The 60,948-nt window shown below is 43.2% G+C and overlaps 1 protein-coding gene across 1 annotated transcript; it reads left to right on the forward strand.

The window, feature by feature from the left end:
• The first annotated feature begins 26,546 nt into the window (after positions 1–26,546).
• SLC51A (solute carrier family 51 member A) lies at positions 26,547–52,937 on the forward strand. The gene is made up of 9 exons (XM_088444696.1): positions 26,547–26,560; positions 32,553–32,647; positions 34,049–34,203; positions 35,406–35,479; positions 37,499–37,657; positions 42,087–42,198; positions 45,786–45,932; positions 50,355–50,460; positions 51,893–52,937. Exons 1-9 carry the CDS (start codon positions 26,547–26,549, stop codon positions 52,006–52,008), a joined length of 978 nt encoding a protein of 325 aa, XP_088300822.1. The 3' UTR covers positions 52,009–52,937.
• Positions 52,938–60,948: the final 8,011 nt, after the last annotated feature.

Genomic DNA, 60,948 nt, shown 5'->3' on the forward strand with positions numbered 1-60,948 from the left:
AAATGGCAATAAATGGTCTTCATCTTTTGATTTGATTTCCAAACATATTTGAGCTGCAAAGTACATATTTTCAATGTAAGGATGCATTTAAAGCTCTTTTGCATCTGTCACACCACTGCTCATTTGTCAGATTGCCTGGGAAAACCTCTCGTTGTATGGCCAGCTCCAGAGCTGCTTTGTTGAGAACTGAAACGTTGCAGCAAAGTAAAAAAGTAACAGTGGTATCGCAGCTGCTGTACTGAACATGGAAGGGAAGAGGCTATGAGACATCAGACTAAACTAAACATTCTATTTGAAATCTTTAGTTGACAATAGATAGGTTAGGAAAAACTTCAATCTCCTCTAAGCTGGCCACAGTACATTCATGTTGGGCTGCACACTTTGGATCAGTGGTTGCCTGATATCTTTTAGCCTGGGGATAAATGCAAGCAAGTGGCCCTGGCAGGGACGTAACTAAGGTGGTGCAGCCAGTGCCGTCGCACAGAGCGCTGGGCTGGATGTCCTGGGACGGAACCAGCCGCCACCACAATCTGTATTTTCCGGGCGTCCACTGCGATGTATATTACGCAGCGGGTCGCCCATGCAGCCCTTCTAACTCCGGAGTTTCGCTAGGCTATGACAGTCTTGGCTCCCGGTTGCACTAGTCTGTGTGGGGGGAGATGTCATGATGTCTCTCTCACAGTGCCTCCTGCCCACCTCCCCGTGCCACCATGCCTCCTTCATTCTCTCTTCGTGCTGACACCTTTGCCTCCTCCCTGTGCGGCTATGCCTGGTAATGGTGTGAGTGACTGGGGACACAGACTTGGAGGCAGTGTCGGACTGGGGCATGAAGGGGCCACCTGGGAATGTAGTAATAGGAGTCCATACTGAGGGGCCCCTTTAAAAAAAAAAATTACTACTACTGCATGCATGATAACCAGATTAATAACAGCAAAGCTTTGTAGAAAATACACCATAGTCCTGTGCAGTGTAATGTACTGTAACATATGAATAATTCAAGTGAACAGTCAGAAACCTGATCCCTAGAGGAGGTGGTGGGCCCTCAGGCAGTGGGGCCCATCGGGGGTTTCCCCTGTACCCCTGTGGGCCAGTCCAAGCCTGCTTGGAGGTGAGGGTGCTGCAGACACAGACATGGAGGGGAGGGTGCTGGGGACACAGACAGGGTGCAATAACTAGTCATACAGATATGAGGGTGCTGGGTATGCAGACATGAGGGTACTCCCTGGAAGAACATACCCTTTAAAGTATGATGGGGGACGTTGATCTTTCTGGCACATGGCACCAAAATGTCTAGCTAAGGCTCTGAGCCCTTGCGCACTGCAATTGCAATGTAAAAATGGAGTGACACAAATTTTGTAAGGGTAGTTTGTCTAATGTGGGAGTGATTTAAAGTTGTTATGTCATATAGCTGTAATGAAATGCAACACATACCAGCTCCTTCTGACAAACCAGAGACTATCTTAATGACCTCTATATAATAGAGAGAATTCCAATAGCCAATACATAATGCATAGAGCATTCTTGTGACATATACAATCTTAGTTGCCAACCTTTGAGTTGCCCCTTCCAGGAGACTGGCCTCTGTGAGACTTGTCCACTCTTCCAGGTGGCTGGGAGTGCTGGATTATGCAATATATGGACCACACTAATCTCTATAGAAAATAGGGAGCATTCAAGTGACAAAATACATTCAGGAAGCACTCTAGTAACCAACATACAAGGACCATTCTTGTGACAGATATAGAATACAGGGACCATTCTAGTGACCAATATACAATATAGGGGATGTAGTTATGAGACTGGCGGCCGTGATGCTGCCAGTATAAACCCAGACAGTAGAAGACAGACAAGGGATTTAAGATAGGCATCAGTACTTCGAAGCCGGAAGGACGGCTGCCACCGCGGCCATTTTCCCGGTGACCTGTGCATACATTATAGACTCTGGGCACACTCTAGTGCCAAGAGTCTATAACTCCGGTGCTGACCGCGCACAGCTCAGTACGCTGCCGGCCGTCGGGTGGAGAGGAGGGGGCCCACGTTGGAGACTGCACACGGGCCCCCTTCCTCTCTAGAAACGCCCTTGATAGTGGCTAGTGATGCTGAGTGTCACAGGCATTAACAGCATGGATGGCTGTTAGTGAGTGCCCATTTAGAGTGCAGTTAATGCCTGTGACAATATATATACATATATATATATAAAATGGAGTATATATAGGAGGGAGAGTGAGGCAGCCTGCTCACAGCCAGCGGCTCAATTCTCCCAGCAACTACTGTCATAAACCTCCAACCAGTCCGCACACTGGGGTAGATGTATTATAGTGGCACTTAACGTGCTCCGCTATAATGCTTCCTGTATGAATATCTCATCGGCCGCAGAGGGGGAGCGTTAACTCCCCCCTCCGGCGCTACCCGCTAGAGACCCCAACGCATCAGCCTAGTGCTGATGCGCTGTGTCTCAGTCCTGGACGAGTCCACTGAGCATCTCGCAAGTATCGCGAGATCCCCACGTGCAGCCTGGAGCCGGGCAGTGCCAGGCTGCAGCTGCCTATAGCGACAGCTACAGTGGGCCGAACGGTCAGGCGATCTGACCGTTCATACATGGCCCAGGCTATCGGTGCTGCTATCTTATAGCATAGCGCCCCTGTCATTTACCGCCAAACCCCCGATCATACATCGGACAGAAGCGGTATCAGCACACATAACGTTCGCTGATATCGCTTCTGAGCTTCTTACATCTCCCCCACTGTAAGGTAGGATTCTCTCCCTCTCTCACCACACTCCCAGCATGGGATTTATTATCTACCTCCATTGTGCAGGACATGTACAGATGCTGACTGCATAGTGATAGATATATATCTCTAGAAGAAAACAAGAGCGGCAACGTCCTACTTTAGAATGCAAAAAAGAGTATTTAATCCATCATAACCAACAGTAAAAACTGACATCCAATAATAGCGTGCACATCCATATAAAGGTCAGGGCATGGGGGGAGACTGGCGGTTTAGAAAAAATAGCATTATAAACAAGTCACTGTATCCGTGTGATAATGGCATATAGATACTCATCATAAATCCATCCCCAGCATGTAGTGCCCGACAGCTGTTTCGGAGTTAAAGTGACACCTTCATCATGAGCAGCAATACAACCCCCAACACCCACAATAAATACCTGCATAATCGTGAATCAAACACACACACCTGTGCTGAAAATATGTGCCAGACGCCGACATGGATCCCCGGAGCCGTCAGGACCAGAAGTCTCAACAAGCGCTCTGGTCCCAAGCACCACTCGTGCTGCAGCAGTACACACAAGATGACATTCCGGAAACGGAACCAGTCATCAGGTGCCAGGGCAACTGCAGATCGCAGTCCCATCGGGCCGGCTCCAGTAGGAGCTGTGCCCTGTGCAGAACGGGACTGAGGCGGCCCTCAACCCTGCGTGCATCCAAAAGGGGTGCGACCTAATTAAAATAAACCACGCCCCCTGAATGCTACTATTTGGGGCGTGTCTGTATGGCATGCCTCCCGTTTAACGTCAGGCTGGGGGCGAGCCCAGCACTCCTTCTGTAGCTGGGCTGCCCCAGCCCTCTTCCTGCACTAAATGGATGCAGTTCGCATGCACGCAGCAACCATTTTGCTTCTTTGGGGCCGGCACCGCCGCCTCGGCGGGGTTGCCCAGCCTCCGGCTGCGAGACACTGTGGCCTGCGGGTCGAATAGTGGAGCAGTGCCCAAAAAACGGGACTGTCCTGGGGAAATCGGGATGGCAGGGAGAGGTGCGTCCCTGCTCGGCCGCACTGGTTGAAAGTGCCTTGAGCCGGTCCTGCCCATCATTGTCAATAGGGACTAAGATTTGACCCGTATGTATTAAACTTCAAAAAGCGATAACATCAGTAACCGCAACCGCTGTCCCTGCGAGTTCCCCTTTGTACATAGTGGTGAAAAAAATTTATAATATCCCCGGTGATATGGATTGATAATAACACTGTACAACAAATTAATACTTTTCATTTGTTTCCTTTATAAAAATAGTCATAGATTACTAATTTGACGTCAAGAAAAACTAAAATGATTTCAGAATGTTTTTACTAGCTCTATTTCTTGAGCTACACTACTTGCACTATACTGTATGTACATTAGTAATATAGTCATAGTGAAAAGCTATTTTAAAATAATTTGATATTTTCTTGATAGAAAATAAATAACAGTTGTTTTAATTCAATCACAAATAAGAACACAAAACGAAACAAACATAAAGCATACGAAACAGACATGCAGCATACGAAACAGACATGCAGCATACGAAAGTACTATCTAATATAGTGGCCTATTCATGGGGGTGCTTTCTCTTTGCTTGGCGCTTGTACTCCGCTTCTGGGGCATCTCTTGTCACTGTCCAACAGTAGTGATTCACCGACCCTGATATCTTTGTTCCATTGCTGAAATGTCTTGGTGGAATTGCTCACTATGCTTGTCACTCAGTGCACCACAGTTATCTTGTGTGGGTAATCCCGTGAATCACATATATTTCAATAGGGGAGGGGACAAATAACTGATTCACTTAATTGGGTCATTAGGCCCCGTGCCCTCTGCGCGTAATGCAGATTGCTGGTAAGATTCTCTCCATTCTGCCCACTTCACTAGGAATACGCCTACATCGTCATAAATGGGCTATATCTCGGAACTCAGAGCTAACTGAGAGTTTTAAATGTCATATTCATTCTTTGCATGCTGAAATCAATTAGAAGTAACTATTTTCACATCGGAAACATTTTCATTGTTGTGCAGTGTAATCACAGCTGGTCCATGGATTATTAATACACAGACCTTTTGATTTTGAAATTGGTTATGACAGTTGCAAAACACAGGATTTCTAGAGAGGGGTTTCCAAATTCTTTGTTTTAGAGTGAGTGTGGCCAGTCCATGAAGAGGGTAGAATTAGCACTTAACCATCTATAAAATGCATTATACAAAGTATATTGTGTGTCATAATTCCAGCATATAGAAGACCAGCAATCACAGTAAGCCAATAAATGCGGCAGTAGGGCCATCCTGTCTGAGCTAAATGCTTTTATTATAGATGTGGGCACCATTCCAGAGTATTAGAGCAAGTCCAGGAGTCTGGGGGAGCAGCAGAATAACCTATCACTGCCCTGGACATATATGTACATATTGGGCTCTATAGCAGCACATCCCTCATGCTGGGCATACACTATACAATTATCTGTCAGATATCTGTCCAATCTGGCTGGTTGGAATGAAAACCTGGTAATGTATGGGAGCAAATGACAGTCGATCATATGGTTTTAAACACTGGAAAACGGACAAAAAAAATTTGTTCAAATTGGTTAAATCGTGTGTTTTAACTAGGGGTGAGTGGGTTCGGATTTCTGAAATCCGAACCCCCCCGATCCGAGGCCGATCCGAGTCAGGCTCGACTTTTCCCGCCTGACTCGGATCTGAAATCGAGGCAAAACGTCATCATCCCGCCTTCCGGGTCTCGCGGGTTTTGGATCCTATATAAGGTACCCGCGTCGGCGCCATTTTCTCACTCGGCTGTGGACAGTGAAGAGGGAGGGTGGGAGTTAGGGCTGGCTGGGCTGTGTAGTGTAGTGTAGTGTAGTGTAGTGTTGTGCTGTGCTGTTCTGCTGTTGTCCATAGGGGCTGTGTCCACTACTTCAAAGTCCATAGCGGCTGGCTGGACTGTGTTGTGCAGTCAGTTGTCCATAGGGGCTGTGTCCACTCCAAAGTCCTGTGCAGTGTCCCAGTCCTAAAGGGGTGCTGTAGTGTTGTCCAGGGGGTGCTCTGCCCGTCAGGGGTGCTCCCCCCAAGTGCTAAAAAAATATATATTTTTTCTGTGTTTGTGTGCACTGTGGCTGCACGTGCATCAACAAAGGAGCAGCGCCAAGCGTGCGCCTGTGTCATAAGTAAAGGGCCGGCAGGCTTGTCCGTTAAAGGGTGCTGTAACCACCAAAGTACACTCCAAACAAAATAAAAAAAATATTGCACGTGCATCAACAAAGTAGTGCCAAGCGTGCGCCTGTGTCCCATAAGTAAAGGGCCGGCTGGCTCATTTCTTAAAGGGTGGTGTAACCCACAAAGTGCACTAGTCTCCAACAAAAATAAAAAATTATTTTCTGTGTTTGCGTGCGCCTTAGCCGTACGTATATATCAATATAACATAAATGGAGGACCAAACTTTCTCAGATAAAAATAAAATAGGGAAAGATCAAGAACCACTTCCTCCTAGTGCTGAAGCTGCTGCCACTAGTCATGACATAGACGATAACATGCCATCAACGTCGTCTGCCAAGGCCGATGCCCAATGTCATAGTAGAGGGCACATACAATCCCAAATGACAAAGTTCAGGAAAATGACCTTGAAAAAAACATTTAAATCATCTGAAGAGAAACGTAAACTTGCCAATATGCCATTTACGACACGGAGTGGCAAGGAACGGCTAAGGTCTTTCCCTATGTTCATGACTAGTGGTTCAGCTTCACATGACGATGGAAGCCCTCCTCCCGCTAAAAAAATCAAACGAGTTAAGCTGGCAAAAGCACAGCGAAGAACTGTGCGTTCTAAGAAGATATCACAAATCCCCAAGGAGAGTCCAAATGTGGTGGCGGTTGCGATGCCTGACCTTCCCAGCACTGGACGGGAAGAGGTGGCTCTTTCCACCATTTGCACGCCCCCTGCAAGTGCTGAAAGGAGCACCCACAGTCCACTTGCTGATATGCAAATTGAAGATGTCACTGTTGAAGTACAACAGGATGAGGATACTGGTGTAGCTGGCACTGAGGACAAAGTTGGCGAGGAGGATTCTGATGGTGATGTGGTTTGTTTAAATCAGGCTCCGGGGGAGACAGTTGTTGTCCGTGGGATGAAAAAGCCCATCACGGTCATGCCTGGGCAGAAGACCAAACATTCCACCTCTTTGGTCTGGCAATATTTCTATCCAAATCCGGACAACAACTGTCTTGCCATATGTACCATATGTAAAGGTGAAATAAGTAGGGGTAGGAACGTTAACCACCTAGGAACATCCTCCCTTATACGGCACCTGCAGCGTGTTCATAAAAAGTTACTGTCAAGTTCAGAAACTTTGGCTAAGACCGTAAGCAGTCCAGGGACACCTAAATCCCTTTTTCCTGTTTTATCCAAGGAATCGGTGGATGAGGAGGATGAGGACGACATCTTGCCTCCGTAGAGCCAGTTTGTGCAGGGACACATTAATTGCCAGCTTGTTTTGTGGGGGCCCAAACGAACCAATCATTTCAGCCACAGTCATGTGGCAGACCCTGGCGCTGAAATGATTGGTTTGTTTAAGTGTGCATGTCCTATTTATACAACATAAGGGTGGGTGGGAGGGCCCAAGGACAATTCCATCTTGCACCTCTTTTTTTTCTTTGCAGTATGTACTGTTTGGGGCCTAGTTTTTCAAACTGCCATCCTGTCTGCCACTGCAGTGTCACTCCTAGATGGGCCACTTGTTTGTGCCGCCCACTCGTGTCGCTTAGCATAGTCATCCAGCTACCTCGGTGCAATCTTTTGGCAATAAAAACACTATTGTGAGGTGTGAGGTGTTCAGAATAGACTGGAAATGAAGGTTATTGAGGTTAATAATTGCATAGGAGCAGAAAAACCCACAAATTCTGTGATTTAAGCTGTTTTTATGCTTTTTTTCAAAAAAATACAGATCCAAAACACAAACACGGAAGGTTGGTTTTGGCAAAACCAATCCAGATCCAAAACACGAAGAAAGATCCAGATCCAAAACACGAAAAGTGGCCGGTGCACACCCCTAGTTTTAACCAGTTTGTCTGAATGACCATTTTTGGCTGTTTTCCAGTGTTTGTGAGCAAATGGTTGATCATCCTTTGCTCCCATACATTACCAGATTTTCATTCCAACCAGCCAGATTGGACAGATAATTGTATAGCGTATGCCCAGCATTACAGTGAATGTTTTCCAGATCTCCTAGTTGGTACACAGGTTATTTATTACTGACTGATACATGTTAAAAGATCCACAGGTGGTGCTAATTATTTCATTTGTGATACTGTGAAGAACATACAGCACTAGTAACATTATATCATATTACTATTTCTATTGTGGTCATGGTGTGGGCTGGGGAGGGGGGTTTCCAGGCAGACGGAAACCTCCCCTGCGTTTGCCTATGCATGAAGAGAGGAAAAACCATGTGGTCTTTAAGTGACTATGCATTCCCTAGCATGTGCTCTAAGAAATTACAACAATAAGCAGCATATGACCTTATCATCATCTGTGGGATGTGAACAAAAAGAAAAAAGTGGTTTACACCAGTTATATCCAAAATACGTCACTTTAAAACATCTGTTGAAGCACTAGAATTGCCCAGTGATAGTCTTTTAAAAATAAAATCCTATTGATAAAAGAACTAGCTCAGATAATAAGTTGATTGGTTATAAGCTTGCATAATAATTAGTAGTACAATCTTCAAAGCAGAACCCCCAAACATTTAAAACATGTTTGAATATGGAGATCAATGACCTGAAAGACATAGGTTCACCAATCACACTGAGGTTTTGCAGACATTGGAGCTTGGCAAAGTCTATCACTCCTTGTGCAGAGAGGAGTTTGTCACATTGCAGGCAGCAGAGAGAGGGCCGAATACAGCATCTGCATCATGGCGTCCCCTGAAGAGTTTAAACCAGACCCCAGGTAGATTTAACTCTGTACCTGTTTAGTATAGGGAGACACACTAACAGGCACCAGCCGAAAAAGTTTTAGTCCGTATCAGTTTATTTTGTGTCATCTGCACATTATACCAATGCATCATTGGAGAGATGTTGTAAGGATGTATATTTGTAAATTTTTAAACACTGCATATACCGGAGGGGAGGGGGGATTTACAGTTTGACTGTAGTATATAGAACAATGTTAACACAACAAAAAGCATTTTTGTATAACTATATATATATATATATATATATATATATATATATATACACACAATACGTTTAAACTTAGTGGACCAATACAATATAGAATGAGGAGGGATTATACTGTATAGTGGAACATGTTGCCATTCTGAGATTCATTTAGGAGTAGAACACATTGGTACAGTGCACATTTGTGTGCTTCATTTTATGTCAATGCTCGCCCTTAGGTTCACTTATACCCTTTTTCCACCAAAATTCCAGGTCTGACCCGGAGTTGGAACAGAGTTCCTATCCGGATCAGACCTGGAATTTAGCCAGCGCCGACCCAGGATATTCCTGAGTCGACGTCGCTCACACCGGAGTCGGGTCTGCATAGACCCGGATTTCCCGGCGTGAAAGTGGATGCTTGGAAATGACGTCATCTCCAAGCGCCACTGAAGTCGGACCAATCAGCCGGCTAGCAGCGCACTCCAGGTCATCGTGACCCGGAGTGCGCTGTTCTCACAGCAGGGTTTCACGGGCTACGCCCATGTTAAACCCTGCTATTTACCTGGGTTGGATTGCCGGGTCACACGACCCGGCGATCCAACCCTCTCCCCTTTTACACCAGGGAGCTGCTCGGGTTAACCCTTCAAAAACCCAGGTTTTAGCTCCGGTGTAAAAGGGGTATTACTTGTGTGCATAAAATGAATGCTCATCCAGATGGCTATGTGCTGAAGTGAGGTAACAGCTCGGCCTTTTTTTTTTTCCCCATTTGGAGCTCATTAAATTTAACCTCACCTGGTTTCTTTCCAAGAGCTGTTCATGTGTCCCTCATTAAGTAATAAATTATCTAGAGAAGCGAAGGAACATTCTGGCTGCCTTTATTCCAAGTTTCATATTGGTGCTATTTGTACAATTAAAGACATTGTTGTATTTGCTTAAACTCAAGTGAAGTACATCTTCTTAAGGTGCCCATACATCTGCGACGGATTGTCGCGATTTAGCAAAGCAATCGGAAAAGCCGATCTGCCGGGTGGAAACGCCAACCCCCCACCATCAATGTTCAGCGATCCCATCGCAGGATCGCTGAAATTTTACATGTTAAATGTCCCTGATTTCACGATCACGATAATTTTTTGATCGCGATTGTCATATTGGGAAAATCCAACATGTTGGATTTCTGCGATGCCAGGTTGCAGGATCGTGGCAATCCGTCGCTGATTATGGGAGTGCTTAGCCCAGGGGGTCCCAAACTTGGTCCTTAAGGCACCCTAACAGTCCAGGTTTTAAGGATATCCATGCTTGACCACAAATGACTTAATTAGTACCTCGGTAAATTTGATTGACCCATCTGTGCTCAACCATGGATATCTGTAAAACCTGAACTGTTGGGTGTGCCTTGAGGACCACGTTTGAGAAACTCTGGCTTAGTCATTCTGCTGCACTATCAGGAGCCATTGAAAATATGGTTTAGAAATCCATCTCCGAGTTGATGTTAAAAGCACTGACTTTTGTGCTCAGAAAAACCTCTGCACCATCATGTAAACTTTGGCCGATATCTGCATGTTGTTTATCATTCAAATATCTGGAGGCGTAGAGAAGATAACTTGCTTTTATGCTGAATCTTGCATATTAAATTCACTATGCATAGGGATTGTCTAATGCTAGGTACACATGGGACGATCTGTTCAGCGAACGATATCGCTGAGCGATCTCCCTTGATATTGTTCATCCACACACCAAAGATATCATCAATGATGAATGACCAACGATCGCAAACCCCTATGGAACATGCACGATATCGTCCAGATTGGCCTGCATGCATGGACGATATAGTTATCGTCCAGCGGGAGCGCACATCATTGGTCATTCATTGCATACACACGGAAAAAATATATCATTGAATGTGATTGTTCATATTGTAACGATATATCGTTCCGTGTGTATGTACCTTATGTCTTATTAATTTTAGAACAATCTAATTTGCATTAAAAATGACTGATTTATTAATTCCATGGTCAAGCATATAAATGCAAATAAGAGGAGCGAAAATAGCACATTTCAGAAATTAGATCATTTATTGCAAGAATCCAACATCGTAACATTCAACTTTTTTTTGCATGATTGGGGGTTCTCAAGATAACCACCCCATGTGACCGACATAGACATGATTGGTGGCCGCTGCAACACTACTATTGGGGCAGTGCTAAAACACCCACATAGCTGACAACTATTAATACAAGTGTGTGTAATGTAGCACAGCAAGCCTTGGGCTCCAATGGTAGATGATTCTTGTAATGATACAATTGCTTACAAGCTAATAGAGGATACACATGGTCAAACCATCAGATTATCGGATAACGATAATGATCATTATCTGATCGTCCTGCATGTGCTGGATTGAACATCCAGCACATGCAACAACCCCACAACTACTATAACGACCCGAGATCAATGATCGTGGGTCCCTACTCCCTATAGTAAACAGGCTAACATGGTCGATATCGACCATGTTGGCCTGCATGCATGGGAGATGATCGATATCTATATCTTAACGACCATTCGTGCCCATGCATCGACCATCATTTGAGGGGGCCAGAAACAGGACAATATGAACGATAACGATATCGTTAATATCGTCCTGTTTAATCGCACCATGTGTACGCAGCATTGAACCTATAGTAATTGTAAGGTTGCCATTGCATTTATTGAAACCTTTAAGCACATAACCTTTGGTGTCAAATATAATGCAGGAATATTTTGTAGCTTTGCTTCTCCTTGCACAAAACAGATTTAGTGCTCTTGCTTGAAAAATTTATTATTCTACACCATTTGTTTTATCTGCTTCCCTCATATTATTTTTCTTATTATATCTATGTCACAATTGAAATGTAATTTTATAATATAGGCCATCTATAAACATCTGCTGTTTATCATAGAAAGTCTACTGCCCTCACCTGAAAATATTTCTTATTGCACAACTGTAACCATCAGACTCCACCACTGACCATTGACTGATGAAATATTGGCAATTAGTTGCCAATATTTTAAAATGTTTTCCAGGGACACTGTTGAATAATTAACAATTTATTGCACTCCACTGACACAGTAATCCCCACTATAACATGTTTACCAAACCTGTCTTAATTTATTGTTTTCCCCTTCAAATGCTCATCTTCATTACAAAATAATAGAGACAATCGAATAGGAATACATAGTTAAAATTGCAATAGATATAAAAGATAACAGTACTTGTACTGTGAAGTTGGTCAGATGGAACAGTAGTTTGTGATGAAGTTGGAAAGGGTGAATACATAGTTCCTCTAGGGCAGAGGTTCCCCAACAGTGCAGGTTTTAGAGATATCCATGGTTGAGCACAGGTGGCTAAATCAAATTGACTGACATACTAATTAAGTCACCTGTGCTCTACCATGGATATCTCTAAAACCTGTGCTGTTGGGGAGCCTTGAATACCGCGTTTGTTGTCCCTGTTCTGTCCCTCATTGGCTGGGGTTGCTCAGTCACACTCAATGACTGAGCAACCCTTTGTAAAGCTTTGATACATATGCCCCTAAGGGTTCTATTCTTCATCACTTTAATTTTCACCTGCTTTTGTAGAAATTATCGGGCCATTCATCAAAAGGGTAATGCAGTAGATATCACAGATAGAGATATTTCTCTCCAGATGTTACCCGCTGTCCTCATACACTGGTATGGGGACCTAAATTCATCAAGCTCCGAAAATACAATATTTTCAAAGCTTTATTCCGGGAGCATTCACCATCTTCAGATGACGTTTGCTCCCGCACATGGCACTCATCCCGATCACCACGCTCCTTCCCTATGGGAAGGAGACCCAGGTTGCGAAGAGTAGGGGCGCCGAGAGGGGGGGGGAGCGGGTACTGTTTACCCAGGCTCGGGCTTCCTGAGGGACTCGGCAGGGGTCTGGGTCCTGCGCCGCCACTGAACGCGCCCCTCCTGGCTTTGCGCCACGCTGAGGGGGTCACAGCGCCCCCCTCCCCAGTGCTTTGCGCCGCTGCAAACGGGGTTTTTTTTGCTTGAGGGGGCGTGGCCACGCCTCCTGCGACTAGGCCATGCCCCCACTTTACCTGGGCCCACAAGGGCTCTCTACAGCCCTGGCGAAGAGGGATTATTTAGAAACCTCCGCCCCTGTACGGTTCCTTCCACTGAATGTCAGGGCTTTGTACTCCTGTGTGAATTCACGCAGCCGCACTAGCACTGCCGAGTCAGTGAAACCGTTTTGGGAGACCGCTGATTTTTGGATCAGCTGTTTCCGTGCCAGAGGAATGATGAATTGCTTCGGTGCTCGCCGTGAGTAAGAATGTTAATTATCGGGGACCCTGATAATTAACATAATGAATAAACTCCTAAAAGAGCATGGGATAATTATGATGCCTGCTTGGTTTTGACATCCGAATGCTGGGGTATTAGGCAATATATAGTACATAATTCAGAGTTTCAGAAAAACGAATATAGGATTTACTATTCATATACATAGTTACTGGTCTATGTCTAAAACATACTCAAATAAAAGTTACCTACTGTATATAGTAGCTACCAGGACTGGAATAAGGTTTGTGGGGGCCCCTGGCAGGGCCCACACAAACCTTATACTGACCCTGGCAGCTACTATATACAGTAAGCACCTCTTTATCTCAGTAGTTCCCCTAGTTCAATTTATGCCAGTTCAGATATGTCACAATGCTTCCATGTTGGTGATCAGTGGCACAGAGAGAGGGGATGGGGGAGCGAGTACTAATTACCTGAGCCTGGGCTTGTTGAATCCCCTAATCAGGTCAGTGCCACTTGCTGCGCCTAAACAGTACTTTCTTCATGTGTTTTATTTGTAAGGGGGTGTGGCCACACCTGTGATTAGGCCACGTCCAATACATTACCAGGACCCTGACAAGCTCTCTATGTGTCTGGGGGTCCCTGTTGACCACCCTGGCTGCCATGTTTTTAATCTGGCTCTGCTAGCTGCACAGAAATACAACTCACCAATGACTACATTACTAATAGGTGGCTGTTAATGCTTCTACTTTGCAATAGCCACACACACTTTCCCCACAGAGGCGTCACCGGGTCTGATAACACCCGAAGCGCACTCTGACTATACTGAGAAACATAGAATTTGACAGCAGATAAGAACCACTTGGCTCATCTATCCTGCCCTTACTTGCACGACATAGGTCCGAAAAGGGGGCGTGACCTCGCGGGGGGGTCCTGATGACTTCACTCCGGTGGCTGGGCTGCCCCTGAAGACTGGGCTGTCAGCACTGTCGGCTCCTATTCCATGACAGGAGCCGGTTGCTACAGGAGAATGTCACACTGCAGCACCTGGCTCCTGTCACTAGGGTGACACCCGGGTGCGGCCCGAACCCCCCCCTCCCCATTACGCCACTGTTTCCCCATCAGCAACTAGAATTGTTATTCCACTAATTTATGTATCAAATGCTCCCACACCTCTTGGATTGTGAGCTCACTCGGGCAGGGCCACCTTTACCTTCTGTCACTACCAATGTGGTTTATAGAAATTTTAATTCACTTCAATGCATGGTGTGTTTTATCCTATTCACAGAAGAAAAAACAAAACAAACTAGTGTTCTATGTATAGTTTGTACATATATTCTTCGCACCTTGGAAAGGTGAGAGAGAGGTTTTATATTTTGACAGTGATATCCTTGAGTGGAGCATAGTAGCCATTAGAGAAATTATGCTCAAATGAGGCAGGAAGAAAAAGAAAACCATAGTATAACCCATGGTAATAAAGTGTGAAAACCTACGATGCAGTATAATTTTAAAAAGTATTTCTATTTGTATTTTTTCAGTTACACAGTTTAAATCTAAAATCCATTTATTAATTATTTAAGTGATAAATCACATTATACAATGACCCTAGAAGGTAATGCAGGACTCAAAACTCCTCTATCCTGCTAAGCATTTTGTAAGTAGACATTTGCTTTATTTATTGTTTGAACTAATGTATAGTAATTAAAATAAATCAATATTATCCTCCCAATATTTGTTATTACAAGTAAATTGCCAATCCAAAGGGCAAATGAAGTCAGAATTTTGCGCTCCTAGTATAACCCATCACTTCTTGTATTGTATGTCAGACACTGGAAGTTATACAGACATTCTTCACTTAACGACCTACCTATTTATAACGTAAGTGTTCGGACTTACGACCGGTGCTCCGACCAGCTAAGTGTGGGTTGCACTGATACCAAAAAAAATTAAAAGACAGACTCCTAGAGGGGGCACTGGCTGTGGCGCCGGACACACAGGAGACCTTGCCTCCCATGAGGGAAAGGACGGACGGGGATGGGGTGCGCTCTCAGAGGAGGTGGGGCACACACAGGCACGTGTCACCCTCAAAACGGGTCCTGCAGCTTCCCAGTCCTTGCTTAACGACCGCTTCATTTTAACGACAGAGTCGTAGGAACGGAACTCGGTCATTAGTGAGGAATGTCTGTACGTACATTTCTGTAGTTATTTGCATAACACTTCCCCTGACCATAGTTGTGCTTGGTATATTTATGTACACAATAAAATAAAAGCTGTAAGTGTATCTTCAAAGTCTATGTTTTGTGTCCTTGTTTTTGAATAATATACTAAATTGTGTAGGTTGGGAGCTGGGACAATCTGTAGCCACAAATCATGGAACTGGAGAATAAGTAGAACATTTGGTAGGGGATCCCACCGATCTTTATTGGTGGAATTCTCTGTGGAATGAGTAGCTATTCCTACATAGAGCTTGGACTTGGTGGGTGTAGTGATTGCTCTGGCATTGATGTGGCTTTATGTTTATGTATAACTTCCTGCCTCATCTACTCTCTCTTATCACCAGAATAAAGGGGTGACTAAGAAAGTGTGTCTGTCTGTCTGTTTGTTACTTTATGCACGGTCAGAGTTAAGGACCTAGGTCCACCAAATTTGGCATGGTGGTGTAGTTTGACCAAGATTAGGTTTTTGCCTAGGTTGGAACTTCGTCAGGGCCACATACTGTCACACAATCCTTAAAAATGGGGATACCCTTACATTACACAGGTTCAGGGGCTGACTCCAGTGGAAATTGGCAGTCTGCCAAAAACCTGTGAGAAAGCTACAAAAATATCCTTTTAATCTCATGCTGAGCAACCCTGCTGACTAATGCAAGTTCATATTAAATCCAGAGCCTCTGTTTTTGCATGCAAGGGTGTATCTAGAACTTTGTGGGCCACATAGCAAGCTCTTAACAGGTGTGGTGATATATGCTTTTATATATATGTCAAATGTGAGTGCGATGGATTCATAATTTATAACCTTTATTTTATCGATATTGCACTCTTTCTCGTTTTCTGTTTGCTTTTGATAGTGAAAAATGTATGCTGCAAGGGGAGTGTGCATTGAAAGCATTTTGCCTTATAAAAATGATTGCATTCTACCACGAGGAAAGTGGAAAAAGGAAATAAAGTCCAATACTTCAACTTTTGCATCATTTAGAATAATACTTTATTTAACAAATTGAACTATTTATACTGTGGATTTGCCATTGTGGGGTTGTGCCGGCCCTGACCATCGCAGCCTCACGCACACTTGCACAAGCTCTGACCTTACTCAGAAATTTCTAACGACCACGCACGCTAGGAGACCTCACACTGCGTATGGTATAGCAGTGGCTAATTTATGCACACCCCTGCAACGTTGTGCAAACACACTGATTCGCCTGCCTTTTCCCAACCACCCTCCATCACCACCCACAAATGGTGCTTCCTGTCAATCACTCTGCAATGGGTTTGCGTAGTCACTGCGATCGCAGTCCCCATCGCAATAGCTAGGAAGGTAGCCTCATTAACTGGAGATTTACTAATAAGGCTATTTTACATATGTCCTCATAGTGCATGTAACCTCAAGCACTAGAAAGTACTCTCTGGGGAAATATTCATCCTGAAAAGGCAGACTATTCTAAGGCTGGGTACACACCTAAAGATTTTCTGTCCAACCATCCAACTAGTTGATTGGTTGGAATGAAAATCTGGTAAGGTATGAAAGCAAATGACAATCAGCAATTTGCTCCCAAACGCCAGAAAATGGACAAATACTGTTGTTTGAACAAATTGTTTAGATCAAACATTTAACAAACTTGTCTGACGACCATTTTCATCTGTTTTCTGGCATTTAGGAGCAAATTGCTGATCATCATTTACTCCCATACGTTACCAGATTTTCAGATTTACTGTTATAGTGGCATATATATATAAAGTCTATAAAAGTACAAAGCACCTGAGCACTCCAGGAATATTTGAGCCTACTTCATAAGGAATCCAATGCTGGGTACACACATAACGATGTGCACCCTGCACGATGTCGTTCGCGGCGGGTCCTGGTGGGGGTGACACCATCGGCAAGTGCGTAAACACTTGCCGATTCCAACAGTGACGGAACTGCAGCGGGAGCCATGTTGCATTCGGGAGCCTACATTGTCAGTGACGTAGCGGGTACACTATACCAGATGTGGACAACATATCATCTAGTGTGTACCCAGCTTTAATGGGTGTGGATTAACAGATAGACAGTAAAAAGGTAGACAATGGGCCATATTCAATTAGAGGCGAAAAGGCCGTTATCAGCTATAATTTATCGCCGATGATGTCATTTTCGCCTATTTTAATTATCCCCGTATTCCATTACAAAGACTTTTTGCTGGTGCGAAAAATCTTTGTAAAAAAACGGGGATAACTTTTCACCACAGAATAGGTGGCGAAAAAAGTGCAGAATTGGGATTTAGGGGTGCAGGCTTAAAAAAATTAGGCTGCACCCCTGGGAATGTCCCCTAAAATTATTAAAATGTATGTTAAAAAGAAAGTGTAAAAAATGTAATCAGGACACCACAAAAAAATATTTTACATTTTGGGGTTGAAAAAAAATAAATAGGGAACACACTTCTAAAATAGCTAAATGAAATCCAGAGGGGTTCCAAAGTATGCGGCAGGTGTTTTCTTCAATGAGGGTGTTAGCGGCAGGTGCATTTTTGCAGAATTTAAAAGAATCATTTTCGGGACTTAAAAATATGCTTGCACCCATTTTCAAGTACCCCAAATTTGATAGCTTATTTTTTGGGGCAAAATAACTATGGCCAAGTGCTATTCTTCACCCCTTCTTCAATGCCGCATTTGTGCACCTGCCGCGGCTATTTAAAACCCCCGACTCCCTTCAGCAGGCAAAAAGGTGGTTACCCATAGTGATCCCCCATGTCTCGACATCTTTAGGGGGGTCCCAGGAACATTTCCCGAAAATTTCCAAATTTTTCCGATACTTCCCGTCTTTGTTGATTCGTAATTGAATATAGGGGATAAAGTCCAGCCTGTCCGGACTTTTCGCTCCAAATTGAATAACCACCATGGTCTATATAGACACCAGGGGCCAAATGTAATAGGGTAAGAGTTTAAAAAATGTGAGAGAAAACCCTCATACTTTTAAACTCAGCCCATGTAATAAAGTCACAGAACATGCAAACTTGCATGTTTTTCAGACTCAAAAAACTCTCAAGATTTAAACTCTCATCCAGGTTTTTCCGGTTTTGAAAATGCAACTCGCCCAATGTAATAGTGTGAGAGTTTTACTGCTAAACTCTTACCCTATTACATTTGCCCCAGATATTAGACAGTCAATAGGTTGACAGGGAAAAAAGGTCGACACACTAAAGGCTGATGTGTAAGAATGTCGACTGGTACAAATGGTCGACATGATCAAAAGGCCGATGTGGAAATTGTCGACACAAATATGGTTGCCACATAAAAAATTTTTAGCCCAAATTTTCATCCTAACCTTCTCCTTGGTGCCTAACCCTACATATCGGGGTAAGTGCCTACATGTGTCGACCATTTTTGTGTTGACCATTTTCATGCCGACATTTTGATCCTGTCAACCACGTGTACCTGTCGACCTATTGACTGTCTAACATCTGGTGTCTATGTAGACATTGTCGACCATTTTACTACCTATGGTCCGGCACCCGCTTCCAGACTATTAAATTAATCTTGCCCATGGAGGACACCCAATGACATTAATGCTCTCATAACCATATGAACGTTAAAGGTGATACATGGTGAACTCAGATAGTACTATACTTAGTTAAAGGCATATATATATACATATACACACACACACTATGCATATTGGGCCTGATTCAGATCTGCATTCGCAAGCGGACCCAATGTTCTGCGTACGCGCATGTGCGCGATTCGTTCTGCACGTGCATGAACTACACAATGCGATCGCATCCCTCTCGCTCGCCCAGCAAAGGCAGCCAAGGGTAATGAGTGACAGGAGAGGCCGTTTGTGGGTGGTTACAAGGGCAGGACACTAATAACGGGGGGTTGGAGATGCGAATGCAGATGTGCCTGAGTGTTTCAACGCCGTTTTAGAGGCTTGCATAATTAACCGGTAGCGTCATAGTACACGTCACTTTCCTTTTTCTTACACTGATTTCCTCGCAATGCTTGTGGTAGGGTAAAGCTACCTCAAGCACTAAGGGTCTCATTCAGAGCCGCTCGTAAGCGGCCGCTCGTTCGTTCCGAGCGATGTTCGCACATCTGCGCATGCGTATGGGTATTAGTACGCATGCTAGAACCAGTCAGTACGGCCAGAAATCATTTGTTCGCAATATAGCGAATGCCTGCTATTTTGAGTAACAGGATGAGGCGTTTGTGGGTGGTAACAGGGGAAGGTGCTTGAAAAAGGGGAGTGGAAATCAGAACGCAGGCGTGCTTAAAGGTCAAAACGGGCGTTTTAAGGGTGTGCATAATTAACAAAGCAGCGTCATCAACCACGTCAGTTGGGTGTCTTTTAGCCAGAACTGCTCGCAAGATTGCGGTAGGAAAAACCAACCACAAGAATAGCGAGCAGTTCATACGCTGTTCGATGTACTCAATTAATCTAATAAATAGCGGACATGACGTATGATGCGAGCAGCCAGGGGGCGTTTTGTACTAAAAACCGTCCGCATATTTTGTTCGCTCGTTCAGACATGGAGGCGTCAACAGACCGCAAAGAGCGAACGGTTAATTTAAATAGCCACCCCCTTTTTCTGAACGAGCGAGCGCAAATAGCGTCCGGCTCTGAATCAGGCCCTAAGTTCACATCCGATGGTGTTCGATGTACCAATGTTTTACTACACTTCCTGGAGATGATGCGGTGCTGGTGGGCGGCTCTGCCTGTGCGATTGGGCGCACGCTTACACAAAGTGGCCGCTTGCTAAGACATGGTGGGTGTGCTTATGCCTTGGCAAGCGTTCGCTTCCCGTGGCGTCACTTTGACAAATTTGCATATGCATCCAGCGAGCGTATGCAGCATACAAATGTTGATAATATAGACCAGAGTTAGGTTTACTGTACTAGGAACATTATTATTATTCAATTTAAAAGGTAATCTGAGATTGTATATAAAATATACATATGTACTTGAGAAAGAAAACAATTGCTATTGTTATTTATGTAAATTGTGGGTTTTATTTATTGTAAAAATCTACTGTATGTAGGAATTTATGCAAATATAACAATAGACGTGTATTCATTGCACTATATATGTAATAAACCGGCATACGCAAGCAGTTTAACGCATAAAGTATAAACAAGGTTTACAACATTATTATCTGGTGTGGCTTCTGGGCCTGATTCAGAGACGAACGCTCTGACCAGAGCGCTCGCTCTGAATCAGAGCCCTCCTACCTCATTTTGGAGCAGCCTCATGGACGCTCGCATAGCTGTAGGTTGCCACCCACAGCTATAGCGAGCGTCCATGATGATGGTCGCGATGGTCAAGACCATCGCGACCACCGGGATTGCGACGAGACCCTGCAGTAGGGTCTCGGTGACCGCAAGCCCTGGAGTGATTTTGGCTCTATCAGAGCCCAAATCACTCCCACTGACATCACTAGTGATTTCAGTGGGCCCGGACCCAGACGGTAGGCGTTCCCATGGGAACGCCTCCGTCTTGCAGCCACGCCCCCGGCACGCCCACCAAAGGGGGCGTGCTTTCACTCACCATCGCCAGCACGCCCCCTTTGGTGGGAGACCCAGAGCGACGACTTCCTCGTCGCTCGCCGGGTCTCGCGCATGCGCACGACGGAGCTCCCTCCGTCGTGCGCATGCGCACTTCGGCACCATCGACCCGCTTGCAAGCGAACAGCACTCGCGAGCGGGTCAGAATCAGGCCCTCTGTTTCTAACCTTACTGATTGCGTCATTAAATGTGATGATAATTACGAAATATGGGAGCTGCAAAACACACATAGTAAAGGTTTAATAAACACAGTTTCTGGTAAAGTTTAGTACATCACTCTAAACAACATAGCATTTTAGTGGGTTTACCCAAGCAGACTTATTAAGTATATATATGGGGCAGCACAGACAGTGTAATGCTTAGCGTTACTGCCTCACAGCACCGAGGTCATGGATTCGATTCCCACTACGGCCCTAACTGTGTAGAGTTTGTATATTCTCCCTGTGCTTGCGTAGGTTTCCTCCGGGTGCTCCGGTTTCCTCCTACACTCCAAAATTATACTGGTAGGTTAATTGGCTCCCTACAAAAATTGACCATAGTGTGTATGTTTGTGAGCATGTGGTAGGGAATATAGATTGTAAGCCCCACTGGGGCAGGGACAGATGTGAATGGTAAGATATTCTCTGTAAAGCGCTGTGGAATATGTGTGCGCTATATAAATAACTGATATATATATATATATATATATATATATATATATATATATGTAGCAAGGTCAGGGAACTGGTACCATCTCCTGGTGTAGAACGCACTGCGAAGCAGCTGAGAAATCACACAAAGTCCACTGGACTTGTGCAACTGGACTCCGACAGTTTTATTAGGCAATACCAACAAAAATAAACAGAAATAAACACCTTGCCATCTAGCACTAGCTATACAGAAGTGATCCTAGCTCACTAATAAACAAAGTATAAGAAGGTTTCCCAGGTTTAGTTTACCTGCTTTTTATCAACCGGATCCTCTCACAGAGACACGACAGGCTGTCCTCTCCCCAGGCAGTGTCTCCCTGTAATGATCAGCCTCACAGCACTAAAAACAGCCACACAGCTGAAAACCCTAATTAGCCTCCTGTGAAGCTAATAACCCGAAAAACTCCTAACACAAACACCTTCCTGAGGTCTCAAAAGACATAGGTCAGGAATCTAGGGCAAATATTCCTGCCTTCCAATATGATGCCAGTGACCTTTTCACATATCCCCCTCCCCTGTTTCGACCCAGGGCATAGGCAAATGCAGGGGGGTTTCCGTCTGCCTGGAAACCCCCCTCCCCAGCCCACACCATGACCACAATAGCAATAGTAATGTAATAGAATTTTACTAGTGCTGCATGTTCCTCACAGAATCACAAATGAAATAATTAGCACCACCTGTGGATCTTTTAACATGTATCAGTCAGTAATAAATAACCTGTGTACCAACTAGGAGATCTGGAAAACATTTACTGTTAGGAATGTGCTGCTATAAAGCCCAATATGTACATATATGTCTAGGGCAGTGCTAGGTTATTCTGCTGCTCCCCCAGACTCCCTGACTTGCTCTAATACTCTGGAATGGTGCCCACATCTGAAATAAAAACATTCAGCTCAGGCAAGATGGCCCTACTGCCGCATTTAATGGCTTACTGTGATCACTGGTGCTGTATATGCTGGAATTATGGCACACAATATACTTTGTATGATGCATATTAAAGCTGGATAAGTGCTAATTATGCCCTCTTCATGGACTGGCCACACTCACTCTAAAATCAAGCATTTGGAAACCCCCCTCTAGAAATCCTGCATTTGCCACTGCAGGGGGTGGAACACTTGCAGCCTCAAACAAAAGATGCGGGACAACGCATCTGCATTAGCCAGTTGGGACCCCGGCCTATGTTCCACAGTAAATGTAATTTCTTGCAAAGCTAAAACCATCTTGTTACCCTGGCATTTTGGCCTCGCTTTACTGACATCCATTTTAATGGGGCATGATCCAGAATGAGCTTAAACCGTCTGCCCAAGAAGTAATACCTCAAAGTGTCCAACACCCACTTAATGGCCAACACCTCTTTTTCAAAAACAGCATACCTTTTTTCATGGTCATTGAGTTTTCTAATCAGATAAACAATGGGATGCTCCTCCCCATCCCTACTTTGGGACAACACTGCTCCTACCCCTACCTCTGAGGCATCCATCTGAACCACAAACTCTTGAGAAAAGTCTGGTATTATCAACACCGGTTGTGAACACAAAGCCACTTTCAATGTCTGAAACGCTTCTGCAGGCTCAGGGTCCCATTTCACCAAGTTAGACTGTTTCCCTTTTGTAAGGTCTGTTAGTGGCACCGCTGTGGTGGCAACATTTGGGATAAACTGTCTGTAGTACCCAGTGATCCCTAAAAAAGCTCTAACTTGTTTTTTGTTTATGGGATGGGGCCAGTTTTGTATGGCTTCAATTTTGTTTGACTGGGGCTTAATCAAGCCTCTCCCTATGGTATACCCTATGTATATCAACCTCTTCCATTGCAAGGCAACATTTCTTAGGGTTGGCTGTTAGGCCGGCCTTCCTTATTGAGTCCAGTACCGCCTGCACTCTGACTAAGTAAGATTCCCAGTCTGGACTGTGGATTACCACATAGTCCAGATAGGCCGCTGCATACTGTCTGTGGGGTTTCAAAATATTATCCATTGTACGTTGGTAGGTTGCTGGGGTCCCATGCAACCCAAAAGGCAACATCCTATAATGGAACAGCGCTTCTGGAACAGAAAAGGCTGTTTTTTCTATTGCCCTATCAGTTAATGATATTTGCCAATAACACTTTGTCAGGTCCAGTGTGGTGAGATACCTGGCTGCCCCCAGCCACTCTATCAACTCATCCACACGTGGCATGGGATATGCATCAAATTTGGAAACTGCATTAAACTTACGAAAATTGTTACAGAAGCGTAGGCTACCATCAGGCTTCGGAAACAGAACTATGGGACTGGACCACTCACTATTAGATTCCTCGATGACACCAAGTTCTAGCATTTTCTTAACCTCTTCAGAGACAGCCTCACGCTGTGCTTCAGGAATTCTATATGACTTTAGATTGACCTTAACTCTTGGCTCTGTAATGATATTATGCTTTATTAAGGCCATGCGACCGGGCAGTGCTGAAAACAAATCTCTGTTCCTAATAAGCAACTCCTTAGCCTTATTCTTTTGAGCGACTGACAGGGTTTCGGACACTTTTACTTCTGGAACCAAAGTGACTGACGCTACTGGTGGACTTGGTTCACCTAACAGATCTAACCTATCTTTCCAGGGTTTGATAAGGTTAACATGGTAAATTTGTTCAGGCTTTCTCTTGCCTGGTTGGTATACTTTATAGTTAACCTCACCCACTTTCTCCCTGATTTCATACGGACCTTGCCATTTAGTCAAAAACTTACTTTCCACTGTGGGTATCAAAACAAGCACTCTGACCCCAGGGGAAAATGTACATACCCGGGCATTCTGGTTATACACTCTCTGTTGGGCCTGCTCCATATGTTCTTTGACAATGGGTACCACCATCTGAGACACATGTTCAATTACACTTTTATAGGGTGTGGGTTGTCCTTCCCATGTCTTCTTAGCAACATCTAGCAACCCTCTGGGATGTCTTCCATACAACAGATCAAAGGGAGAGAATCCAGTGGAAGACTGTGGTACTTCTCTAACAGACATCATCAAATATGGCAACAAATAATCCCAGTTTTTCTTATCCTTGTCAACAACCTTTTTTTAGCATACTTTTGAAAGTTTTGTTGAATCTCTCGACCAATCCATCCGTTTGAGGATGGTAAAAGGAGGTGCTCAAGTGAGTAACTTTAAACAATTTGCACAACTCCTTCATAATTATAGACATAAAGGGGGTACCTTGGTCAGTTAAAATTTCTTTTGGTATTCCCACCCTGACATATTACGCAAAGGGATTGCCTCAGGATATCGAGTAGCATTATCCACTACTACGAGGATATACTGATGTCCCCGAGTAGACTTTAACAAGGGCTCAACCAAATTCATGGCTATCCGTTCAAATGGGACCTCTATAACAGGTATAGACATTAGAGGATTCTTGAAATGGGGTCTAGGTGAATGATACAGGGCAAGAAGAACAGAATTCAAACACATCTTTATACACCCCAGGCCAAAAGAACCGCTGCAAAACCCTTTAAAGGGTCTTTTTAGCCCCAAGGTCTCCTGCGGTGATATGACCATGAGCAAGGTTCTTTTATATGTATGGGGAACAACAAGCTGTTCTACCACATCCTCCCCCCTTTTTGTCACTTGATACAAGGGCTCATGGTAAGGGCCATGTGTGGAAACGTAAGCCTGCTATCTGGCTCTAACGGGTTCCCATTAACAACTTTCACATTTTCTCTGGCTTTTATCAAGGTTGAGTCCTTTAACTGTTCAGATGCAAACAGATCCTTTCTCACTTCAAGGGGAGGTATGCTTTCTGACCTATCACCTCTAGCTCCTCTGGAAGAGGTACCTCACCTTGTTCCTCATAAATTACCACTTCCCCAGCCATACTAGCAACAGGGCAAGCATCTGAGGGTTCTGGAGTCACACCTGCGGCCAGCATATCAGCAGGTTGATCTACTGGCTCTATACTGTTCGCCTCTGCGACCACATGGGACTTCCACAATTCCCAAAAATGGGGAAAGTCTCTCCCTATTATAACATCATGTACCAAGGAAGGGACCATTCCCACATTAACCACAGCTGAACCACAAGGGATCTCAATATTCACTTCAGCAGTATTATAATAACGGGTGTCACCATGTATGCAAGTTACACCAACAGTTGTTCGCTGGCCCTTTAAAGCTTTTCCCAACCCATCTTTCACAAGGGTGCTTACACTTCCTGAGTTCAACAATGCCTTTACCTGGTTACCTCCCATAACCACCTCACACATTTGTTTTTCGGACTCAGTTGAAGGTGTTACAGTACAGGCTAACCTGGCAAAGAAAGACATTCTGCGACATTCAAAGACAGCATCACATTGCATAGGTTCTTGAACAACTGGACAATTAGCAACAACATGTCCTGGCATACCACACATAAAACATTTAATCAGATAACTGTCAAGTCTTTTAGGCATGTGAGACCTTTCCTGCCCCACTGACCTATCTTTAAACCGAGCACTCACAGTCTCTTCAGTTTTAAATTCTCTTAACCGCCCAGGACCCTTTTTCCACGGAGGTTTCATCGAAGTGCACTGTCGTGGATCTAGGGGCCGCTGAGGTATAGCCAGTAGTTTCTCTGCCACCAGATACCTTTCCACTAACTGGTCAGCTGTCTTAGTATCCCCGTGGCTTACCCACTTGTATAAAGCCATGGACAGGGACCTCTACATGTCCATGACAACTCTTTCAACCATCTGAGGTCCAGTTAATGTCTCCGGTTGTAACCATTTTTTGGTCAGGTGAATTAGGTCATGCATTTGTGAGCGGGGAGGTTTGTCCAAGTAGAACACCCAGCGATGCACACATTGCGCTTGGACCGACAAGGTAGCTCCTAGGCGAGTCAGAATTTCTGCTTTCAGCTTTTCATAGTTCAAAGCATCCGCCATGCTTAAGTCAAAGTATGCTTTTTGAGGCTCGCCGGAGAGAAAGGGGGCCAGCAATCAGCCCACTGATCCTTAGGCCAACTCTCCCACTCGGCCATCCTCTCAAAGGTAGTCAAGTACGCCTCCACACAGGCTCAGTCTGGCCTGCCGGGGAGCCGGGTAATTCCCCGGTGGGCCCCACTGCTTTCAGACTCCACCCCTTACTGTGAGGAGGCGGAGCTTAGCGGGTGCGATGGGGGCGGGGTCAGGCGCTGGGAGTTTTGGCATATTTTTGCGGCACTATTGGTGAGTGAGCCACTACATTTTTTGTTGCTGCTGTTCCCCGGCAAAGACAGTCTGGCCAAAAGAGAGCAGGCCCTGATGTCACTGTTCTCACACAGGCTGCCTGTGTTATTCCAAGTGCCGAGTGCAGCCTGAAGATCTCTATGCAGTCGGATCACAGGTGATGTGACTGGTGATGCCTGAGTCTCCTCCTGGTGTCATGAGTGATCCCCAGCGGTGATACAGGAGACACAGTACAGCACCAGCTGGGAGGAGTAGTCAGAGAATCTGCCAGGAAAGGACAAGTTGGAAACATGAGGAGCCGAGTCAGAGAACTCTGAAGTAAGTAAAATAGTACAAGGGATTCATGGGGATGGGGGTGGTGGGAAGGGGTGGGGGGTGTTGGGATCACTACACTACAGAAATATGGGAAACTTTTTTTTTATTTGATAATATAAATAATATACTGTAATAGTGCAATTGGTGCACTGCAGGGGCTGAAGTTGTGCCCTGTTTCATGCAACTTTAATGCAGTTGGCTAATTGTATATTTTTGGTGCTTCTGAATAGATTGAGGTGATAGAGAACACAATGTACATTTTATATGTTGATATACCTTATTTTAAAAATACTGTTTAAAAAAAAACATGGCAAAGATTACATTTTTAAATATACTATCAGTTTTCCCTGGCTTTGCCTGAGTTTTTTTTTCCTTCCTCCTCCTACTCCAGCTCTCTCTATCCATGCTAGCTCTTTCTCATCACTCTCTCCTTCCCCATTTGTCTATTTCTTTCCCTCACTTTCTTTTTCTCCAGCTGAATTGTCTGTACGAGGACCATTTATCATTAATCTCATTTACAAAGCGTCCTGGACGCAATATCAGCAGGATGTATCAAAGAGCACCCACAGGGACAGGTGCTCCGAAAAGAGCCAGTCCCTGCAATGTGCTCCAAGTGCTGGTGGGTTTATTACGCATGCTCGGTCCTGCTGACTGCACATGCACAGCGCCCATTTCCCTACCCTCCAACATGACCCGTTCCACCCGTACAAAATGCTCTGCTCCTGGACTTCCCACCTAATTGATGATTGCAGCCACCTGTGTTGAACTAGGTAATAGATGAGACAGGTGTTTAACCATAGGTGGCTGTAATCATAAATTAGGTGAGAAGTCCAGGAACAGAGCATTTTGTACTGGGTGGAACTGGTCACGTTGGAGGGTCTGCATTTCTAGAGAGGGTTCCAGGGAAACCCTCTGCCGGCTAAATCCGCGATGTGTAGCCCATAGCTGTGGGGGCCAAACTCTGGAATGCATTGAATTCTGGAAATTGGTAAATATGGCAGCATCACATCCCCCATAGAAACCTATGGAGGATGTAGCTGCCATCAGGAATGAAGGGATCGCAGCAGGTATTTGAGATAAATGCTGCGGTCCTTCTGTAATACATCTGGGGGAGACTTTATTATTTGCGGAAAACAGGTGCTTTTGGTGATTAAGCCGCATATATACAATGATAAATGGGCCCTAGATACCCCCTTTCTCTCTTCTCTTTCTCTGTCATGCAGCTCCTGTCACTCTCTCCTGCACCATATGCCCCTCGGTTTTCTTCCCCTTCATCTCTTATTGTCTCAGTACCTCCTCCATGGGACTGTCTCATGGCGGTACACACTAGATGACCTATCGGCCACATTGTCTAGTGTGTACCTGTTATGTCGCTGATGATGCACGCTCCTGCGCATCGTCAGTGACATCGTCCTTTGGACCTGCATGCAGTCCGATGTGCAACATTATCGCTTCGTCGCTGCTGGCATCTGCAAGTGTATATGCACTTGCCAATACCGGCACCACACCGGTCCCATCACTAATGAGGTTGGTACACACTAGACATCATCTGGTGTGTACTGGCCTTTAATCAGTTGTTGTGGCGGTCACACTAATACTGTCATCGGGTGGGTGCATATTTGCATCTAAGATGCTCAGTGTGCACCCTGGTATACAGTAACCAATGCATGTGTGGATTTGTCTCAGTAACTCCAAATGCTGTAAGTGATAATACATTGGTGTGGATGGGGTAGTATATCCTAGTGGTGGTTGGGCAGAGTGAGGGGTCTATTTACTAAGCCTTGGATGGAGATAATGTGAATGGAGTAAAAGTACTAGCCAATCAGCTCTTAACTGCCATGTCACATGCTGTAATGAAAATTACAGATAGTAGGAGCTGGTTGGTTAGTACTTTATCTCCGTTCACTTTATCTCCATCCTAGTAAATAAACCCAAGAGGTGTTTTTTTAAAGCTTAGTTCCACAAAGATAGACGATAGATAGATATGAGATAGATATGAGATAGATAGATAAATAGATATGAGATAGAGAGATAGATAGATAGATATGAGATAGTCAGATAGATATGAGATAGGTAGATATATATGAGATAGTCAGATAGATAGATAGATATGAGATAGGTAGATAGATAGATATGAGATAGACAGATAGATAGATATGAGATAGTCAGATAGATACATAGATATGAGGTAGATAGATAGATATGAGATAGGTAGATAGATATGAGATAGATATATATGAGATAGATATGAGATAGATAGATATTAGATAGAGAGATATGAGATAGATAGATAGATATGAGATAGACAGATAGATAGGAGATAGACAGATAGACATGAGATAGACAGATAGATATGAGATGGATAGATAGATATGAGGTAGAGAGATCGAGAGATAGATATGAGATAGATAGATATGAGATAGATAGATATGAGATAGATAGATATGAGATAGATAGATATGAGATTAATATTGATTAAAGGGGACTTATATTTAATACTACACTGATGGGGATACACAGCAATTATTTATTGTATTACACTAATGTGGTTCTCAAACTCAGGGCCTGATTCAGACTCGCTTGCTAAGGCACGCTCGCTCACTGGGAGCGATTTTTGCCCATCTGCGCATGCATATAATTTGCAGTGCGCGTGCGCAAGTCATTCGTTTGTGGGTGGTAACAGGGGAAGATACTTGTGAACAGGGGAGTAGATGTGCGAACGCAGGCGTGTCAGGCAGCCTAAACTCAGTTTAAAGGGCATGCATAATTTACAAAGTAGCATCATGGTACACGTCACCTGCATGTATTTCAGCCAGCACTGATCGCAGTGCTTGCAGCAGGCTAAGGCAACCCCAAGGGCTGCGAGCAGCTCCAATGGATCACGATGGTCCCGATAAATCCTTCATTTCCCGGAGATGACTTGTGTTGTGAGTGGCAAGGGGGCGTCTTTAGACACTTGCGAACACACTTTGCCGTAGCTCGCTAAAACATAGTGGGCGTCCTTATGTGACGCAGTGCAAGCAAATCATTTAAATTTCCGGCCCCTTTTTGCCAGCGAGTGATCACATCTAGCGAGCGGGTCTGAATCAGGCCCTCAGTCCTAAGGTCCCCAAACAGGTCACGTTTTCCATGTCACCCAGCAGGTGCCCAGGTGTAGTCATTACTCACGGATACATTTTAAAAGCTCCATAGGTGGGGCTAATTATTTCACTTGTAATTCTGTGAGGAAATTTGGAAAACATGCACTGTTTGGTTCCTGAGGGCAGAGTTTGAGAATAGGTGTATTACACTGAATGGGACGCGTCTTATATTTACAAACTAAAGAGCTTACATGATTACTGTTCTAATGAAGGGGACACAAACGATTACTATTCTACTAAAGGGGGTACATATTAGTAGACTAAAAGAGGCACAGATTATTATAAGACTATGCTGTGTCCTTTGTGGAATGACCACACCCCTCTAATTGATGACCCCTTCTACCCTATGACTGGTCATGCACCCTGCGGGCCCCTGTAATTGCATTCCCCTGGTGGGCACTTCATGCCCCAGTCCGATACTGCCTCCACATCATCAGTCTCTGTCAATTCTTGAAGGAAATGGCTTGCCCTTATGGAGCTTGAGTTTGGAACGCTTGGGGAAGTATTTCCAGGCCGTGCTCCAAGATGCTGCATCACCTCTTTTAGGATCTCATGGTCCTGGTGCTGTACCCTAGAGGCTTACTACAGCACTGCTGTCGCTTGTGGCAAGGCCTTGACAACATCCTCCATGTTGTTGGGTTTTTCCAGCAATTTTGTAGCCACTTTTACTTTTTTAAAGGTCTGGCCCTTTAACTGAACCAGAATCCACAACTCTGCAGGCAAAGCACCACCTGGACTTGCTTCTATGCATGAGGAACCACAGCTTCCAGCATGTCCCACTGTGAACAAGCTTCTGCAGAGTATTGCACCTGCAGTTTTACTTTGTGCCACATTTAATTTCAGTCCAGACAAACACAGACCTGCTTTCTGCAGAACTCTCAAAGCTGCTGCAGTCTTCACCTATGCACAGACCACAAATGCCTGCATTCTCCACCAAATGTAGCAAGGTCGGGGAACTGGTACCATCTCCTGGGGTAGATGGCACTGCGCAGCAGCTGAGAAATCACACACAGTCCACTGGTCTCATTTTAGTAGGTTTACCCAAGCAGATTTATTAAGTATATATATGGGGCAGCACAGACAGTGTAATGCTTAGCCTTACTGCCTCACAGCACTGAGGTAATGGATTTGAGTCTCACTACGGCCCTAACTGTGAACAGTTTGTATATTCTCCCTGTGCTTGCGTAGGTTTCCTTCGGGTGCTCCGGTTTCCTCCTACACTCCAAAATTATACTGGTAGGTTAATTAGCTCCCTACAAAAATTGACCATAGTGTGTATGTTTGTGAGCATGTGGTAGGGAATATAGATTGTAAACTCCACTGGGGCAGGGATAGATGTGAATGGTAAGATATTCTCTATAAAGCGCTGTGGAATATGTGTACACTATATAAATAACTGATATATATATATATATATATATTGTAGCAAGGTCGGGGAATTGGTACCATCTCCTGGGGTAGATGGCACTACGCAGCAGCTGAGAAATCACACAAAGTCCACTGGACTGGTGCAACTGGTCTCCGCCAGTTTTATTAGGCAATACAAACAAAAATAAACAGAAATAAACACCTTGCCGTCTGGCACTAGCTATACAGAAGTGATCCTAGCTCACTAATAAACAAAGAATAAGAAGGTTTCCCAGGTTGAGTTTCCCTGCTTTTTATCAACTGAGACACGACAGGCTGTCCTCTCCCCAGGCAGTGTCTCCCTGTAATGATCAGCCTCACAGCACTAAAAACAGCCACACAGCTGAAAACCCTAATTAGCCTCCTGTGAAGCTAATAACCCAAAAAACTCCTAACACAAACACCTTCCTGAGGTCTCAAAAGACATAGGTCAGGAATCTAGGGCAAATATACCTGCCTTTCACTATGATGCCAGTGACCTTGTCACAATATAGATTTTATATATATATATATATATATATATATATATATATATATATAAATAGATATTTATTAGGGATGTGCAGGCTCGGATTAATTCCGATTTGCACGCCGGGTTCGGATTTTTCTCTCCAAAAAACGGGGCTCAGAAAGAGGCAAAACATCATCTTTCATGGACAAACATCATCATTCCTGGACAAATGTCCAGGAATGACGTTTTGCCTCTTTCTAAGGTAGAGAGGCTTACACTCAGTTCTTTGTTTTTTTTATAGTGCACCTTTAGTTATATGATTCAGGTGAAACAAAAGTGAAATAATTAAATATTGTTGTACCTATGTTATGCTTTACACTTCTTACTGTTGTTTGTCTTTGTTTTGCAGACTTCCTAAGCAACTTGTTTACCTCCTGATGACTAATTACAGCATACCAAAAGCCTGCTTCAACATCCCACCACCAGCAGCACAGCTACCATACTGTATGTCATTCAAGCAAATACATTTAGCACCAAGCAAACTTCAACACAGCTAAAATAAACATTTGCAGAATCTAGTGCAAAATCAGTGCAAATAGCTTCATAGCAGACAGTAATTAGGCATTGCAATATAAACTAAACCTAAAATACATTTATATAAAAATTAGTGTTTCAAAATGAATGCGACCACTGCTTACCCTACACATGTATTGCAATATATATATATAAATTGAAAATATAACATTTTCTCACTCTGCCAAAGTGAACTAAATATTGGGAACAGGACTAGGCGACTGTAATCAACACAGATTAATGGATAATTATCTTTCAAGTGTATTAAAGTATTTCAATTAGGGTATCAGTCAGAGATATAAGGTCCATTACATATAGTACTTATGCCCAAACTTAATTGTGAAAGTGTGACTGCTAGAGGAGCAATAAGGCAATAGGGACAACCCTTCATATTTGGTGACTCTGGACCTGATTCAGATCCGCTCGCTAGATGAGTACGTTCGCTCGATGTGTATGCAAATTCGGCTAAGTGACGGCAAGGCAGGCGGACGCACGGCAAAGCATAAGCACGCCCACTATATATTGGTGTGCGATCGCTTTGTGTATGCAGACGCCCACCAGCCTGTCTTAAGACGCCCACTTATGTACGTCATCTCCAGGAAGTGTATGCAACCATCAGATGCATTCGCAGTGCTTGAGGTTGACTATACCCTACCGCAAGCACTGCGATCACTTAGTGTCAAATTCAACCAGGTGATGTGTTCTATGACGCTTCCTCTTAATTATGCACGCCTTTGAAACAGCGTTGAGACGCTCAGGCACGCCTGCATTCGTCCCTGTTACCACCCACAAATGGCCTGTCCTGTTACTCATTTTGCTGGGCTGTCTATGCATGGCGAGCGAATGCTTCCCGATCGCATGGACTAGTTTGCGCATGCACACAATGCGAACCATCGGGAGCTACGAGCGAACGCATCCTAAGGAGCAGGTCTGAATCGAGCCCTCTGTCCCAGACTCTGAGCTTTTTGGGATGGGGCGACCCTAAGATTCCAGACTGTCCTGATTTCTGGCTCCTGAACTAGGCAACCATATTCATGTCACAAAACTTAGGAGCAGATGTATCAAGCCTGGGAGAGATATAAAGTGGAGAAGTTGTCCATAGCAACCAATCAGCTTCTGTTATTTATGTAGCACAGTCTAAGAAATCCACCATTCGCTCATTATATATATATATATATATATATATATATATATATATATGTATGATGACTTACAACTGATAAATAGCTTACAGATTAGTATTCTGTGCTGCCAATGCCTGTTTTATATCACCAGTGGCATATTGCCCTCTCTCCTGCATTCTAACTATTGCTTTCTGCTTCCTACTTCCAGTGCTGGACACAGTGCAGCTCTGTATTATGGGGATTCTCACCACCATTTCCATACTCTCAGTTATCCTTTATCTGGAAGATGCTTTTTATATTAGAAAGAAAGTGAGATGTCCTGTGAAGAAAAACACAATTCTATGGAAAAGTGCTGCCCCAACGGTGAGAAGGAAAACCATACAGTAATGGGATCTTTCTTTTATAGGGTGCATCAGAGTTTTTCTATTAGAGAACACAGGAAAGGAGATGACTTTATGGAGTTCTGCAGCTAATGTTGCCAAACATACACAGATGTATCCTCATACACTATTTCTGCAGCCCGTCTCAATGCGCCAGGTCCCGTCTGACTCTGAGTGAACATCTAGGGCTTGATTCAAGATCTCAGCAAAACCGTTTTGAGGACGATCTTGTGATTTTTAACGATGCGCATGGTTCTGAACTGTGAGTTACTATGGGTGGCTCCAAGTTGTACACATCTCAGTCGCATCTCCAGTTGACTGAATGGGTGTAACGTGGCGATAAATGGGCATTCGCATGTAGGCTATATGTTCTGAGGACGTATCATGGGCATGTAGGCAGTATTGTGGTCTATGCTGATTTGTGCATGATCTCTGATTTCAGAGGGATCTCTTGCACCAGGTATAGAGCTGACAGTGATGACGGCTACTTTTCCAACGGTTGGAGTTATACAGCACTGCAGTTGTATAGTTGCAGCCAACCCTAAATATAGTGAAGATTCACATTTATTTCTGAGCATATAATGCGGCCACACTTGTGTGAAACTCTGAATCAGGCTATTTAATCCAAATGCATACCTCCCAATCGTTCCGATTTCAGCAGGACAGACCCGTGTTTCGAGCACTGTCCCGCTACCCTACCAGCAGACCGCAGTGTCCTGTGGACAGGGGGGAGTGGGTACTCTGCATGCATGTGTCATCCACACTGTGCCAGGAGAGGCTGGGGGCTAGCAGCTACAGGAGTGCGGGGCAAGCCCCCGAAACGTAATACATCAGGCAGCGTGGCCTCACGGGCACAATGCCAAGCTCCCTTTTGCCTGATGTCTCGGTACAGTATTATAAAAGGTTGGTAGGTAAGCAAATATACCCTGACATCTAAATTATTTAGATAGTTACAGTAGTTGTATCAGAGCGATTCATAGTAAATACCAGGAATTGTCACAAAACTAGATTTATTAGACCCCATTACTTCCTAAAGATCTATTGTTAGTTGATATCTTTTATAGAAATGTGGACATGTTTATTTGTATCCATTGGTATAAAATGAATAGGAATAGCTGGACCAGGGAATAACTGTAAGCCCAGGATAAATGTTGCATTTACTGTATGTGTTTTTTATTTTCTTAGGTCATCTCAATATTTGCCTGTTTGAATCTGTGGATTCCTCGTTCAACCATCTTTGTAGAAATTGGTATTAGCACGTGAGTAGTGGTTCTATACAGAAAACAATGCAGATGACAAACACATTTGCAGACATTTAAGGATGAATGACACATTACAGTTACAACTGTGTGCCATAAAGATTTTGTCAATTACTATTTACTGTAAACTGTAGCATTAGTTGTGTTGTGAATACAAAACACTGGAGAACAAGAAATAAAAACTTGTTTAAATAGTCATGTAACCAATACTGATCTGATCATGTTTACAAGAAAAGTACCAATCTTCCCAGCCCTTCAAATGTTTCTTAATTTATTTACTGTACATATACAATTAGTTATACATTCTATGCGTATGTAAATACACAAGTCTATCGTGTTATTATTATCCTTTATTTATATGGCGCCACAAATGTTCCGCAGCGCCTTACATAGTACATAGAACTAACAAGTGAACAAGAAACAAGTAACTTACAGTACATTACAGTGCAGGACAAGGACACAATTTATATACATTGCTGCAATAGCAGTTAGACACTGACAATAAGCAGCAGGGAGTTGGCAGTCATGTGTTAGGTGCCCTTATGGGGAGAAAAGAGTTGAAGAAAATGTAAAGAGAAGCACATGAGGGAAGAGGTCCCTCCTGCTCGTGACAGCTTACATTCTAAAGGGGAGGGCAGACAGACACGCGTGACACACACCTATGCTTAATTCAAGCCATGTTGATCCAAAATAACACACAAAAAACGACCACTAAAAGGCAGTTATGGGTCTAGCTGGGGGAGCAATAGTTGCTAGACCCATACTGGACTGTCTACACTCATAGAGGTTTATTCATGAAGAAAATGAAAACAGAATTGTTACTTTTCACTATATATTACATCAGTACAATGCGAGATATAGCTTTGTTGAGTAGCAATTCATTATACTTCCCTTTCTGGCGATGCGATCCGGTATTCCCTGTCCGCTTCGTGATGGTATTCAAACGGTCATCCTGAGATGGCGAATCTGAACACAGAGGAGAAGTGGAAAGCTGAGCTTTCTGCCTTTTAATGAATCGCGATTCAGCCGCGGAGTGGGGGTGCCGCTGGACAAGAAATTAACTTCTCCACGGTTATCCGCTCTGTGAATAGCAACAAGCAGAGAACAGCCCTCTTTACAGCAAAACATGGTGTTTCTCTGCTCCATTAATAGACCCCATAGAGCTACTTATTAGTGGACAGTAAGGCCCATAGACAGTGAGACATCATACTGCTAATAAAATGCATAGTGATCTGCTATTAAGTTGATTGCATCTATCATTTGAAGTTGATGTTAATGTTTATTTTATATATAGTTGTTAAAAGGTTGGTAAAAGACAGATCCATTGAGTTCATCCTTTAAAAGGATGTGATTATACATAAAAGTATAGAAAAGTATACATGTTGCTTTTCAGCACAACTGATCAGGTAGTGTTGCACAGCAAACAAAGCATTGAAGTGTCACTAATACCACTTTTAGCCAGAAAATGGCAAAAAACAAACAAACTGCTTTTACCAGGCATTTTGCGTGCCATGTTTTTTGGACATTTTCTGTCTGATACCCCTTTCACATAGGAAAATGAAAATCCCGGGTAATTCATTTTTATCTGGTGATTTGCTAAAAAACCTGGGGTTTTTTTCCCCTGTGTGACAGGGTCAACCCGGGGACTTCATTTCCGGGTCTACGACCCTGCAAAAAAACAGAGTCGGAGACCCGGAATTTAGTCCCGGGATGACCCTTTCACACAGGGAAAAATCCCAGGTTGTTTAGCAGATTACCAGGTAAAAGTGAATTACCCAGGATTTTAATTTTCAGTGTGAAAGGGGTATAATACCCCTTTCACACTGAAAATGAAAATGTTGAATACTGCACATGGATTTACTAGCACCATTTGTGAAACTAGGCCTAGAAGAAGGATATTTTTTATCAAATCATGCCTTCGTACACAAACACAAAGAAGGAATATGAAAGAGAGGGTTATAGGCTTATGAGCACCTTTTGGAAAATACTTGTCACCTCCCCTCCCACTTTGTCTCACAGGTATTTTGCAGTCTGTTTCTACCTCATCTTGATGGTTCTAATTGAAGGTTTTGGGGGAAAAGATGCGCTTGTGAAGAAATTGGAGACCTCAGATGTACCCATCAACACTGGGCCATGTTGCTGCTGCTGTCCATGTCTTCCCCCTATGAAACTGACTAAGTAAGACTTACTACCCCACGTGTTTAGTAATGGTGTAAAATGGTGTCCGTTAGCAGAATAATAAAGCACTGATATCGGTTGTGTCCTTGGGATTCCTATTTACTCTTCAGATGACAGCAGGAATAAATGTTTCTGTTTGTAAGCTCTACATTTATATGCTGTAAACCATGAACTTTAGACACTGTAGGGCATTTACAAAAAGAATAAAACAGCCACTCTACACTAAAAATAAATAAATGCATGTGCCTTGATTTTGCTGAGACTCTTTTGATTAAGATGGCTCATTTGCTAGTTAGCAACAGATTGCATGGTCACGCCATTTTCCTAGTGATTTCTATGGCACCAATGGAGAGGTAAGTATCGTGAATGCAGGATATGCGGTGTGGGCCCCCCTGAACTAAAGGACCCATGTGCACCCATTATAGATACACCATGCTCCCAAGCAATATAATAAAGCCATACGCACAAACACAATATGTAATAAAAACTGTCCCTTTGTCCAGACACTAATGATTAGGGATTTGGGGCCTGATTCAGTGCAGATCGCAGTTGCAAAATCACACTCAACTCAGTTGCGAAAATATGCTAATGCCTGCCACAGCTCAGCCAGCATAAAGGTGCCCACTGATGCTTCCTCACATCCGTCCAACCTCGCACTTCTGCATAAACATCGGTACCATTGTTGCACATCGGCCCGTCACGCACATTTACAGCAGGTCTGACCAGCTGCAGAGACTGCAAGTATCGTCGCATGCAGTGAGTCCTCAAGCTAGTATGCACGCCCATCCAACGGCATTCAAACGGACAGGCATGCCTGCGTTTCTCTTACTACTCCCCTGTCACCACCCCCGAAAATGGCCTGTCACTCACTCTGCGATGGATTCCTCTGTGAGTGCGTGATCACAGCTCATGCGCAATGCGGCTAATATGCATGCGCTCGATCTGCGCACGTAGTTGCTTTTGCAATCGCTGCTGAATCAGGCACTTAGGATCCATACTGTCAGAATACCGACTGTGGCATCCCGACACATTCCGCTGGTGAGTATCAGAGTTATGCGCTAGGGGGAGGGTTAGGGTGCGGGACGGTTAGGGTTAGAATTGGGGTTAGAATACTCAACAAAATGGGTTGGGATGTCGCTATCGGTATTCTGATTGCCGGCATTGTGACCGACGGGAACCTGTAACCAACCCCATGATTAATATAGGCAACAAATAAGGCTTAAAGCACACAATATTTCTCTAAATATGTTCCCATCTCTCTGCATATAGGGGAGCATATATAGTCTGTGATGGTTGCTCCTGGTAGAGGAGGGTAGGCGTCCAATGGGCGGATAATTTAAATACAGCAGTGCAAAACCAAATCATTTTGTTGTGTAGATTGCATGGACGCAAGGGCACAGCTAGACTTTTGTGGGCCACATAGAAAACTTTGTAAGGGCCACAATATACTGCCCAATGTTTAAGAACTGAAATATACACATGGAGCTTTGGAAGGAAAGGTGTGCCCCATAGTAGTTGTATCCCTGCACCTATGTGCTTGGGTACACGTCATGTAGTGTAAAAATATACCTGTCGCCTAGTCACTGACAGCACCTATTTTATGGGTAGAGCCGAATTCATGCAAATAAAGGCTATCAATTTTGTTGGAACTAATAACATCACTCGAGCATGATACTGCAATTCCTAGCGATTTGATAGGCTGAATGCACAAAATGGTTTATGTCATTGTGTATAGGAGATAGGTACACTTTAAATGGTGCTACATTAAAAAAGAAATCATTAAATTATATTATGCTAACATTTTCTTCATAAGAAAGTACTTAACTGTAGTTATGACAGAATTGCATTAATTGAATTTCCCTGTAAAGGTTAAATTACGCTTACTCATCTCTGCCATAACCTAATAAAGCCACATTATTCCCACAGCATAATTTCCTGTTCTTGTTTTTCCAATACTCAAGGAATATTTCAAGGCCATAAGTCACATACAGCTTTTATTTATGTTCAAGGCAGATAAAAAGGCAAAATAAGGATAATTTCTTTTATAATAAAATTTATGCTGCTTAAAAGCACCTGTCCTCGAAAAATATATAATATGGTTCCATGGTTGCAAACAGTCAGTACATTTTCAAATTACAAATAAGTAACTTTTGACTATCGGTAAAGAAAAAAAATTGAATTGATATCCTCTGGCACTACCAAATTACAGATTGTACTCCCTACCCCCATGGTTTGGGGGTATGAATAGGTTTCCCTATTTTCTGTCCCTGTATACATTTTTGTTCTATTTGTTACTACTAAATATACTATTCACATTTTAGAATGTTAAGATGTTGATCGACAGCTCGCCCCGTTTTGTAGGCGGGGACGGGGGGTGGCTGGCCTAACGGAGGCGTTCCCGAAGGAACGCCTGCCGTTTGGGGGCGGCTCTACAGACATCACGACTGATGTCAGTAGTGATCTTCCTGCTCTATTAGAGCAGGAAGCGCACTGGGGCTTGCGGGAATGAGACCCTACCACAAGGGTCTCGTCGCAAGCCCGATGGTCACAATGGTCGCGACCATCGCAACCATCACCTGGCCGCTCGCAAAAGCTGTGGGTGGTCAACCACAGCTTAGCGAGCGGCCTGGAGGCCTGCTCCAAATAAAAAACAAAAAACCTCCCTGATTCAGAGCGAGCGCTCTGAAAGAGCGTCCGCTCTGAATCAGGGCCATAATCTATTATCCAACAGCCAATATAGAAAGGCATGGTCTATTATCCAACAGCCAATATAGAAAGGCATGGTCTATTATCCAACAGCCAATATAGAAAGGCATGGTCTATTATCCAACAGCCAGTATAGAAAGGTATGGTCTATTATCCAACAGCCAGTATAGAAAGGTATGGTCTATTATCCAACAGCCAGTATAGAAAGGTATGGTCTATTATTCAACAGCAAGTATAGAAAGGTATGGTCTATTATCCAAAAGCCAATATAGAAGGGTATGTTCTATTATCCAAAAGCCAGTATAGAAAGGTATGGTCTATTATCCAAAAGCCAATATAGAAGGGTATGTTCTATTATCCAAAAGCCAGTATAGAAAGGTATGGTCTATTATCCAACAGCCAGTATAGAAAGGTATGGTCTATTATAGAACAGCCAGTATAGAAAGGTATGATCTATTATCCAACAGCCAGTATAGAAAGGTATGGTCTATTATCCAAAAGCCAGTATAGAAAGGTATGTTCTATTATCCAAAAGCCAGTATAGAAAGGTATGGTCTATTATCCAACAGCCAGTATAGAAAGGTATGGTCTATTATCCAACAGCCAGTATAGAAAGGTATGGTCTATTATCCAACAACCAGTATAGAAAGGTATGGTCTATTATCCAACAGCCAGTATAGAAAGGTATGGTCTATTATCCAACAGCCAGTATAGAAAGGTATGGTCTATTATCCAACAGCCAGTATAGAAAGGTATGGTCTATTATCCAACAACCAGTATAGAAAGGTATGGTCTATTATCCAACAGCCAGTATAGAAAGGTGTGGTCTATTGTCAAAAAAACTTGGTTTGTTTATTTGTTTTTGTAAGTTGGAGCACAATGTATAAATTATGAATTTCTTTTAAAGTTACAATGTCTTTTCATTAAATTATTTATCAGTGATTGCAGGTAAAAACTTGCATTCCTGCATTACATTATAACTGAACTTAAGCAATTATTTCCATTTTTCTTTTCTGGTATTTAGAAAATCTTGGTTAATATGCTTCTGATTAATAAAGCCCTGAACTGTATACAATGCCTCTAATGACCTGGGTTTCAATTATCAATAGTGTACCAAGTAGGGAAGCCAATCCCACACAATTTTTGTAATTTATTCCTGGGTTTCCCTGAATTGAATTGTACAAAGATATCCTTCCTTCCCCCTACTTTCTTTCTCCCTCTCTCTCCTTCCCTTTCACTTACCTGTTCACACAGTGGCAGTCAGAAGGGGCTTCTTTTGTTGGCGGGCATGTTGTTCGGTCCTCTCCTGGGCTCATTTGCAGTATAAGAGCTGGAGTCCTGTTATGCGGCTGCTCGCAGTCACTGATTGCCTATCAGCGACTGAGAGCAACTGCATCATGGGGCTTCATCTATTCTATGGGGAGCTGGGAGAGGAGCCTGAGAGGACCAGATAATGCATCCAGAATCTAGAAGGTAAGTATTATCCCACTGCCCCTTCCAAATCCACAGTGTGTTTGGAATCCCATAATACTTAGGATTTAATGATTATAATCATTGTTATTTTGGAAACTCAAATATGTCCAGGATCCCCGGGATTAGCTTCCATAGTACTGAGTGCAGCAATTCACATATTAACAAATCTTCTCTGAATGTTTTCTTGGAATACAATGAAGCTTCATGTGATGTTTTTTTTCTAATTTGGGTTGCTTACTATATTTTGCAGGAAGAAGGTGAACATTTTAATCCTGGGTGTTTTTCAAATGTCATTCCTGAAACCAGTCTTTAATTTTATCGGCTTGATTCTCTGGTCTGATGGAATTTACAATACAGATGATGTGAGATTTTATATTTTTATATAATATTATTTCTCAAAACTAAGTTAGAATAATGTGTGTTTGTGCTGTAATGCTCCAAATAGATTAAGAAAGAGTTGTTAAGATCAGTGCTATACTAATGTTATTAACTTCCATAGGCAAACGCAGGGGGAGTTCCTGTTGCCAGGAAACTCCCCTTCCCAGTCTGATCAATGCCTCGAATCATGACCACAATAGCAATTGTATATAATACAATTTTACCAGAGCTGCAGCCACCACATGAGGAATAAGGGACATAACAGAGCTGTGCTCTACTGGCACATCTCAATGCTTGCTGTGATCACTGGCCCTGTACATGGCTGAAGTATTACATATGTTGCACTTTCTATGATGATTGTTAATTAGTAATCATTAACTGGCTGCATTCACTCTAAAATTAGGCATTTGGAAGCCCCCTCCCCCCCTCTAGAAATCCTGTGTTTTCCCCTGACTTTCAAAATGTTTAAGTTGGCTGTAAAAGTAACCATGTAACCTGCACAGAATTGGTATGAAATACTGATGGACAGGATGCGGCTGTCAGTACACTGACAGCGGCACCCCGAGGGTTAAAATCCCGACAGGGGAACGGTAAGTAATGTTCCCCTGTCCTATTTACCCCCTAACCCTCCTTTCCTGCACCCTTATACTAAACTTCCCTACCCAACACCCTAATCCTCCCAGTAAGTGCCTCAACCTCCCCCCTCCCGCAGCCTAATGCCGGCCATACATGGTGCGATGGCACAGTGCGAGGCGACAGGGCATCAGAAGTCAGACATATAGGGCGGTCCGCACACATGGTGCGATCGGGTGGCCGACCGCCCGATATGCCGGCTCCCCCCTCCCTCACCCGCATAGTAATGCATGGGATCGCATCCCTTGATCAACTGATCCTGCAGTAAGATCAGGGGGTGCAATGTACAACCCCACGGGAGTGCACTTTGTCCAATATCATGGCCATACATGGTGCAATATAGCAGCCGAATAATACCATACCAATCTGTCGGATAGGCTGCTTTGTCGCACCGTGTATGGAGGCATTTACGCTACCCCCCCAGGGTGCCTAAACCTAAGACTGCCCCTCCCATCATTGGGACTTCCCTTTCCCCATCACCTTACGATCGGGGTGCCATCTGCCGGGATCCTGATGTTGGCATCCAAAGTCATATCTGGATTTCGTCGCCGGTGTTGTCGCGCCGATCGGGATTCCAATGCAGGGGTTCCGGAAGACGGCATCCTGCTTGTCAGGATCCCAGCAGCATCCCAACCTGCACAGCTTGCAGCACTAAATACATTAACCACAGAATGTAAACTCTGTCTCCATGTTGCTGGAAATGCATCCATGTTGTTTACACTTTCATTTACTATTTAGTATCTCAGAAATATTTGCATACTCATGTTCTGTTATATAAAAACTTTATTTATACTTAAAATAAGATATGAATTTAAGGTTAGGCTCTGTGCTATCTACTATCATAGTATTCAATAGTACCGGTCACCTACAGAGTGAAAGAAGCCATTTTGTGGTCAGAAATAGTATTTATGACAATGCACCTGTGATACCCCGGAATTAGGGGATCCCACCTTTGTGTGAAGTTATGCCAGTAATTAGTTAGGAATGTACTTAGGATGGGTAAGGATATAAAAATGTATTTTATTAAGGGAAGAGTATGTTAAAACACTGGAGTTGTCAGGGTAGCTGGCGTGAACCCCCCCCCCCCCCCCTATAAGGTGAAGTCATGGTGCTGACCAGGCAGGGTGACCCTGTGCTACTTGGGGGCCTCACGAGGCCAGAACTATACCAAGGGATGCTAGCTAGGGGAGCAAACACCCCCGTTGGACGATGATGTAGTGTACAAGAAGCGCACGGGACCTAGGGCCCCGTTGGAGGTATGTCCACGAGGAAAGGGGGAGCCTATAAAATGCCCTGGGCACGGGACTGTGGCGCAGTTGTTCCCGCAGCGGTCACAGCTAAGTGACACACGGCTGCGCTAGTCTTACCTGTAAGAGACAGCTGGTGACGGCTAGCTGTACGGAGCAGAGGAGAGACGTCGGGTGCATCCCTGAGTAGAGGAGGGACATCACGGCAGGAAGCGGAAGCCCTGTCGGGAGGAGGTGCGGCTGAGGCGGGGTGTTTGAGATTGACACCGAGTGGAGGTGTGGCTGGTCCAGGCAAGTGGAAGCTGCGACTGGCTCTGCAAGGGGAGAGACGGGACGAGCAACTACAGAAAGACTCCCCGCGGGGGTAAGAGACTCAACTACACAAACTCCCACCATAATACAAACAGCCAGCAAAAGTCACAGAGCATAGCAACCGCCCGCACAGCATATAGTGGAGAAATTAACCCCCTCCATCATTACTCCCACTACAGTTACTGGCTGCCGACGGCCGTGGACAGCTAATTAAGCCTAGCAAGCCTTTTGCACAAGTATACAGTCATTATTTCATTAAATTGTTCTCATCGAGTAGGGATTACCCTTAAAAAGGAAATTCACTGATTGTGGACATATCAGCTTCCCAGACTCCCTCTGATAAATTACTGCAGTGAGGAGAGTCCGGCTAGGAGATACAGGAGCTAACAGCAGTAGCAGTTAAGTAAACCCCGCATATATGCCAGTCTTCAGAAAAATCCACAGCTATGTCACAGTGTAGCAAAAGGACATCGTAAATAAGCTTCTCCTAATAGTTTGCTTTATAGCAGTGAACTCGCAACAAAAGTTGCGATAGGATCCTGATTGCCCTCATATGACTGTGCTTATTACAAAGTAACAAAAGTTGTCAGCCAGGATTTGGAAAAAAGAGACAGCAGCATTTAGGAGCAGCTCAGTTTATACAGCCATATACAGTGGAACTATTATTACTGGTAAACCGGTTAAAATCAGAGCAGTTAACTACTAACCTGGGCAACGAAGGGCACAACCAATAAGACTTTAGAAGTACATGAGCTCATGAACTTTGAGGTAGTGTTTAGTCATTAAGTTTAGGGAAAATAGGTAGCTACAAAAGATAGAAACTGTTTTTTTTATCTATTTAATGTTTGATAAATATACTGAGATTATTGATTTTATGTGTTCCTCTTTGAATGTCGCTTAAAGAGTATTGCATGTATTAACCCTTTGACATTAGTAGGAGGAGCGGAATTTATGGCGTTAACAAGGAAGCATCGTTCCTGAAAAATAAAACTTGGTTGATTACTTTATTTGGTGTGAATTGACATTGTAACTGTAGTTGCTATTGCAGAAGCAATTTGTTATGTCATTATTTCTTTTGTGGTAATAAAATATCCATTACTTTTCTCCTAAATCATTGCATACTTACCTCTTTACCTCTCTGTAAATTACAGAATAACCTAGAAATCCCATCCCTAGTACCCACATAAAGGGGTGTTGCACACCCTATACATTTTCTAGGAAGTTGTGACATAAGGGAGGCACAGCTTGTTCCTAGTGAATTCATACGCCGATTATTAGTACACACCACAATATGGCGGACTCCACAGGGAGTAGGCTACGAATGTTAAATGTTGTAAAGATAGGCAAAGGTCTCATCTAGTGTCTCCTGTAAATTGTAGATCTCAGGCCGCAGCGTTGCACTTTGGATGAATGTGGCTCTCGGGTTCTGTACCATTATAGCCCTGTGGCCCATTGGAATACTTTTCCGCCAGGCAAAAGCTTACTTACCTGAAAAGAACATTGGAACCAAGTTTGCAATATTTCAGGTAATTTTTCAGATTCTCTATCTCCTCTTATTTACTGCTTCCTGCCAATCCTCTTCCATGCCTGGATGTCACATATCTATACATAGTATAAAATAAAGTCCCTGGTAGACGTCTGTTTGTTTGGGCTAATCTCGAGAACCACTGGATGGATTTTGACGCAGTTTTCATAATTCTACAGAACATTTTTCGAAGAAGGTTTAGGTGTATGAAACATTAATGTATGACAAAAGGGAGCCGGGCAGTGATAATTTTAGTGAAGCAAGTCAATGAAAAAGAACAGACGTTCGAGCACTTTCTTGGCTTATGCTGCCTAAACCATTACGATATATCACAACGATGGGCTTTATTTTATACCATGTAGAGATTGTTATTCGGTTTCTCCATAAAAACTGTTTTTCCCGATAAAAAATTTTTGTTTTCCCTTTTTTTTACCGTTCCTATTTCATTTATGTGAAAAATGTTTATTTAATTTCAAACGAGTCCAATTCCCGGTAAGAGTCTTCTTAGACATGACAATAAATAAGCACAGGGACAGACACTTAACATGTCTGGAGTTGACCTTTTGCTTATGCACAACATTACATGGCCCATTTGCGTGTCACGTCAAAACTAAATCTTTTAGTGTTGATGTCAGGAGGAAAAACGACTAATGTCGTCTACAAGGCAATCTTATAAAACCTTGGTTAAAAAAAAGATTATTGCCTTACATATGAAATTGCTCCTGTGCGAAGCCGGGGCAGGTCACTAGTATAGCATATACAAAATAAGTGATGAGGGAATTGCATGTGGTTTTGATTTGATCTGGTAACTAACATCTCTGCTAACAGTTTGTGTCACAAAAAACCTGAAGGTACAGATTCTGGGCCTGATTCAGACCCGCTTGCGAGCGCTGAGCGCTCGCAAGCGGGTTGATGTTGCCCAAGTGCGCATGTGCATGACGGAGGTTGCTCCATCGTGCGCATGCGCGAGACCCGCATAACGACGGGCAAGCCGTCGTTAAGGGTCTCGCACCAAAGGGGGCATGCTGTCGATGGTGATTGACAGCACACCCCCTTTGGTGGGCGTGCCGGGGGAGTGGCTGTCCAAGTGGAGGCGTTCCCATGGGAACGCCTACCGTCTGGGGCCGGCACCACTGACATCACTAGAGCCAAAGGCACTCCAGGGCTTGCGGCAGACGAGACCCTACCGCAAGCCCGATGGTCACGATGGTCTTGACCATCGCGACCATCATCATGGACGCTCGCATAAGCTGTGGGTGGTAACCCACAGCTATGCGAGCATCCAGGAGGACGCACAAAAAAAAAACAAAAAACACCCTGATTCAGGGCGGGCGCTCGTTCAGAGCGTCCGGCTCTGAATCAGGCCCTCTGTGTACTGGTTTTTCCAGGATAGTCTCCATTTTTTCTACTCTTTAATACTTAACTTCCTATAATTAAAACTACTGGCAAATGTAAACCTAAATAAACAGGATAAAATATACTAGATTGCTATTTTCATAGCCTGAGCTGATGTCATACTTTTATATCTTTGTGTTTTATTTGAAAATTAATGGAGCTCTACATTTAGGTCTTGTAGCCGTAGCTCCCAGCATTTATGTCCCCTAATTTAACAGTCTAGGAAATAACAAATATTACCCTTTATAGCTTTAGGGACATTTATGAAAAAAGCAGTACAGGTAACTGAAGAAATAGGCAGTTACAATTGCTGACAATATAGGCACAAAAACTGACATTATAGATGTTATAAATGTTCCCTCTGTGTCTTTCCTGTGTCAGCTCTGACCTGTCAGCAGTAGTTCCTTTTGGCAGAGCAGAATCATTACCAGGGACCCAGCACATGAGACTACAGCATAAATTATATAAAAGCTATTATGCATTTATACCATTTTTGATTTTTGTGCAACTTCACTGTGGTTTTAATGAGCCTGCGTCTCCACGGCCTCTCAGTCCCGGCGTCTGCTGGGTGGCAGGAACTGGGAATCTTGGTGGGACCTCCAGACTGATAAAGCTAGTTATATACAATCACCACCAAGTCACAGCAATCAGTCTTCAAATTAGAGTAAACTCAAATACAATTTCTGGCCAGAGAAAGTGAATGGGAGACAACAGGTTTTTGCTTCCAAGACACATTTATTCTCAACAAATTCAATATTTTATATTACTCACAATTTGCATACAGACAAAGAAATTCACACTGCTCATGTGCCAAAATCTGGTTGTCTTTTTTACAACTTAATCAACTTATCCGGGTCAAGTGTGCCATCTTTTGGCAGACCTGGTTAGTGAAACAGCTTTTTCATCCCCCTCAGGCAGTCCTCGCCGTAAATACATTTAATAATTTCCATGGCTGTCCGCGGTGCCTTATCCGAGGGTGTACTATTAGAATTCCCCATACTTACTAGCCTCAAGTATTAATATCCGGGGTATCGTGAAATAACAACCTGTGAGGTCGATTACCTGGAACAGAGGTGATTTCTACCTATGTCACTATCCTTAGGTATAAAGTGACACCCGATTAATATGAATACACTTTCTTCTGAATCTTCAGTATTTCTTCAAACCCACTCTTCTGCACAGTAAGAAATAGCTCTCAAAATATAAGGACCCTCTGCTCTCTTTTCTACAAATGCTATACAGACAGAGTCTGGGCAAGACATGAATGTGATTTATTATCTGCAACAGAAATCATTTTATACCAATTTTCTCCCTATATCTGTCTGATCTGGCGTAAAGTGACAACCTACAGGTATAAAACTATCACCTCCCTCACCCCAAGGTTCTGAAAATAATGGAGCCTCTCCTGGTGGATATATGTAATTTAAATAAATACCAGGGAGGTCAGCAGGTCTAACAAGTATCACAACACACTGACATAAGGGGCAAAGATCTTTCATCCCTCACAAATATTTAAACAGCATTCCTATTCACTCATCCCAAATTCACATCCAAACATAAAGAACTTTGAAACAAAAACAGTATCCTGTTACACAAGTCAGTTAATCTTTACCACATTAAATACTACTGACACACACTGACAAAGCATATGTATTCAATCACTGTGTCATTCACAAATTCATGCCTTAAAAACTCACTGGTCATGTGCCAAAATCTGGTTATCAAGATTACATTTGCATACATATTAATAACGTTAAGCACAATATATTGTCACTAGAGGGCAGTATTACACTGAGCAAAATAACTTCATTAATTCAGCATACAGACAGTTAAGTCTTTATGTAGCATATATAGTAGATCTTGATTCAAACACACATAACAAAATGCAGCTGCGAAGACACAATAGATCTTATGTTCCTCCTCATGTACCTTATCTCCTAAAATAATTCCACATGTATGTATATTTCTACAAGGGCAAATTCCCAATTAAAATCTTTCCTTTGTGACATGTCTTGTCTGAATCATGAAATTGAACACACACACAAAATGGCGTTCGATATGGCAACATGGCTTCTGGGATACGTTTATGATGCCGTCGCTCACAATGCCAACCGCCGGCATTTAGACTACAGAATCCCGGCCAGGGCTAACCTGCGCCGGGAGACCAGCATCCCGATCAAAGAGATGCAGGGCGCGGACAGCCGTGGGGGGGGTTAGGTTTAGGGCTCCCGGGGGGGATTAGGGTTAGGCACCCCCCCCAGGTTAAGGTTAGGCTAGGGGGAGGGAGGTTTGGCCCCCCCCCCCGGGGGACTTAGGTTTAGGCACTTAGAGGGGGGATTAGGGTTAGGCACAGGCGGGGGGAGGTTAGGGTTAGGCACCCTAAAGGAGGGTGAGGGTTAGGGGATAGAGTTAGGTTAGTAAGTACTTACCTTCTAGACGATTGGGATTTCCTTCCATGTCGGGCTGGCGCTGCCAGGATTTGAACCGCTAGCCATGCGACCGGTGGTGTATCTGGCCTCTGTCTTTATCAAATGTAATGTAATAGTATGGTGAAGGTCAAGTTGGAAATAAAATATTGGTTTTGGAAAGAGATGCAGATAAAATCACAATCATTTCACATCAGTTTTACATGCAACACCCATCACTACTGTGTACTGTTGGGGCATACTGCTCTTTCCCCTGCTCACTAACACATTCACACAGGCAATATAAGCCAAACCTCCACTCCATGCAAGTTTACGTCATACAAAACACACCGTAATCCCCCAACCATGACACTTTCCAGTAAACTTACTTTTCTAACTGAATTCCCTTGCAGCTGTCAGCCTACTAATGGCCTTATTGGCTACATGTTGTTCTGTACCTGTCCACCACAAAACCGGGGACATCTGGACAAACAGGAAAGGAAGTCAGATAGTGAATTTTTAGTAATCCAATTGTTGCCCTCACATACAGAATAATTAAATACACCTGATTCATCCCCTACAGCAATTAACAATATTACTTTATTTGTTTTCATTCTTTCCAGACACTTCTCATCCTGACTACTTTACAGGCCTCCATCTTCAACATCTTGGCCAGTTCCGGTGTGCTTCCTTGTGTCCCACCATATTCATATAAAGCCAGGGCTAACCGTGAGTCACTAGACTATTTTTAATTTAGGAGTTAACCCAGTATCAGTAATAAGACTGCAGGAAATGTTTGGGATCATATATGAATATTATAAAAGAATTGAGGATTACAGCACAATAATGGTGCACCTGTCACCTTGCAATGGATCACGTGCAGCAGAATTAGAATGCAGTGCACAAGGGGATAAAGAAATAGGCCAAGGTCCACGGTGGTAAGCAGGGGTCCTTCAATGTGAACAATGGGCCTGATTTAGAGTAGTACGTAAACCCAATGGTTTGCGTACTACAAACGCTGGCTCTGTAATGTGCGTGCACAGATCTTCTACTTCGAGATCTCGCAGTTCCCCAAAGCCGCAGCCTAAATGACAGGCTGCGGACGTTTGGGGATGTGTCTCCCCCATTTTCAGGGATTCCTGGCCTTGGCTATGGAGCTGCAAGGAGCAATCTGAGTAACCCTGAGTTTACTCAGATTGCCGATGGTCATGCAGAAGATCCGATGCTGCATCTACCTATATTACCTATACATTGGTAATAGTTTGCCGTATGTAGCCTTATTCAATGGGGGCAATTTAATTAAATGTGATTTTTGAATAGAGCGGATTGAGTTCCTGGAACTATTCAATTGGCCACACTGTTAACCCCTCAACTAATCTAGTGCCGCCATGCTAGTAGCTTGCTTAGCACGTGCACTAACAGCATTGTGTCTGGCACTTAAGACAGAGAATTCCATTTACCACCACTAAACTCTCGGCATTAGGTGCTGTGGACTGTATCTCCCAACTTAAGTGCAGGGCATGATGGGGACAATTAAATAGCTTAGGGCACTCATTCCCAGCACTATTCAACATCACATTAAATGGAATTGCCAATAATGTGAGTTAAGACAGAGAATTAAACAAACTTTATGAAACCTTGAGCACTGGTAAAAGGTGTAGTCCATAGCAACTAATCATTTACTGTTTTGTTTGTATTTTTATAGCACAGGTTACAAAACAAGAGCAAACATCTGATTAGTATGTGTTTCTGCGTGGTTTAGGCTTGATAAATAGGCTCCAATATTTTGAGCTGTAATTTTGGTAGGATACATAATGCCATTTGTGTATGAAGCCATACCTCCTAATATCTGCCAAGGCTAATTCGGGAAAAGGGATGGGACTATGGCACACTTGTGGCCATGCACCCAGTCAGCTCTTTTTATGTAAAAACATAATATTTAGGTGCATTCATAGAATGATCTCCCAATTTCACAAAAAGGGGGCTGAACGGCCTGATCGTGGGACGGTAGGCCAGTCTCCTGGAATTGGGACTATCCAGCTGACATTGGGATGGTTGGGAGGTATGCAAATCTAGTTAACATGAATCTGGAGAACACAAATTAAATTTGAGCATCTAGCTCTATAAGAAACTAATATTTATTTTATTTGCCTTTTTACAGTGATGAACAACCATCTGCTAATCATAGAGACATTCATACTGTCTATTTTGGCCAGAATTGCATACAGGAAGAGGGATGATGAAGCAGGATACACATTTAAGCCACAGGCTGTGTGATGGTGGGTTGTAATTTACTGTACACAGTTTACCTGACATGGACAATAACAGAGACTTGAGTTTACAAAAATGTCTTGAAAACATTCTGTACATTTTACACAAATATTCACGACTGTGCCCCAGACATATCACAAATTGAACCACAAAAGAGTGAACTGACCAAAACTGTATCATGCACGCTTTTAATGCAACTGCCCTAAGTATTTTGTTGGTAATGCAAATAACAACCTATTATATTTAAAAGTGCACCAGTTGTAGCTATAGCCCAGTGTTATCCATGCACATTTTGTAAATGAATAGAGACATATGATAAAAATCTTTCCATTTACTGTATATTACACTGAACTACACAATTGCAACAATAAAAAGTTGCTGGTCTTCCAAACTAATAATATTATTCATTATGAACACAGTGTGTAAGATCTATTACTCCTAAGTTTCTCTGGCCCTGGAGTCACTATCAGTTTGCCATACTGTTAATTATTCATTATGGCTACTTTATGTTTGAGCTATTAGACCAATACTTTTCTTAGTACACATTTGTTATAACGTATGGTGTTCTTATTGTTTTGTAGTTACTGTGCATCGTCTGTCTCCAGACGAGCTTAAGTATTACATGATTTTCTTATCTAAGGGCATCTTTATGGTCTGTTCACTCATTGGGCTAGATTTACTAAGGGGCGGTGCTTGTAAGTTTGATCACGAAATTTAAAGCGGCATACAGTATCTGAAGTGCAAAGAGCAATATGTTTGCCATTAATATTAGTGCCATTTGAATTTAGTAACTTCAGGCCATTATCTTTTACGACACTCTCCAGTTACTTTCTTATAAAATTATCTACAGTATATGTGAGCAAACATTTCATTTTAAATCAAACATTGTTAATTACATTATTCATCTGTGTTATTGCCACAAATAAACATTTTTACCTTCATTGTGTGGGTGTTTGGATGTGCTGTCTTAGTGGTTGTATTTGTAGGATATTTAGTTTGCTTTCACTGAGCACCACATTTACATATGGAGCAGGATTAAGAACAAATGGGGCCTGAGTTTGGTTAGCAGTACGGGTCCTAAACCATTGACCTGCTGTCATACTAGCAATGGCCTGTGAATAATTAGAAATGCAGTGCCACACATACATGATTATATGGATTTCTTGTATTGAAGTGCCACGTCTTTTTACAAATTACCATTATAAACCATGAAATACATTTTCAGCATATTTGGTGCTGGGCGCTCTCATTGATAATTACTCCTGGCTAAAATTATCCAAAGGACTTATGGTGCATTCACATGGTCAGATAATCAGGATGATATAAACAATATCGTTCGATCGTTTATATCGTCCTGTTTATTAGCCCCCTTTCAACGACCAAACGATGGTCGATGTGCAGGCTCGGAAGGTCGATATTGATATCGACCATCGCCCGTGCATGCAGGCCAACCGGGTCGATATCTACCAGGTCAGCCTGGTTACCATAGGGACCCTCGATCGTTGATCGAGGGCTGTTATAGTGGTTGGGGGGTTGGTGCATGTGCTGGATGTTCGATAACGATCATCCAGCACATGTAGGATGATCAGACAATGATATCTGATATCTGATCGTTGTCTGATCTGACTGTGTGTATGCACCATTAGAAACATCTAGAAATATCTGAAGATTTGCCTTGTGTAAAACGTGAACTGAAAATTAAATTCAAACATCCTAACAATTAAGAAACACTAGTTTTTCCCCTCCCAGAATTATGTGCAATTTAAAGGAACACTTCCACCCATTACAATATTTTTGTCCTAACCTGGTAATTCCTCGAAATATCTTCAGGGGCTGCTCCATGTATTTTGTAGCATTCCACCACTAGCGACATAATTGGGTGTAAGCTGAAGAACCAATAAAAAGCTGCAATCTCTTGATTGCGGCATCTGATTGGTCCACCCACTCACAATTCCCCTCTGCTGCTTTCCAGACCCAGTTTTCAGCCAGGGCTATGATTAGAACAGCAGAAATTCTGGGAAAGGCTGCATAGTGGACACGGCCCCAGCGCTCCTTCTAGGTATTCACCAAGTTAGTAAAATGTATGTAATAGATCAGTGGTTCTCAAACTCGGTCCTCAGGACCCCACACAGGTCACGTTTTCCAGGTCACCCAACAGCTGCACAGGTGTATTCATTACTCACTGACACATTTTAATAGATCTACAGGTGGAGCTAATTTATTTCACTTGTGATTCTGTGGGGAGACCTGGAAAACATGCACTGTTTGGGGTCCTGAGGACCGAGTTTGAGAACCTGTGTAGTAGAAAGCGTAGCTTTAAACTAATTTGTAACTTAAATGACTCCTAACTGACAAGACTGTCTTTATTACACATGTGCCACTTATATATGTTTACAGATTTGGCACCTAAAATCTTTACAGGGCTGGAAGTCACTGATTGCATCCCACTAAAAGGATAGGATGCTTTTGCAGAGTGGAAAAAGTCCTACGAACTTCAGAAGAGCAGGAAAATTACTAGAAATGTGCAACCTTTATCTAACTACAATAATCTTACACCGCAAAATGTAATCAGATTATTTTATACTGCACCACAACAGGTGCATTAATATGCTTAGTCCATGCATTGTATAATAAAACTAGGAACACGAGTGCCAAGTCTGTACTTTGTAAGGAGCACAATAATTCTACCCATTCATTCACTCTCTTTTTCTTATTTTAATGACACCTACTATGGGCTCTATTTACTACAATCTGCATTTGTAATGCAGATTGTAGTGTGATATTATTGACTTAATTCGCATTGCGAATTCAGGTAATATCACAGGGATTTACTACAAATCCCTTGCAGGGACAGAGCTTGCGATAAAGCTCTGTCCCTGCGAATCCCCTCCGCACACTAGTCACGGTATTTTCGCAAAAAATACAGTGACAAAGTGCCCACGCATGCGCCGAACGGCCACCGCTGCTACCCCCGCGGCGCTAAGCCCTGTCCCCCTCCCTTAATAGCACTTACCTGCAGTCATCGGTGCTCTGGTGATGTCTTCCATGCCTCGGGTCAGCTGATATCCCATACTGCACTAGGACCCGATCACCTGATGACCGGGCCCCAGTGCACCATGGGAGACCATCTGACTGGCGGGGAGTCATCACCGGAGCCCCGATCACCGGTCCATGGAGTCAGGTAAGTACATTTTTTTATTTTTTAGCAGAGATCAGCTTGCGGTCTGTTTAGACCACACAGCTGATCACTGGGACTAGCTCTGGCTCTGCTCTGCCTTTTAGAGCAGAGTAGGAGTCCGATAACCGGGGGAGACCCTGGATAACGCCACCTCCTGGCGTTATTATCACAGGGCTTTCCCCAATATTTTTTTACAATTTATTTTTAGTAACTTTGGTCGGATCACATTTCCCATTACAATTATGGGAAATGCAATCTGCTTACTAAAAATAAGTGATACTTAGGGGTTGGAGTAGAATTTTACGAATTCTACTCCAATTGCCCTGTAATAACTATAGGTGAGACTAAAATAATGTGAAACACCTGCACCAATATCAGAAAAGAATGTTTAAGTCTTCAAGTCTTACTAGGGAGAGCTCTCTGGTCACCAGGCTATTTCCTCAGGCAAGGGTCAAGAGAGAAACACAGTGGGCTGTTCTGGAATGAGGAACGGATAAAGCGGGGGAATAGCACAGCTTGCTGTCCATTTATAAAGGGGAATTACATATTTAAAAATAATGGAGCAATAGAAAGACATTGTATATGAGATGGTTGCTAGGAAAATGAATGGAGTAAGAGAAAGAATGGGAAAGACATAAAAGTAAATATTAATTGAGGTACACAAGGTAAAATGTGTTAGAAGCTCAGGAGATTGGCATGTGATAAGGATGTAATGGACACAGAACACTGGTGTAATGCATTGGGGCATAGGAGGCGGGCATAATATCATGTGCAGGGCCGGTGCAAGGTTTCTGGGCGCACTAGGCAACATTTCACCAACCGCCCCTGCTTTCTCCAATTCATAATATGCCTTGCATCAGTCTCCCCAGTTAAATAACATGCCACACAGCAGTGTCCCAATTCATTATATACTATATAGAATATTGCACACAACAGAGCGTCAAAATCATAATGTACCTCATAACACTGCCGCCAATTCATAATATGTCACACAGCTGTGCCAAAGTCATTATATGTCACTCAGCCATGAATTATGCCATTAATTTTTTTTTGTGGACTCAGTGGCGCCCTTAGGCGGCTGCCTAAGGTTGCATAATGGTAGCACCGGCCCTGGTCATGCCCATATTGTGAAATGTAATAAAGATGGGCTGGTACAATGTGTTTTGAAAAGGCTTGTATAATGCAGTTGGGGACAAGCTCATGCAAAGTGCTGGTCATTGATTGGACTGAACACACGTGAGGCAAAAGTGGTGTCAATATACAAAGGTGTGACATGAGAGCAGAACTGAACTGGAACCATATATCACATATTCACATAAAACAAATATATCAACAATACCCTTGAAACTTTACCTGCTCATTAAAAATAATACTTATTAGGCATGACTGGTCTATCATGAAACCACTTTTATGGTCAAGCTTCACAATTACTATGTACGTTCCCTTTACAGCGCTGTAGACACCATTATAAGAGATAATAAAAATACTACAAAACAAATAGGTGCCATTTTTACTTATTTGTAAGATCCTAGGAATCTGCCTCATCTTACCACGCTCTTCTCAAAGAAATGCATGCCAGCTGAGAGCACTTATGAGGTAAGAAAACTATTCGTTATCAAAGATGCAGCACATTCTATTCTGATTTATAAAGAACCATAACAAATCGAGAAATACTTGTGATCAACTGAAAGACTCAGACCCAACAAGCCAGGTGGGATCAGTTTCTTTCCTGCTTATGGTTCCACAAAACTTAGCTAAAGGGTACATAAAACGGTATCGCTGACATTTTCCAGAGAGTGGGGGAATCCTGTGAATTAGCAATGGCAAATTATTCCCTACATACAATACAATACATCATTAAAAACAAAGCAAAACATTTCCTCACATTGCAATCACATTCAATAAGACCATACAACTATCTCTAGGGGCATGGACACACAACATATCTTAACTGAAAATATATTTCAGAAATATGTTTATCAAAGTTTGAAAACTTGCAATGTTCTGTAATTAAAGCACGTGCATCGCTATATTTGTGGACTAAACAATCTTAATTAAATTCACCTGTGGGGGTATACAATGACTTTATAAAGTTTATCACATTTAGATCATTCTGTGTTTGTATTTGTTTGCGGTTCCTTTTAAATTGTAGCTGATAAAACAGGATTTTTGTACTTACCAGTAAAATCCATTTCTCTGAATCCATGAAGGACACTGGAACATTACTCTGGGGTATAGGTACTGATGGAGGAGCCTTGCACTTTGAGAATTAAACAAGTCTAACCTGGCTCCTCCCCCTCCATACCCCAGCATGCCCAGAGATCTCAGTTATTGGTTAACAACGCCCCTAAGTAAGCCGGAGAGAAGAAGAGGTAAAACATAACAGGACAACAGACTGTCTTCAAGGACCAGTGGGCAGAAACCAAAACAGACAACCATACAGAGCACAGGGAGGGCATCCAGTGTCCCCCATGGATTTTGAGAAATTGATTTTACTGGTAAGTACAAAAATACGGTTTTCTCCTTCATACACTGGGGGACACTGGAGCTTTACGCTAGGAACATCCCAAAGCAGTCTTCAAGAGAGAGGCGCTCTATGGTAAAGGACCCTTGGTCAGGTAAATTACACACCTGTGCTGCCATAGCATATGTAAGACAGCTGTGAACAAGTCTGTGACAATGGGCAGCAGAGATGCCAGCCAAACCTAAGGGCACACCGAAGGCCCCACAAAAGGATGACATTCCTATGTACAAGGAACAGATAAACACCAGCACCGAAGGTGCACAATGAAGAAAGAGACCTAAAAAAAAACAGGATATAAGTTGGCCTACAGGCAGAAAAACACTCCCCCGGGAAGCAAAGCCTCAAACCAGGAGGACTGCTAAGTAGTGCTTCCAACAGTCTGTAAAGAAGAAAATGACCAAAACTCCAAGGAAGGAAAAGACCCTGCAGGGAATAGAAATGCCAACACCCTGCCTCTCCAGTGGTACATAACAATGAGTAATGTACTGGACAGCCAGACTTACGACCACTTGCTCCAAGAAACCCTGGACCACTAGAGTCTTCTGAGAAAACAAGTAACATAAAAAAAGATATCACAATGAAGATCTTTAAGATCATTAAGACATTGAAAACCACTCCAACCAGATACAGACAGGACCCGGGAAAACAATTTGTTGTACTGGAAGATGCCACAGAAGACAAATCCACTTTGGAGAATGTGACCAACCTTTCTTGCACTAAGGCTGCTCCCCAGCAGACTTGAGGCTTAGTCAATAACCAAGGCCATCAGAGGCAAAAAGGGGAGAATTGGAATTTCCCCCTATCACCATACAGGGAAGAAGGAACGGGAGGTTCTCAAGACCAGGGACAGAACTGTAAAATACATGATCAGTAGACCCTACTCTGTCTAGGTCAGGGTGACACATCTACCCACCAGTAGATGTCAAAAATTGGACATGGAACAGGACTGGGAAGAACAATGCACCTGCTCCCTATAGATAGGGAGAGGATGATGAATTGTATGGGTCTGAACAGAACCACACATCAAAGAGGCCCACATGACTTCTAAGTGTACATTTGGACAATTTGGAATACACCAGCTAGGAACACCAACAAAGTTTAGAAAAGCTATTCTTGCCTAAGCCAAAAACCACCAGGCACACCAGGCCACTCTTTCCAGAGACCACCCCAGTATATGAGAAACTAGAGGTAACAAGGAGATACAACTAGGTATAAATCCCCAAAGTCTAACCCTCATGCTTTTGCCCTTAAAAATCCACTATACCTATCTGATTATGAAACAAAGAAATTGGATTGAAAGAATCCTTCAAGAACCTAATAGCTATAAGGTTAGGTAACAATACGACAGACACAGTGTCATGTAGGGCAGTAAGAGATCTGCGTAACTCATACTCAGCCTCTTCATACAGAGCAGCCCAGATTACAGAGGTGACACATATAAGGACCAGCTTTTATGATTGTCATAGAGGCCCCCAAGCATTCAGCAAGGGACGGGGTCAAAAACCCTGTGTCTGAGCTGAAAAAATAGTATAGCCGGGCTGGAGAAAGTGTCAGCCGGCTATTACTGTGCTTTTTATACAAGACTCCGCAGTCATCTAAAGCGGGTGCTTCTATTACCGCAGGGCAAGCAGAGTGTGAGCAGCCTCTATTTCAGCCGAAGGTAGCATCTCACATCCATAGCGGGGGAGCAACACGGCACTTTGGAGCGGCTGAGTCCCGCATCTGCAGTGGTGAGTTGTGATATATCACCTGTAAGCACCCGCTGCTAGTGAATTTATCGGGGAGCCTGTATGAACAATAAATAAGGAATATTCTCCTCCTACACATTATATTGGGAGTAGAGATAATTTCTGCTTAGCCAGACGCGGCTGTAGCTACATTCTTTATGCTACATAAAATAACCTCTCTCTCACCGAAACGTGTTTAGTAGATAACAAGTGCCACATCCATCACATTTGTTTATTTAATTTTTCTCCTAATTGTCCTGGAAGACTTATTTCTATTTCTCATTTATGTGGACAAATGTTGCCAGGAATTATCAGAAACATTATTGCGGCTGCAACCAAGGAAACGCTAAAGAACAGACGGTTGTAACTTTCATAGGAGCCATCTACCCTCTTGTGCTTCTCCTTACTATAGTGTAATTTACTTCTTACTCACCACTAGGGCACCTAACACTTGGTTGCTTATGCTCTGTTGCTTATCTAGGTGATATGGTCGCTAATGTAACAATATATATTATCCATGTCCTGTATTGTATTGTTCTGTAAGTCACTTGTATACAATTTGTTTTTGTACTTTGTAAGGCGCTGCGGAACACTTGTGGCGCCATATAAATAAATTATAATAATAATAATAATAGGATACATAATCACCGACACTCAGTCAGACTGATTTAGTGCTTGGGTTCACAGCTTCTGAATAATATTCTTTGCATACTGTGCAATGTGTATTGGACCTACATTATGCATGATTGATTGTCATATATATTCACTATTTTGTATTGATCGGTTTATTAAATTATTAACATCACATTTGCATTTTTATATACATTTTTACTGATTCATTTATTTATTAAATTATTGTAGTGATGTGTACATTGGATTAGTTCCACACCTTCAAATAAGGGATTAAGAGATTCTTCCCAGCGCTGTGTTTTTTTTATATTGATTTGGGTCATAAACTGCTTTAAGCCTATGGAGGCTCCAGGAGCAGGAGAGAGATCTTTTGATATCCCTCTCGCAGCCCCTGGCCAGCTCCGGAAGATGACACTGTGCGCATGTGCAGTGTCAGCTTCCACAGGTAAAGTCTTTCACTAATGTGAAAGACTTCTACAATTTGCCAGGGATATAACTTGCAGGGAACAGAGATTACCACAATTGCTGTCCTTACGAGTTTCTCTTTGTACATAGCGGGGATACTTTCAATAAAAATTTAAAAAATCCCCTGCAATATGGATACATAATATTCGCTGCAGTTCCGCTATTATTAGTACATAGACCCCTTAAAGTGCAACAATGGCATATAAAAGACAGAGGTTGCACTATCCTCAGAAGTAATATACACAGCAATGCAGAATAAATTGGAGTGCAACCCTGACATACCAGTCACAGGGGTGCACCTGCAGCAGAGTTATCCTTATGTTATGTAATGTATATGGACAATGAAGAAAAAGACGACTCATTTTTGGGGGCACTCTTGGTTAAAGTTATTATATTAAAAAATTGACTTTTATTACATTTCC

The sequence above is a fragment of the Taudactylus pleione genome, unplaced genomic scaffold (genome assembly GCF_031769625.1).
Source record: "Taudactylus pleione unplaced genomic scaffold, aTauple2 ptg000372l, whole genome shotgun sequence".
Classification (NCBI taxonomy): Eukaryota; Metazoa; Chordata; class Amphibia; order Anura; family Myobatrachidae; genus Taudactylus; species Taudactylus pleione.

Coding starts and splice junctions, on each gene's coding strand:
- SLC51A (XM_088444696.1), top strand. Junction 37,658..42,086: donor CCCCCTATGAAACTGACTAA/GTAAGACTTACT, acceptor TATATTTTGCAG/GAAGAAGGTGAACATTTTAA. Junction 50,461..51,892: donor ATATAAAGCCAGGGCTAACC/GTGAGTCACTAG, acceptor GCCTTTTTACAG/TGATGAACAACCATCTGCTA.